The following is a 72,089-nucleotide window of genomic DNA, read 5'->3' on the forward strand; positions in this document are numbered from 1 at the left end:
TTGAGCTGGCGCGTTTCTTTCCGAAGCGTTTTCTGTTTTCTCAGTTTAAACCCTGGAACTTTTCTGTTTCATTACAGATAAGTCCCTGGACAGAAACCTTTATAACTTTTTAATAAAAAGGGATTTTTGAGTGATTCTTTTTCTGACAGTCTTAAAATTTTGTCTAGTTTTTTATAGGATTCATTTGAAATATTTTTGGAGAAGTTTATGTGCACGCATTGGTTTTCACGTTAGTACCCGTCTTCGTTATTGCCGTAGGTTCCGGAAGAGGTGACGGAGCCGCGAACTTCGCCGAGCTAGACTCCGACTTCTCCGAACCAGGCAAGCATGTTTTGAACATTTGATATGACAGGTGTTTTGCATGTTTGCGTGAAAGTTTGTGCGTGGCATATGAGTGTCGGTGAATACCTCGTTGCTTGTGAGGCAACTACCCGCATGTTCCAAAGTTGCGATGATCTCTGATGAGAGATAGCCTAATCATGTGGTGACATGAAGGGCAGCAAGGTGGTACTGTTGTAGCATACCAGCCTTGCGTCATCCGACGAATTCCGACGTTAACGTGGACGGAGTCACGTTATCGTCCTTTCCCCTTCCGTGCTACCACATGTTTCTTTGCCAGGATGCGGTTTAGTAAGTTGGTAACCTCTTTCCGTGTACACACCAAACAGAGGGGCCGGGATGATGGTACCTTGGCCCAGGATTAAAGCCAGTCATCCGGTCAGGGGGCATGGGTGTTTCTGGTTGGGACTGAGAGGGGGGCACCCCCTTAGAGCGCGCATATAGAAATTTGATCCCATGCTACGCGAGGTTGTAGCCTCCCCGTCTCATGGTTTTTCTTGAACGTTGCCGAGGGTGATCCCTGGCTTCGGAAGATTGAAAGGGTGTGTACTGGTTAGACGTGTTTCTTCTAAAACACCGTAAACGGAACTAGTCCCCGTGACTACTGGAATCCGTTGGTTGTGGTTAAGTACAAACTCTGCAGAGTCAAATTCTTCCAAGTCATCGTATCCATGATCAAGTAGTGTAATCAGTATATCCATATCTATCCGCGTGGAAAACTTGTCCCCGGTGAGCAAGCTCAAGTGGTAAATCCAGTTTAATTATTATTCCTGTGGATGGACTAACTTTATATTTGTCTCGTACTTGTGATAATTTATGTTCCCGAACCATTGAATTATTGAGCTACAATATAAGCCCTTTATGTGACGTCAGGCAGACGTCCGACTGTGGCATGCTTTTGTTTTCTTACTTTAAATATAAGCCCTTAATGTGATGTCGCTCAGACGTCCGACTGTGGCACGCACTGCCTTTATTTTCTGTTATAAGCCCTTTATGTGGTGTCGCCCCGACGCCCGACTGTGGCATTACTATTCTGCAGTTTCCTCTCGAGGAGTCATTCAGACCCTCGTTTGGCACCAGTATTATTATTCTTGCAGTTTCCTCTCGAGGAGTCATTCAGACCCTCGTTTGGCACCAGTATTATTATTTTCGCAGTTTCCTCTCGAGGAGTCATTCAGACCCTCGTTTGGCACCAGTACTACTATTCTTGCAGTTTCCGCTCGAGGAGTCATTCAGACCCTCGTTTGGCACCCAGTAATTACTATCTCTATGTCTGATCGCACTGGTTAGCTTGTTCATATGCTTCATGTTTTCATTTGTTATATCTCATGTCCGAACTGTCTTGCGAGTACTTTCATAGTACTCACCTGGCTTGTTGATTTGGCCAGATGTTGACGAAGGCGATCTCTTGGATGAAGAGTTTGATAGCGCGTCCGACGCCTAGAGGAGTCCCAGTCAGTCCTGCGCGATCCCGGATATTGGTCACTTGTATTGTATACGCTTCCGCCACCCGCAATAAGTCTCCTCGAGCCTCACTCCGACGCTCGATGAGCTGTAGTCTTCAGGAGTCATATCACTCGCTTCGCGGTGATATTTCCACCACCGTTATTATCGTGAGTTAGTAGTTATGCCACCCTATCCGCCGTCTTGTTTTATCGGCGTGCATGTAATAAATTGTTGGGCAGTCTCCGCTCAACCTTGTATTATATTCAGTACTCCTGGTATTTTTCTTCTGTGACCAAGATATTGTCTACCAGTGAGAAGGAATTCTTCCTCGCTGGTCCGTAAAAGGGATTGGTCTCTCAATAATTATTTTATTGAAAAACCGGTCGTGACATCTCGGTAATGCATATCACTATAAGCCTTGCAAGCAATGTGACTAATGAGTTACTTGCGGGATGATGCACTAAGGAATGAGTAAATAAACTTGCTGGTAACGAGATTGAACTAGGTATTGAGATACCAACGATCGAATCTCGGGCAAGTAACATACCTATGACAAAGGGAACAATGTATGTTGTTGTGCGGTTTGACCGATAAAGATCTTCGTAGAATATGTGGGAGCTAATATGAGCATCTAGGTTCCGCTATTGGTTATTGACCGGAGATGAGTCTCAGTCATGTCTACATAGTTCCCGAACCCGTAGGGTCCGCACGCTTAACGTTTGATGACGATCGGTATTATGAGTTTATGTGTTTTGATGTACCAAAGGTTGTTCGGAGTCCTGGATGTGATCACGGACATGACGAGGAGTCTCGAATGGTCGAGACATAAAGATTGATATATTGGAAGGCTATGTTTGGACACCGGAAAGGTTTTAGATGAGTTCGGGCATTTTCCGGAGTACCGGGGGGTTACTGGAACCCCCCGGGGAGTTAACGGGCCTTAATGGGCCATGGTGGGAGAGAGGAGGAGGTGGACAAGTGGGAGGCGCGCTCCCCCCCAAGCCCAATCTGAATTGGGGGGGGGGCTTTCCTTCTCGCCTTCTCCCTCTTCCTTCTTCTCCTACTCCAACAAGGGAAGGGGGAAACCCACTCCTACTAGGAGTAGGAATCCCCCTTGGGGCGTGCCATAGAGAGGGCCGGCCCTCCCGTCCTCCACTCCTTTATATACGGGGAGGAGGCACCCCATAAACACACAAGTTAACAGTTGTTTTAGCCGTGTGCGGTGCCCCCTCCACAGATTTCCACCTCGGTCATATCGTTGCACTGCTTAGGCGAACTGCGTCGGTAACATCATCATTACCGTCACCACGCCGTCGTGCTGACAAAACTCTCCCTCGGCCTCAGCTGGAGGTGTTGTGCGTTCGGTACTTGATCGGTTGGATCGCGAAGACGTTGGACTACATCAACCGCGTTACTTAAATCTTCCTCTTTCGGTCTACGAGGGTACGTGGACACACTCTCCCCGCTCGTTGCTATGCTTCTCCTAGATAGATCTTGCGTGATCGTAGGAAATTTTTTGAAATACTACGTTCCCCAACAGTGGCATCTGAGCCAGGTCTATGCGTAGATGTTATATGCACGAGTAGAACACAAAGAGTTGTGGGCGATAATAGTCACACTGCTTACCAGCATGTCATACTTTGATTTGGCGGTATTGTTGGATGAAGCGGCTCAGACCGACATTACGCGTACGCTTACGCGAGACTAGTTCTACTGACGTGCTTCGCACATAGGTGGCTAGTGGGTGTCTGTTTCTCCAACTTTAGTTGAATCGAGTGTGACTACGCCCGGTCCTTGTTGAAGGTTAAAACAAATCGTTGTGGTTTTTGATGCGTAGGTAAGAACGGTTCTTGCTAAACCCGTAGCAGCCACGTAAAATTTGCAACAACAAGTAGAGGACGTCTAACTTGTTTTTGCAGGGTATGTTTGTTGGGGAACGTAGTAATTTCAAAAAAATCCAACGCACACGCAACATCATGGTGATGCATAGCAACGAGAGGGCAGAGTGTTGTCCACGTACCCTCATAGACCGAAAGCGGAAGCGTTAGCACAACGCGGTTGATGTAGTCGTACGTCTTCATGATCCGACCGATCCAAGTACCGAACGTACGACACCTCCGAGTTCAGCACACGATCAGCTCGATGACGTCCCGCGAACTCCGATCCAGCAGAGCGTCACGGGAGAGTTCCGTCAGCACGACGGCGAGATGACGGTGATGATGTTGCTACCGACGCAGGGCTTCGCCTAAGCACCGCTACGATATGACCGAGGTGGAATATGGTGGAGGGGGGAACCGCACACGGCTGGGAGAGATCAACAGATCAACTTGTGTGTCTAGAGGTGCCACCCTGCCCCCGTATATAAAGGAGCAAGGGGGGAGGCCGGCCGGCCCTTGGGGCGTGCCAAGGAGGGGGGAGTCCTCCTCCTAGTAGTAGTAGGACTCCCCTTTCCTAGTCCAAGTAGGAAGAGGGAAGGGGGAAGGAAAGAGAGGGAGAGGGAGAGGGAAAGAGGGGCCGCGCCCCCCTCCCCTAGTCCAATTCAGACTCCTCATGGGAGGGGGAGCATACCAGCCTTGCGTCATCCGACGAATTCCGACGTTAACGTGGACGAAGTCACGTTATCGTCCTTTCCCCTTCCGTGCTACCACATGTTTCTTTGCCAGGATGCGGTTTAGTAAGTTGGTAACCTCTTTCCGTGTACACACCAAACAGAGGGGCCGGGATGATGGTACCTTGGCCCAGGATTAAAGCCAGTCATCCGGTCAGGGGGCATGGGTGTTTCCGGTTGGGACCGAGAGGGGGGCACCCCCTTAGAGCGCGCATATAGAAATTTGATCCCATGCTACGCGAGGTTGTAGCCTCCCCGTCTCAAGGTTTTTCTTGAATGTTGCAGAGGGTGATCCCTGGCTTCGGAAGATTGAAAGGGTGTGTACTGGTTAGACGTGTTTCTTCTAAAACACCGTAAACGGAACTAGTCCCCGTGACTACTGGAATCCGTTGGTTGTGGTTAAGTACAAACTCTGCAGAGTCAAATTCTTCCAAGTCATCGTATCCATGATCAAGTAGTGTAATCAGTATATCCATATCTATCCGCGTGGAAACTTGTCCCCGGTGAGCAAGCTCAAGTGGTAAATCCAGTTTAATTATTATTCCTGTGGATGGACTAACTTTATATTTGTCTCATACTTGTGATAATTTATGTTCCCGAACCATTGAATTATTGAGCTACAATATAAGCCCTTTATGTGACGTCGCTCAGACGTCCGACTGTGGCGTGCTTTTGTTTTCTTACTTTAAATATAAGCCCTTTATGTGATGTCGCTCAGACGTCCGACTGTGGCATGCACTGCCTTTATTTTCTGTTATAAGCCCTTTATGTGGTGTCGCCCCGACGCCCGACTGTGGCATTACTATTCTGCAGTTTCCTCTCGAGGAGTCATTCAGACCCTCGTTTGGCACCAGTATTATTATTTTCGCAGTTTCCTCTCGAGGAGTCATTCAGACCCTCGTTTAGCACCAGTACTACTATTCTTGCAGTTTCCGCTCGAGGAGTCATTCAGACCCTCGTTTGGCACCAAGTAATTACTATCTCTATGTCTGATCGCACTGGTTAGCTTGTTCATATGCTTCATGTTTTCATTTGTTATATCTCATGTCCGAACTGTCTTGCGAGTACTTTCATAGTACTCACCTGGCTTGTTGATTTGGCCAGATGTTGACGAAGGCGATCTCTTGGATGAAGAGTTTGATAGCGCGTCCGACGCCTAGAGGAGTCCCAGTCAGTCCTGCGCGATCCCGGATATTGGTCACTTGTATTGTATACGCTTCCGCCACCCGCAATAAGTCTCCTCGAGCCTCACTCCGACGCTCAATGAGCTGTAGTCTTCAGGAGTCATATCACTCGCTTCGCGGTGATATTTCCACCACCGTTATTATCGTGAGTTAGTAGTTATGCCACCCTATCCGCCGTCTTGTTTTATCGGCGTGCATGTAATAAATTGTTGGGCAGTCTCCGCTCAACCTTGTATTATATTCAGTACTCCTGGTATTTTTCTTCTGTGACCAAGATATTGTCTACCAGTGAGAAGGAATTCTTCCTCGCTGGTCCGTAAAAGGGATTGGTCTCTCAATAATTATTTTATTGAAAAACCGGTCGTGACATCTCGGTAATGCATATCACTATAAGCCTTGCAAGCAATGTGACTAATGAGTTACTTGCGGGATGATGCACTAAGGAATGAGTAAATAAACTTGCTGGTAACGAGATTGAACTAGGTATTGAGATACCAACGATCGAATCTCGGGCAAGTAACATACCTATGACAAAGGGAACAATGTATGTTGTTGTGCGGTTTGACCGATAAAGATCTTCGTAGAATATGTGGGAGCTAATATGAGCATCTAGGTTCCGCTATTGGTTATTGACCGGAGATGAGTCTCAGTCATGTCTACATAGTTCCCGAACCCGTAGGGTCCGCACGCTTAACGTTTGATGACGATCGGTATTATGAGTTTATGTGTTTTGATGTACCAAAGGTTGTTCGGAGTCCTGGATGTGATCACGGACAACGAGGAGTCTCGAATGGTCGAGACATAAAGATTGATATATTGGAAGGCTATGTTTGGACACCGGAAAGGTTTTAGATGAGTTCGGGCATTTTCCGGAGTACCGGGGGGTTACTGGAACCCCCCGGGGAGTTAACGGGCCTTAATGGGCCATGGTGGGAGAGAGGAGGAGGTGGACAAGTGGGAGGCGCGCTCCCCCCCAAGCCCAATCTGAATTGGGGGGGGGCTTTCCTTCTCGCCTTCTCCCTCTTCCTTCTTCTCCTACTCCAACAAGGGAAGGGGGAAACCCACTCCTACTAGGAGTAGGAATCCCCCTTGGGGCGTGCCATAGAGAGGGCCGGCCCTCCCGTCCTCCACTCCTTTATATACGGGGAGGAGGCACCCCATAAACACACAAGTTAACAGTTGTTTTAGCCGTGTGCGGTGCCCCCTCCACAGATTTCCACCTCGGTCATATCGTTGCACTGCTTAGGCGAACTGCGTCGGTAACATCATCATTACCGTCACCACGCCGTCGTGCTGACAAAACTCTCCCTCGGCCTCAGCTGGAGGTGTTGTGCGTTCGGTACTTGATCGGTTGGATCGCGAAGACGTTGGACTACATCAACCGCGTTACTTAAATCTTCCTCTTTCGGTCTACGAGGGTACGTGGACACACTCTCCCCGCTCGTTGCTATGCTTCTCCTAGATAGATCTTGCGTGATCGTAGGAAATTTTTTGAAATACTACGTTCCCCAACAGTGGCATCTGAGCCAGGTCTATGCGTAGATGTTATATGCACGAGTAGAACACAAAGAGTTGTGGGCGATAATAGTCACACTGCTTACCAGCATGTCATACTTTGATTTGGCGGTATTGTTGGATGAAGCGGCTCAGACCGACATTACGCGTACGCTTACGCGAGACTAGTTCTACTGACGTGCTTCGCACATAGGTGGCTAGTGGGTGTCTGTTTCTCCAACTTTAGTTGAATCGAGTGTGACTACGCCCGGTCCTTGTTGAAGGTTAAAACAAATCGTTGTGGTTTTTGATGCGTAGGTAAGAACGGTTCTTGCTAAACCCGTAGCAGCCACGTAAAATTTGCAACAACAAGTAGAGGACGTCTAACTTGTTTTTGCAGGGTATGTTTGTTGGGGAACGTAGTAATTTCAAAAAAATCCAACGCACACGCAACATCATGGTGATGCATAGCAACGAGAGGGCAGAGTGTTGTCCACGTACCCTCATAGACCGAAAGCGGAAGCGTTAGCACAACGCGGTTGATGTAGTCGTACGTCTTCATGATCCGACCGATCCAAGTACCGAACGTACGACACCTCCGAGTTCAGCACACGATCAGCTCGATGACGTCCCGCGAACTCCGATCCAGCAGAGCGTCACGGGAGAGTTCCGTCAGCACGACGGCGAGATGACGGTGATGATGTTGCTACCGACGCAGGGCTTCGCCTAAGCACCGCTACGATATGACCGAGGTGGAATATGGTGGAGGGGGAACCGCACACGGCTGGGAGAGATCAACAGATCAACTTGTGTGTCTAGAGGTGCCACCCTGCCCCCGTATATAAAGGAGCAAGGGGGGAGGCCGGCCGGCCCTTGGGGCGTGCCAAGGAGGGGGGAGTCCTCCTCCTAGTAGTAGTAGGACTCCCCTTTCCTAGTCCAAGTAGGAAGAGGGAAGGGGGAAGGAAAGAGAGGGAGAGGGAGAGGGAAAGAGGGGCCGCGCCCCCCTCCCCTAGTCCAATTCAGACTCCTCATGGGAGGGGGAGCATACCAGCCTTGCGTCATCCGACGAATTCCGACGTTAACGTGGACGAAGTCACGTTATCGTCCTTTCCCCTTCCGTGCTACCACATGTTTCTTTGCCAGGATGCGGTTTAGTAAGTTGGTAACCTCTTTCCGTGTACACACCAAACAGAGGGGCCGGGATGATGGTACCTTGGCCCAGGATTAAAGCCAGTCATCCGGTCAGGGGGCATGGGTGTTTCCGGTTGGGACCGAGAGGGGGGCACCCCCTTAGAGCGCGCATATAGAAATTTGATCCCATGCTACGCGAGGTTGTAGCCTCCCCGTCTCAAGGTTTTTCTTGAATGTTGCAGAGGGTGATCCCTGGCTTCGGAAGATTGAAAGGGTGTGTACTGGTTAGACGTGTTTCTTCTAAAACACCGTAAACGGAACTAGTCCCCGTGACTACTGGAATCCGTTGGTTGTGGTTAAGTACAAACTCTGCAGAGTCAAATTCTTCCAAGTCATCGTATCCATGATCAAGTAGTGTAATCAGTATATCCATATCTATCCGCGTGGAAAACTTGTCCCCGGTGAGCAAGCTCAAGTGGTAAATCCAGTTTAATTATTATTCCTGTGGATGGACTAACTTTATATTTGTCTCATACTTGTGATAATTTATGTTCCCGAACCATTGAATTATTGAGCTACAATATAAGCCCTTTATGTGACGTCGCTCAGACGTCCGACTGTGGCGTGCTTTTGTTTTCTTACTTTAAATATAAGCCCTTTATGTGATGTCGCTCAGACGTCCGACTGTGGCATGCACTGCCTTTATTTTCTGTTATAAGCCCTTTATGTGGTGTCGCCCCGACGCCCGACTGTGGCATTACTATTCTGCAGTTTCCTCTCGAGGAGTCATTCAGACCCTCGTTTGGCACCAGTATTATTATTTTCGCAGTTTCCTCTCGAGGAGTCATTCAGACCCTCGTTTAGCACCAGTACTACTATTCTTGCAGTTTCCGCTCGAGGAGTCATTCAGACCCTCGTTTGGCACCCAGTAATTACTATCTCTATGTCTGAACGCACTGGTTAACTTGTTCATATGCTTCATGTTTTCATTTGTTATATCTTATGTCCGAACTGTCTTGCGAGTACTTTCATAGTACTCACCTGGCTTGTTGATTTGGCCAGATGTTGACGAAGGCGATCTCTTGGATGAAGAGTTTGATAGCGCGTCCGACGCCTAGAGGAGTCCCAGTCAGTCCTGCGCGATCCCGGATATTGGTCACTTGTATTGTATACGCTTCCACCATCCGCAATAAGTCTCCTCGAGCCTCACTCCGACGCTCAATGAGCTGTAGTCTTCAGGAGTCATATCACTCGCTTCGCGGTGATATTTCCACCACCGTTATTATCGTGAGTTAGTAGTTATGCCACCCTATCCGCCGTCTTGTTTTATCGGCGTGCATGTAATAAATTGTTGGGCAGTCTCCGCTCAACCTTGTATTATATTCAGTACTCCTGGTATTTTTCTTCTGTGACCAAGATATTGTCTACCAGTGAGAAGGAATTCTTCCTCGCTGGTCCGTAAAAGGGATTGGTCTCTCAATAATTATTTTATTGAAAAACCGGTCGTGACAAGCTTGGTATCAGAGCCAGGCTGACTGTAGGAAGCCACTAGGTGCGATCGCTAATTGGTTATTAGCGTCTTTTGTGCTTTTTCAGCATTTTGCAATTGTAGCTATTTTCTGTTGGTCATCATAAATTTATGACATGACTACTCAGAATTTTTGCCTACTTTTGTAGATGGCTGGCAGCAGCTGTGAGAATCGAGTGTTCACGAATGTGCCCGAGGGGTTTGTCAAGCTCCTCGTCTCCATCACCAAGCTCGCGATCGGGCCAGCAGCTTGCCCGGAGTTCACGCTCTACCAGCATAAGCTCAGCGATGACGTGTCTATGCACCAAGCTGTGGTGCAATTCAAGGGAGGACGTTCTGCAGCTCGCCACTTCCGTTTTGTGGGAAGGGCCATGCCTACGGAGAGGCATGCCATGCAGATGGCTGCCGGTGAGGCGATAGCTCGTCTTCGGGACATCCTTCCTACGATGAAGACTCGTCGCTACCGCTACCTCCCATGCCATGTGCCATACACCAGTCACTATGCATTCGCCTGCCATCGGGGAGAGCGAGATGAAGCCATCGAGATGGTTGTGGAGTATCTCAAGGCTCTGGAGGAGTCTTTCGACAACCTCGTGGACGATCTTGTGGCTGCCCGCATGGACTTAGTCCGGGGCGGTCCTGCCAGCAGGAAGGAGCTTCTCAACACGGCACCGCCTCTGACATTCGTCTCGTCCTCAGCATCTTATGCACCGGCCGTTTTGGCCACTGCTCGCCGTCTGCCTACCACTGAGGAGTTCGACCGAGTCATCGCTCCTACTCCAGTCAGAGCTGCACCGCCTGCCGCACCCGCTCTACCACCGGTCGCTCCCACGCCATCACCGCAGCGCAGCGTTACGCGCCAGGAGCCAGCTAGAGAGGAGGTGGAGGTTGATTCTCCTGGACCGCTGAGTCTCGCCATCGGCAAGGGGAAGGAAATCTTCACCATCTCCGACTGAGAGCGCCGAGTAGCCGCGCGTTATGTCTGCTTGTATGATGTGTTGTTTTATCTGTACGCTAGTTTGCATTGGTGTGTTTGCTGCTTTCCGGAGGAGTACGCTAGCCTAAATAACATGTCAGGAATGTGTACGCGCATCCTGAGTGCTGTATCGTGTGTTTGCTTTTCGCGTGTAAGATATATGCTAAGCAGTTTCTCCTCTGTGCAAAATCGTTTTGTTTTCTTAAAAACCTTGAAGTCTTTTAAATTGTTGCCCTTGCAAGATTTTCCTTGTGCTACACAGTTTTTCTCATGGGTTTTACAAATGATACCCCCCCAGACTGGAAAAATGTCTCGCCCGTGGACTCGCTCCATGCCCAATCAGCCAAAAGAGGTTTATGGGACACAGACTAGCAACAACTTCACTCAGGGACAGTCCAGTCAACAAGACAGCGAAGCAGCCCTGTCTCAAGTATGCCGTCTCTTCGAGCAAAGCCAGCAACAGCACCAAGAGATGATGAATCATGTCATCAATATGGGAAACCACCGTGAGCCCTATCAACCACATTCCAAGTTATCTGAGTTACAGAAGACTCGCCCCTCAACTTTTGCTCACACCGATAGGCCGCTGGAAGCCGATGATTGGCTTCGTGACATTGAAAGGAAACTGATTATTGCTCAGTGTTCAGATCATGAGAAGGTGCTTTATGCACCACACTACCTTACTGGAGCAGCTGCAGCATGGTGGGAAAACTTCCTACACATGCATCCCAGTGAACACAACATCACCTGGGAAGAGTTCAAGGAAGGCTTCCGTGGGGCACACATCCCCAGGAGCATCATAAAAATCAAGAAGAGAGAGTTTGATGACCTGAAGCAGAGAGGCATGTCAGTGACAGAATACAATGGTCAGTTTACCCAGCTATCTCGTTATGCCTACGACGAGCACATGACAGAAAATAAGAAGATGGAAAAATTCCTGGACGGCCTGGCACCAGCACTAAGATGCCAACTGATTGTACACACCTTTCCGGATTTTAAAACTCTGGTTGACAAGGCCATTACCTTGGAGAATGAGCGCCGTAGTCTGGAAGATATCCGTAAGCGAAAGAGGGACAAGACGACTCTTGCCCGCAGCAACCGAAGCAAGACTGAGGTTCCAAGGACAGAGGCAAGGAGATCCACGACTACTGATCCAAGGCCCGTCGGACAGTTTCATGCCAGGGACAAGGAGTACACATACCGTCCAGGGGTCACCTGCTATGCTTGTGGTCAAGAAGGGCACTATGCTAAACAATGCCCAAAGCCGAGGAACTCGGCACCCAAGCCAAACAATGGTGGAAACAATCTAGCCCCCAAGCGCAACAACTTCAATCCCAACAACAACCACAAGAAGGGTCACCTGAACCATGTGACCAGGGAAGAAGCGCAGAATGCCCCAGACATCGTGCTCGGTATGTTCCCTGTCAACACAGTACCTGCCACGGTTTTGTTTGATTCTAGAGCTTCCCATTCGTTCGTTTCGAAGAGTTTTGTTTTGCAACATGGTTTTCCGATACTTTCCTTGGAAAAATCTATGATCATCAAGTCCCCCGGAATAAGCAAATCGCTCAGGGTTACTGCCAAGGAGTGGTCATTGAGTTCGAAGGACTACAGTTCCAAGCAAATCTCATCGTGTTGGAGAGTAAAGGACTGGATGTCATTTTAGGGATGGACTGGTTGACCACCAACAAGGATTCATCGACTGTTTCAATCGGACAGTGATTCTCACTCACCATCACGGCAAGACAATAAGGGTTTCCGCTCAAGAAAGCCACGATCACAGCAACCAAAACTGAACAAAATGGACATTGCAGAACTGAGAAAAGTTCCAGTGGTATGCGAGTTTCCTGATGTGTTCCCTGAAGAACTACCAGGCATGCCACCAGACCGAGAGATAGAATTCAGCATTGAACTAGCACCTGGCACCGCTCCCATCTATAAGAAGCCTTATAGAATGGCACCCTCAGAATTGGTGGAGTTGAAGAAGCAGATAAAGGAATTATTGGACAAAGGATTTATTCGAGCCAGCTCCTCACCTTGGGGTTCGCCTGTGTTGTTCGCCAAGAAAAAGGATGGGACACTGAGACTGTGTATAGACTATCGAGCCCTCAATATGGTCACCATCAAAAACAAATATCCGATGCCACGGATAAATGATTTGTTTGACCAGCTCGCACAAGCCAAGGTGTTCTCAAAGATTGATTTGAGATCGGGATATCACCAATTGAAAGTACGGACAGAAGATATCCCCAAGACAGCATTCACTTCCAGATACGGATTATATGAGTTCACAGTGATGCCTTTTGGTCTAACAAACGCCCCCGCATATTTCGTCCACCTCATGAACAAAGTGTTCATGAAATTCATGGACAAATTTGTTGTGGTATTCATTGACGATATTCTGGTTTACTCAAGGACACCAGAAGAGCATGCTGAGCACCTCAAAATTGTTTTGGGAGAATTAAGAAAACACCAGTTGTACGCCAAATTTAGCAAGTGCGAATTTTGGCTAAGACAAGTTGGTTTCTTAGGCCATATATTGAACCAAGAAGGCGTGGCCGTAGACCCAGAAAAGGTCAAAGCCATACTTGACTGGAAGCCACCCGCCAATGTTACAGATGTGCGGAGTTTCCTAGGAATGGCCGGATATTACAGAAGATTTATTGAAGGATTCTCCACTGTGGCAAAACCTATAACACAGTTGCTCAAGAAAGACAAGAAATTTGTATGGACGGAAGCATGCGAGAAAAGCTTCCAAGAACTCAAGAAGAAGCTGACAATCACACCAGTCTTAACTGTGCCAGACATACACAAGAGTTTTGAAGTTTATTGTGACGCATCCCGAAAAGGTCTCGGGTGTGTGCTGATGCAGGATGGCAAAGTTGTCGCGTATGCCTCCAGGCAGCTGCGAAAACATGAGGAAAATTACCCAACACATGACTTGGAGCTAGCAGCAGTTATACATGCACTCAAGGAGTGGAGGCACTTTCTGTTGGGAAATCGCTGTGAAATATATACGGACCATAAGAGCCTCAAATATATTTTCACCCAGCCAGAGCTAAATTTACGCCAACGACGCTGGTTGGAATTGGTCAAGGACTATGATGTCGGTATTCACTACCATCCAGGGAAAGCAAATGTAGTGGCCGATGCCCTTAGTCGAAACCCCAGCCCGGACAATGACGGTCCGCAAAACTTGAGGCCTGAGTTTCAGCAAGAGTTCGCTAGGCTCAACATGATGTTAGTCTCTGAGGGCACCGTATCAAATCTGGAGATACAACCCACCCTGGTGGAACAAATTAAGAAGGCTCAACAGGGACATCCCAGCATCGAAGGTATAAAGAAGAAAATGAACCTTGGCAAGGCTTCAGAGTTCATCACAGACAGTGAAGGAACATTATGGTACGGAGACAGACTTTGCGTACCTAACATTGAGGAACTCAAGCGACAAATCTTGACCGAAAGCCACACCGCCCCATACTCAATCCATCCTGGAGGAACCAAAATGTACAAGGACATTCAGGAAAGATTTTGGTGGCACGGTATGAAAAGAGATATAGCCACATTTATTGCTTGTTGCGATTCATGTCAGCGCATCAAGGCCGAGCATCAAAAGCCAGCAGGGCTACTCCAGCCAAACAGGATACCGGAGTGGAAATGGGATGAAATAGGAATGGACTTCATTGTCGGATTACCCCGATCACAACGCGGAAATGACGCCATATGGGTCATCACAGACCGACTAACCAAGGTTGCTCATTTCATTCCCGTGAAGACTACCTACTCCACACAAAGACTGGCCAAACTTTATCTCTCCCGTATAGTTTGCTTGCATGGAGTCCCAAAGACTATAATATCAGACCGAGGCACACAATTCGTCTCCAAATTTTGGGATCACCTACAACAAGCTCTGGGCACGCAACTAGCTTTCAGTACAGCGTACCACCCTCAGACTGATGGACAAACGGAACGTGTAAACCAAATCCTAGAGGATATGCTAAGAGCCTGTGTGCTCACCTATGGATCCAGTTGGGAAGAGAGTTTGTCGTATGCCGAATTTGCTTACAACAACAGTTACCAAGCCAGCTTGCAAATGGCACCTTTTGAAGCATTGTACGGACGGAGGTGTCGTACCCCACTAAATTGGTCAGAAATAGGTGACAGCCGTATCTTCGGCCCAAACATGCTTAAAGAGGCCGAGGAGAAAGTTAAGCAGATCAGGGACAGACTCAAGACAGCACAGAGCCGACAAAAGAGCTACTATGATCAGAAGCATCGTGAGGTCAGCTTTGAACCCGGTGATTCCGTATACCTCCGAGTATCTCCTATGAGGGGTCTGCAGCGGTTCAAAATTAAGGGGAAGCTAGCCCCAAGATTTATTGGACCATTTTGTGTAAAGGCACGAAGAGGCACGGTAGCCTAGCAACTAGACCTACCCAAGGAGCTATCAGACGTCCATGACGTATTCCACGTCTCACAATTGAGAAAATGTGTGGGTAACCCGGAGAAGCATGTACCTCATGAGGGCATTGATGTACAACCAGATCTCACCTACAGAGAGAGGCCGGTAAAGATATTGGAGGAATCTGAAAGGAGGACCCGTCAAAAAACGACAAAATTTTTCAAGGTTCAGTGGAGCAACCACACTGAGGATGAAGCTACATGGGAAAGGGAAGATTTCCTCCAGGCAGAGTATCCATATCTATTTGAGGATCAGCAGAAATCTCGAGGACGAGATTTTTCCTAAGGGGGTAGGTGTTGTGACACCCAAAATTTTATTTGGATTTTTCAAAAGATTTTATTTGACTTGAGGGAGGTGATTTAAATTTTTCTTCAAATATTTTTTTATGGCAAAGGATTTATTTGGATTCACCCAAGATCTGTCTTTAGTCTTGGAGGTTCTTGCTTTTCATTTGGACTCAAGACAAAATACTTTTCACTTGGGAAAATGCCTTTTGAAAATCTCTTTGAAATTTGCACTATGGCTTTTGGAATAATCCTTTGCCACTTTCAACATTTCTCTCTTGCCATGGCCTTAGTGCAAATACTCCCTCCTAAACCTTCCCTCACCTTTGGATCATGAGTTGCATCAAATCCAGCAAGTTGAACCTCCCCATATGATTATTTTCCATTTAAATCTTATTCAAACAAATTTCTGTCTTCTATTCTAGCCATTGGTGATTTACAAAGGAGCTACACTTTTTGCTTTGATTTTTGCCCCCAAACCTTTTTCCTTCCTAGTCTTTTGAACCCTCAACCAAGATCCATTAAGATCCACTGGTCTTCAGTTCAAATTTTTCAAACTACACTTGCTGCAAGTTTGGACCAGATTTGTCAAATTTGGTGAAATTCATTCAAATCCTTCTCCAAAAATTCCAAGTAAAATCAGGCAGCCTCTGGGTGCATTGAGTGGTCACCTCACCAAGTCCCAGCCCCAGGAAAATTTTTCTCATTGCCAAATCATTCTGTCGAACACCTGCAGTGCATTGTCAAACTCAGGTTCAGTAAAGTTCAGAGAACATTTCAGTGCACTGTCGTTTTCTTCAGAACTTGTTGTCGATCTCGATAGTGCCTCGATGTCGCCTTGCTCCCCGTCCCCTCCCCCTTGTCCTCTGCACCGCACGAGCGTCTGGCACCTTGCGGACGTCGGCGACGAGCAGCAGAAGGTGCGCCGCCCCGTGACCGACGCCAGCGGCGGCTTTGCGGCCGCCAGGGAGAGGCGCGGCGCTGACGGCGCCACCAAGCGCCGCCCAAGCCACCGGAGCTCGCCGCGTGGCCATCCACTCCCCAGAACGCGCTGCCACTCTCGTCGTGAACCGCAGGGCGCGGAGCGCGCTCTCTGCCGCCGACGTGCCCGTGCGGCCACCCCACCGTGGACCGGCGCCGTTACGCCAAGACCAGCCGAGATTAGCGGGGGAATGACACCAGTAACATCCACTGATGCTGCCTGGCCACTCAAACCTCCTGCCAATCCACTGCATCACCGTAATTGCTCGCCGGAGATTCTCCGTTCACGGCCACCCCGTCGATCCGCCTATAAATAGAGGCCCCGAGCTTCAACTCGAACCCACACCACCCCTACACTCCACCTAGAGCACGCCTAGCCACTGGAAGAGCCCCGAGGAGGTCTCCTTCCTCGACTCCGGCCGCCGCGACCTGCCACGGGATCCAGCTCGATTCGCTCCCGTGCGTGCGCCTCTGCCTCCCATCTCTTGCCAGTAGCTTCACTATGCATCCCTCCTTCTGACCCGCGCTTCAATTCGAAGTTTGCAGCCCTCCACCGGAGTTCTCCACCCTCACCCGAGTCGCCGTCCGCCGGAGAAAGTGTCGCCGTCGACGTGGTGCTCCCCGTTGGTCGAGTCCACCACCCACCGATGCGGAAGAACACGCTGAAGCTCTTGGTACCCTCCGATCTCCCTGACTCGCCGTGGTTCGACGCCGGCGTCCACCGCAGTCTTCGGGCGCCGGCGAGGTTTTTAAACCTGACATGTGGGACCCCCTGTCAGCCTCTCTTCTGTTTCCATTCGCGAACCGTTTTCTGTTGGCGCCTTCGGGCAAAATACGCTTTCCCTTTGAGCTGGCGCGTTTCTTTCCGAAGCATTTTCTGTTTTCTCAGTTTAAACCCTGGAACTTTTCTGTTTCATTACAGATAAGTCCCTGGACAGAAACCTTTATAACTTTTTAATAAAAAGGGATTTTTGAGTGATTCTTTTTCTGACAGTCTTAAAATTTTGTCTAGTTTTTTATAGGATTTATTTGAAATATTTTTGGAGAAGTTTATGTGCACGCGTTGGTTTTCACGTTAGTACCCGTCTTCGTTATTGCCGTAGGCCGGAAGAGGTGACGGAGCCGCGAACTTCGCCGAGCTAGACTCTGACTTCTCCGAACCAGGCAAGCATGTTTTGAACATTTGATATGACAGGTGTTTTGCATGTTTGCGTGAAAGTTTGTGCGTGGCATATGAGTGTCGGTGAATACCTCGTTGCTTGAGAGGCAACTACCCGCATGTTCCAAAGTTGCGATGATCTCTGATGAGAGATAGCCTAATCATGTGGTGACATGAAGGGCAGCAAGGTGGTACTGTTGTAGCATACCAGCCTTGCGTCATCCGACGAATTCCGACGTTAACGTGGGCGGAGTCACGTTATCGTCCTTTCCCCTTCCGTGCTACCACATGTTTCTTTGCCAGGATGCGGTTTAGTAAGTTGGTAACCTCTTTCCGTGTACACACCAAACAGAGGGGCCGGGATGATGGTACCTTGGCCCAGGATTAAAGCCAGTCATCCGGTCAGGGGGCATGGGTGTTTCCGGTTGGGACCGAGAGGGGGGGCACCCCCTTAGAGCGCGCATATAGAAATTTGATCCCATGCTACGCGAGGTTGTAGCCTCCCCGTCTCATGGTTTTTCTTGAAGGTTGCCGAGGGTGATCCCTGGCTTCGGAAGATTGAAAGGGTGTGTACTGGTTAGACGTGTTTCTTCTAAAACACCGTAAACGAAACTAGTCCCCGTGACTACAGGAATCCGTTGGTTGTGGTTAAGTACAAACTCTGCAGAGTCAAATTCTTCCAAGTCATCGTATCCATGATCAAGTAGTGTAATCAGTATATCCATATCTATCCGCGTGGAAAACTTGTCCCCGGTGAGCAAGCTCAAGTGGTAAATCCAGTTTAATTATTATTCCTGTGGATGGACTAACTTTATATTTGTCTCGTACTTGTGATAATTTATGTTCCCGAACCATTGAATTATTGAGCTACAATATAAGCCCTTTATGTGACGTCAGGCAGACGTCCGACTGTGGCATGCTTTTGTTTTCTTACTTTAAATATAAGCCCTTTATGTGATGTCGCTCAGACGTCCGACTGTGGCACGCACTGCCTTTATTTTCTGTTATAAGCCCTTTATGTGGTGTCGCCCCGACGCCCGACTGTGGCATTACTATTCTGCAGTTTCCTCTCGAGGAGTCATTTAGACCCTCGTTTGGCACCAGTATTATTATTCTTGCAGTTTCCTCTCGAGGAGTCATTCAGACCCTCGTTTGGCACCAGTATTATTATTTTCGCAGTTTCCTCTCGAGGAGTCATTCAGACCCTCGTTTGGCACCAGTACTACTATTCTTGCAGTTTCCGCTCGAGGAGTCATTCAGACCCTCGTTTGGCACCCAGTAATTACTACCTCTATGTCTGATCGCACTGGTTAGCTTGTTCATATGCTTCATGTTTTCATTTGTTATATCTCATGTCCGAACTGTCTTGCGAGTACTTTCATAGTACTCACCTGGCTTGTTGATTTGGCCAGATGTTGACGAAGGCGATCTCTTGGATGAAGAGTTTGATAGCGCGTCCGACGCCTAGAGGAGTCCCAGTCAGTCCTGCGCAATCCCGGATATGTATATGCTTCCGCCACCCGCAATAAGTCTCCTCGAGCCTCACTCCGACGCTCGATGAGCTGTAGTCTTCAGGAGTCATATCACTCGCTTCGCGGTGATATTTCCACCACCGTTATTATCGTGAGTTAGTAGTTATGCCACCCTATCTGCCGTCTTGTTTTATCGGCGTGCATGTAATAAATTGTTGGGCAGTCTCCGCTCAACCTTGTATTATATTCAGTACTCCTGGTATTTTTCTTCTGTGACCAAGATATTGTCTACCAGTGAGAAGGAATTCTTCCTCACTGGTCCGTAAAAGGGATTGGTCTCTCAATAATTATTTTATTGAAAAACCGGTCGTGACATCTCGGTAATGCATATCACTATAAGCCTTGCAAGCAATGTGACTAATGAGTTACTTGCGGGATGATGCACTAAGGAATGAGTAAATAAACTTGCTGGTAACGAGATTGAACTAGGTATTGAGATACCAACGATCGAATCTCGGGCAAGTAACATACCGATGACAAAGGGAACAATGTATGTTGTTGTGCGGTTTGACCGATAAAGATCTTCGTAGAATATGTGGGAGCTAATATGAGCATCTAGGTTCCGCTATTGGTTATTGACCGGAGATGAGTCTCAGTCATGTCTACATAGTTCCCGAACCCGTAGGGTCCGCACGCTTAACGTTTGATGACGATCGGTATTATGAGTTTATGTGTTTTGATGTACCAAAGGTTGTTCGAAGTCCTGGATGTGATCACGGACATGACGAGGAGTCTCGAATGGTCGAGACATAAAGATTGATATATTGGAAGGCTATGTTTGGACACCGGAAAGGTTTTAGATGAGTTCGGGCATTTTCCGGAGTACCGGGGGGTTACTGGAACCCCCCGGGGAGTTAACGGGCCTTAATGGGCCATGGTGGGAGAGAGGAGGAGGTGGACAAGTGGGAGGCGCGCTCCCCCCCCAAGCCCAATCTGAATTGGGGGGGGGGGGGCTTTCCTTCTCGCCTTCTCCCTCTTCCTTCTTCTCCTACTCCAACAAGGGAAGGGGAAACCCACTCCTACTAGGAGTAGGAATCCCCCTTGGGGCGTGCCATAGAGAGGGCCGGCCCTCCCGTCCTCCACTCCTTTATATACGGGGAGGAGGCACCCCATAAACACACAAGTTAACAGTTGTTTTAGCCGTGTGCGGTGCCCCCTCCACAGATTTCCACCTCGGTCATATCGTTGCACTGCTTAGGCGAACTGCGTCGGTAACATCATCATTACCGTCACCACGCCGTCGTGCTGACAAAACTCTCCCTCGGCCTCAGCTGGAGGTGCTATGCGTTCGGTACTTGATCGGTTGGATCGCGAAGACGTTGGACTACATCAACCGCGTTATTTAAATCTTCCTCTTTCGGTCTACGAGGGTACGTGGACACACTCTCCCCGCTCATTGCTATGCTTCTCCTAGATAGATCTTGCGTGATCGTAGGAAATTTTTTGAAATACTACGTTCCCCAACAGTGGCATCTGAGCCAGGTCTATGCGTAGATGTTATATGCACGAGTAGAACACAAAGAGTTGTGGGCGATAATAGTCACACTGCTTACCAGCATGTCATACTTTGATTCGGCGGTATTGTTGGATGAAGCGGCTCAGACTGACATTACGCGTACGCTTACGCGAGACTAGTTCTACTGACGTGCTTCGCACATAGGTGGCTAGTGGGTGTCTGTTTCTCCAACTTTAGTTGAATCGAGTGTGACTACGCCCGGTCCTTGTTGAAGGTTAAAACAAATCGTTGTGGTTTTTGATGCGTAGGTAAGAACGGTTCTTGCTAAACCCGTAGCAGCCACGTAAAATTTGCAACAACAAGTAGAGGACGTCTAACTTGTTTTTGCAGGGTATGTTTGTTGGGGAACGTAGTAATTTCAAAAAAATCCAACGCACACGCAACATCATGGTGATGCATAGCAACGAGAGGGCAGAGTGTTGTCCACGTACCCTCATAGACCGAAAGCGGAAGCGTTAGCACAACGCGGTTGATGTAGTCGTACGTCTTCACGATCCGACCGATCCAAGTACCGAATGTACGGCACCTCCGAGTTCAGCACACGATCAGCTCGATGACGTCCCGCGAACTCCGATCCAGCAGAGCGTCACGGGAGAGTTCCGTCAGCACGACGGCGAGATGACGGTGATGATGTTGCTACCGACGCAGGGCTTCGCCTAAGCACCGCTACGATATGACCGAGGTGGAATATGGTGGAGGGGGGAACCGCACACGGCTGGGAGAGATCAACAGATCAACTTGTGTGTCTAGAGGTGCCACCCTGCCCCCGTATATAAAGGAGCAAGGGGGGAGGCCGGCCGGCCCTTGGGGCGTGCCAAGGAGGGGGGAGTCCTCCTCCTAGTAGTAGTAGGACTCCCCTTTCCTAGTCCAAGTAGGAAGAGGGAAGGGGGAAGGAAAGAGAGGGAGAGGGAGAGGGAAAGAGGGACCGCGCCCCCCTCCCCTAGTCCAATTCAGACTCCTCATGGGAGGGGGAGCGCCATCTCCTGGGCTACTGCCCTCTCTCTCCCCTCAGGCTCACTAAGGCCCAATACTTCCCCGGGGGGTTCCGGTATCCCCTCCGGCACTCCAGTTTTCTCAGAAATCACTCGGAACACTTCCGGCGTCCAAATATAGTCGTCCAATATATCGATCTTTACGTCTCGACCATTTCGAGACTCCTCGTCATGTCTGTGATCATATCGGGGACTCCAAACTACCTTCGGTACATCAAAACACAAGAACTCATAATACCGATCGTCACCAAACTTTAAGCGTGCGGACCCTACAGGTTCGAGAACTATGTAGACATGACCGAGACACGTCTCCGGTCAATAACCAATGGCGGAACCTGGATGCTCATATTGGCTCCTACATATTCTACGAAGATCTTTCGGTCAAACCGCATAACAACATACGTTGTTCCCTTTGTCATCGGTATGTTACTTGCCCGAGATTCGATCGTCGGTATCTCAATACCTAGTTCAATCTCGTTACCGGCAAGTCTCTTTACTCCTTCCGTAATGCATTATCCCACAACTAACTCATTAGTCACATTTCTTGCAAGGCTTATAGTGATGTGCATTACCGAGAGGGCCCAGAGATACCCCTCCGACAATCGGTGTGACAAATCCTAATCTTGAAATACGCCAACTCAACAAGTACCTTCGGAGACACCTGTAGAGCACCTTTATAATCACCCAGTTACGTTGTGATGTTTGGTAGCATACAAAGTGTTCCTCCGGTTAACGGGAGTTGCATAATCTCATAGTCATAGGAACATGTATAAGTCATGAAGAAAGCAATAGCAACATACTAAACGATCGAGTGCTAAGATAACGGAATGGGTCAAGTCAATCACATCATTCTCCTAATGATGTGATCCCGTTAATCAAATGACAACTCATGTCTATGGCTAGTAAACATAACCATCTTTGATCAACGAGCTAGTCAAGTAGAGGCATACTAGTGACACTCTGTTTGTCTATATATTCACACATGTATTATGTTTCTGGTTAATACAATTCTAGCATGAATAATAAACATTTATCATGTAATAAGGAAATAAATAATAACTTTATTATTTCCTCTAGGGCATATTTCCTTCAGTCTCCCACTTGCACTAGAGCCAATAATCTAGTTCACATCGCCATGTGATTCAACACCAATAGTTCACATCACCATGTGATTAACACCCATAGTTCACATCGTCATGTGACCAACACCCAAAGGGTTTACTAGAGTCAATAATCTAGTTCACATTGCTATGTGATTAACACCCAAAGAGTGCCAAGGTGTGATCATGTTTTGCTTGTGAGAGAAGTTTAGTCAACAGGTCTGCCACATTCAAATCCGTATGTATTTTGCAAATTTCTATGTCAATAATGCTCTGTACGGAGCTACTCTAGCTAATTTCTCATACTTTCAATATGCATCCAGATTGAGACTTAGAGTCATCTGGATCAATGTCAAAATTTGCATCGACGTAACCCTTTACGACGAACCTTTTGTCACCTCCATAATCGAGAAACATATCCTTATTCCACTAAGGATAATTTTGACCGCTGTCCAGTGATCTACTCCTAGATCACTATTGTACTCCCTTGCCAAACTCAGTGTAGGGTATACAATAGATCTGGTACATAGCATGGCAAACTTTATAGAACCTATGGCTGAGGCATAGGGAATGACTTGCATTCTCTTTCTATCTTCTGCCGTGGTCGGGCTTTGAGTCTTACTCAATTTCACACCTTGTAACACAGGCAAGAACTCTTTATTTGACTGTTCCATTTTGAACTACTTCAAAATCTTGTCAAGGTATGTACTCATTGAAAAAACTTATCAAGCGTCTTGATCTATCTCTGTAGATCATGATGATCAATATGTAAGCAGCTTCATCGAGGTCTTTCTTTGAAAAACTCCTTTCAAATACTCCTTTATGCTTTCCAGAAAATTCTACATCATTTCTGATCAACGATATGTAACTCACATATACTTATCAGAAAGGCTGTAGTGCTCCCACTCACTTTCTTGTAAATACAGGCTTCACCGCAAGTCTGTATAAAACTATATGCTTTGATCAACTCATCAAAGCGTATATTCCAACTCCGAGATGCTTGCACCAGTCCATAGATGGATCGCTGGAGCTTGCACATTTTGTTAGCACCTTTTAGAATCGACAAAACCTTCTGGTTGCATCATATACAACTCTTCTTTAAGAAATCCATTAAGGAATGTAGTTTTGACATCCATTTGCCAGATTTCATAAAATGTGGCAATTTGCTAACATGATTCGGACAGACTTAAGCATCGCTACGAGTGAGAAAATCTCATCGTAGTCAACACCTTGAACTTTGTCAAAAACCTTTTTCGACAAGTCTAGCTTTGTAGATAGTAATACTACTATCAGCGTATGTCTTCCTCTTGAAGATCCATTTATTTTCTATGGCTTGCCGATCATCGGGCAAGTCATCCAAAGTCCACACTTTGTTCTCATACATGGATCCCATCTCAGATTTCATGGCCTCAAGCCATTTCGCAGAATCTGGGCTCATCATCACTTCCTGATAGTTCGTAGGTTCGCCTTGGTCAAGTAACATGACCTCCAGAATAGGATTACCGTACCACTCTGGTGCGGATCTTACTCTGGTTGACCTACGAGGTTCGGTAGTAACTTGATCTGAAGATTCATGATCAACATCATTAACTTCCTCACTAATTGGTGTAGGTATCACAGAAACTGGTTTATGTGATGAACTACTATCCAATAAGAGAGCAAGTACAGTTACCTCATCAAGTTTTACTTTCCTCCCACTCACTTCTTTCGAGAGAAACTCCTTCTCTAGAAAGGATCCATTCTTAGCAACGAATGTCTTGCCTTCGGATCTGTGATAGAAGGTGTACCCAACATTCTCCTTTGGGTATCCTATGAAGACACATTTCTCCGATTTGGGTTTGAGCTTATCATGATGAAACTTTTTCTCATAAGCATCGCAACCCCAAACTTTAAGAAACGACAGCTTAGGTTTCTTGCCAAACCACAGTTCATACGGTGTCATCTCAATGGATTTAGATGGTGCCCTATTTAACGTGAATGCAGTTGTCTCTAATGCATAACCCCAAAACGATAGTGGTAAATCGGTAAGAGACATCATAGTTTGCACCATATCTAATGAAGTGTGATTATGACGTTCGGACGCACCATTACGCTGTGGTGTTCCAGGTGGCATGAATATTTGAAACTATTCCACATTGTTTAATTGAAGACCAAACTCGTAACTCAAACATTCGTCTCTGTGATCAAATCGTAGAAACTTTATTTTCTTGTTACGATGATTTTCCACTTCACTCCGAAATTCTTTGAACTTTTCAAATGTTTCAGACTTATGTTTCATCAAGTAGATATACCCATATCCGCTTAAATCATTTGTGAAGGTTAGAAAATAACGATACCCGCCGCGAGCCTCAACACTCATCGGACCGCATACATCAGTATGTATTATTTCCAATAAGTCAGTTGCTCGCTCCATTATTACGGAGAACAGAGTCTTAGTCATCTTGCCCATGAGGCATGGTTCGCAAGCATCAACTGATTCATAATCAAGTGATTCCAAAAGTCCATCAGCATGGATTTTCTTCATGCGCTTTACACCAATATGACCTAAACGGCAGTGCCACAAATAAGTTGCACTATCATTATTAACTTTGCATCTTTTGGCTTCAATATTATGAATATGTGTATCACTACGATCGAGATCCAACAAACCATTTTCATTGGGTGTATGACCATAGAAGGTTCTATTCATGTAAACAGAACAACAATTATTCTCTAACTTAAATGAATAACCGTACTGCAATAAACATGATCAAATCATATTCATGCTCAATGCAAACACCAAATAACATTTATTTTAGGTTCAACACTAATCCTGAAAGTATAGGGAGTGTGCGATGATGATCATATCAATCTTGGAACCACTTCCAACACACATCGTCACTTCACCCTTAACTAGTCTTTGTTCATTCTGCAACTCCCGTTTCAAGTTACTACTTTTAGCAACTGAACCAGTATCAAATACCGAGGGGTTGCTACAAACACTAGTAAAGCACACATCAATAACATGTATATAAAATATACCTTTGTTCACTTTGCCATCCTTCTTATCTGCCAAATACTTGGGGTAGTTCCGCTTCCAGTGACCAGTCCTTTGAAGTAGAAGCACTTAGTCTCAGGCTTAGGTCCAGACTTGGGCTTCTTCACTTGAGCAGCAACTTGCTTGTCATTCTTCTTGAAGTTCCCCTTCTTCCCTTTTGCCCTTTTTCTTGAAACTAGTGGTCTTGTCAACCATCAACACTTGATATTTTTCTTGATTTCTACCTTCGCCAATTTCAGCATTGCGAAGAGCTCAGGAATTACTTCCGTCATCCCTTGCATATTATAGTTCATCACGAAGTTCTAGTAACTTGGTGATAGTGACTAGAGAACTTTGTCAATTACTATCTTATCTGGAAGATTAACTCCCACTTGATTCAAGCAATTGTAGTACCCAGGCAATCTGAGTACATGCTCACTGGTTGAGCTATTCTCCTCCATCTTGTAGGCAAAGTACTGTTAGAGGTCTCATACCTCTCGACACGGGCATGAGTATGAAATACCAATTTCAACTCTTGGAACATCTTACATGCTCCGTGGCGTTCAAAACATTTTTGAAGTCCCGGTTCTAAGCCGTAAAGCATGGTGCACTAAACTATCAAGTAGTCATCATACCGAGCTTTGGCAAACATTCATAACGTTTGCTTTTGCTCCTGCAATCGGTCTGTCACCTAGCGGTACATCAAGGACATAATTCTTCTGTGCAGCAATGAGGATAAACCTTAGATTACGGAGCTAGTCTGCATCATTGCTACTAACATTTTTCAACATAGTTTTTCTCTAGGAACATATCAAAAATAAACGGGGAGCAACAACGCGAGCTATTGATCTACAACATAGTTATGCAAATACTATCAGGACTAAGTTCATGATAAATTAAAGTTCAATTAGTCATATTACTTAAGAACGCCCACTTAGATAGACATCCCCTCTAGTCATCTAAATGATCACGTGATCCAAATCAACTAAACCATGTCCGATCATCACGTGAGATGGAGTAGTTTTCCATGGTGAACATCACTATGTTGATCATATCTACTATATGATTCACGCTCGACCTTTTGTTCTTAGTGTTCCGAGGCCATATCTGCATATGCTAGGCTCGTCAAGTTTAACCTGAGTATTCTGCGTGTGCAAAACTGGCTTGCACCCGTTGTAGATGAACGTAGAGCTTATCACACCCGATCATCACGTGGTGTCTCGACACGACGAACTTTGGCAACGGTGCATACTCAGGGAGAACACTTTTATCTTGAAATTTAGTGAGAGATCATCTTATAGTGCTACCGTCAATCAAAGCAAAATAAGATGCATAAAAGATAAACATCACATGCAATCAATATAAGTGATATGATATGGCCATCATCATCTTGTGCTTGTGATCTCCATCTCCAAAGCACCGACATGATCACCATCGTCACCGGCGCGACACCTTGATCTCCATCGTAGCATCGTTGTCGTCTCGCCAACTTTTGCTTCTACGACTATCGCTACCGCTTAGTGATAAAGTAAAGCATTACAGGGCGATTGCATTGCATACAATAAAGCGACAACCATATGGCTCCTGCCAGTTGCCGATAACTCGGTTACAAAACATGATCATCTCATACAATAAAATATAGCATCATGTATTGACCATATCACATCACAACATGCCCTGCAAAAACAAGTTAGACGTCCTCTACTTTGTTGTTGCAAGTTTTACGTGGCTGCTACGGGCTGAGCAAGAACCGTTCTTACCTACACATCAAAACCACAACGATAGTTCGTCAAGTTAGTGCTGTTTTAACCTTCTCAAAGACCGGGTGTAGCCACACTCGGTTCAACTAAAGTTGGAGAAACTGACACCCGCCAGCCACCTATGTGCAAACCATGTCAGTAGAACCAGTCTCGCGTAAGCGCGCGTAATGTCGGTCCGGGTCGCTTCATCCAACAATACCGCCGAACCAAAGTATGACATGCTGGTAAGAAGTATGACTTGTATCGCCCACAACTCACTTGTGTTCTACTCGTGCATATAACATCTACGCATAAAACCAGGCTCGGATGCCACTGTTGGGGAACGTAGTAATTTCAAAAAAAATCCTACGCACACGCAAGATCATGGTGATGCATAGCAACGAGAGGGGAGAGTGTTGTCCATGTACCCTCGTAGACCAAAAGTGGAAGCGTTAGCACAACGCGGTTGATGTAGTCGTACGTCTTCACGATCCGACCGATCCAATTACCGAACGTACGGCACCTCCGAGTTCAGCACACGTTCAGCTCGATGACATCCAGCGAACTCTGATCCAGCAGAGCTTCACGGGAGAGTTCCGTCAGCACGACGGCATGATGACGGTGATGATGTTGCTACCGACGCAGGGCTTCGCCTAAGCACCGCTAAGATATGACCGAGGTGGAATATGGTGGAGGGGGGAACCGCACACGGCTGGGAGAGATCAACAGATCAACTTGTGTGTCTAGAGGTGCCCCCCTGCCCTCTTATATAAAGGAGCAAGGGGGGAGGCCGGCCGGCCCTTGGGGCGCGCCAAGGAGGGGGCAGTCCTCCTCCTAGTGGGAGTAGGACTCCCCTTTCCTAGTCCAACTAGGAAGAGGGAAGGAGGAAGGAAACAGAGGGAGAGGGAGAGGGAAAGATGGGCCACGCCCCCTCCCCTAGTCCAATTCGGACTCCTCATGGGAGGGGGCGCGCCACCTTCTGGGCTGCTGCCCTCTCTCTCCCCTCAGGCCCACTAAGGCCCAATACTTCCCCGGGGGGTTCCGGTAACCCCTCCGGCACTCCGGTTTTCTCTGAAATCACTCGGAACACTTCCGGTGTCCGAATATAGTCATCCAATATATCGATCTTTATGTCTCGACCATTTTGAGACTCCTCGTCATGTTTGTGATCATATCCAGGACTCCGAACTACCTTCAGTACATCAAAACACAAAAAACTCATAATACCGATCGTCACCAAACTTTAAGCGTGCGGACCCTACGGTTTCGAGAACTATGTAGACATGACCGAGACACGTCTCCGGTCAATAACCAACAACAGAACCTGGATGCTTGTACTGGCTCCTACATATTCTACGAAGATCTTTATCGGTCAAACCGCATAACAACATACATTGTTCCCTTTGTCATCGGTATGTTACTTGCCCGAGATTCGATCGTCGGTATCTCAATACCTAGTTCAATCTCGTTACCGGCAAGTCTCTTTACTCGTTCTATAATGCATCATCCCGCAACTAACTCATTAGTCACATTGCTTGCAAGGCTTATAGTGATGTGCATTACCGAGAGGGCCCAGAGATACCTCTCCGACAATCGGAGTGACAAATCCTAATCTCGAAATACGCCAACTCAACAAGTACCTTCGGAGACACCTGTAGAGCACCTTTATAATCACCCAGTTACGTTGTGACGTTTGGTAGCACACAAAGTGTTCCTCCGGTAAACGGGAGTTGCATAATCTCATAGTCATAGGAACATGTATAAGTCATGAAGAAAGCAATAGCAACATACTAAACGATCAAGTGCTAAGCTAACGGAATGGGTCAAGTCAATCACATCATTCTCCTAATGATGTGATCCCATTTAATCAAATGACAACTCATGTCCATGGCTAGGAAACTCAACCATCTTCGATTAACGAGCTAGTCAAGTAGAGGCATACTAGTCACACTCTGTTTGTCTATGTATTCACACATGTATGATGTTTCCGGTTAATACAATTCTAGCATGAATAATAAACATTTATCATGTAATAAGGAAATAAATAATAACTTTATTATTGCCTCTAGGGCATATTTCCTTCAATGTTGTGATGTGATATGGTCAAGACGTGATGATATATAAATTGTTGTATGAGATGATCATGTTTTGTAACAGTTATCGGCAACTGGCAGGAGCCTTATGGTTGTCGCTTTATTGTATGAAATGCAATCGCCATGTAATTGCTTTACTTTATCACTAAGCGGTAGCGATAGTAGTGATAGCAATAGTTGGCGAGACGACAACGATGCTTCGATGGAGATCAAGGTGTCAAGCCGGTGAAGATGGTGATCATGACGGTGCTTTGGAGATGGAGATCAAAGGCACAAGATGATGATGGCCATATCATATCACTTATATTGATTGCATGTGATGTTTATCCTTTATGCATCTTATTTTGCTTAGTTCGGCGGTAGCATTATAAGATGATCTCTCACTAAATTTCAAGGTATAAGTGTTCTCCCTGAGTATGCACCGTTGCGATAGTTCGTCGTGCCGAGACACCACGTGATGATCGGATGTGATAAGCTCTACGTTCACATACAACAGGTGCAAGCTAGTTTTGCACCACAGAATACTCGGGTTGAACTTGACAAGCCTAGCATATGCAGATATGGCCTCGAAACACTGAGACTGAAAGGTCGAGCGTGAATCATATAGTAGATATGATCAACATAGTGATGTTCACCATTGAAAACTACACCATCTCACGTGATGATCGGACATGGTTTAGTTGATTTGGATCACGTGATCACTTAGATGATTAGAGCGATGTCTATCTAAGTGTGAGTTCTTAAGTAATATGATTAATTGAACTTTAATTTATCATGAACTTAGTACCTGATAGTATTTTGCATGTCTATGTTCTTGTAGATCAATGGCCCGTGCTACTGTTCCTTGATACGTCTCCGTCGTATCTATAATTTTTTATTGTTCCATGCCAATATTATTCAACTTTCATATACTTTTTGCAACTTTTTATACTATTTTTGGGACTAACATATTGATCCAGTGCCCAGTGCCAGTTCCTGTTTGTTGCATGTTTTATGTTTCGCAGAATATCCATATCAAACAGAATCCAAACGGGGTAAAAACGGACGGGGCTTATTTTTGGAATATTTGGAAAATTCCGGAAGAAGAATCAACGCGAGACGGTGCCCGAGGTGGCCACGAGGCAGGGGGGCGCGCCCCTGACCCTCGTGGGCCACCCGTAAGGCGGTTGATGCCCTCCTTCGGCCGCAAGAAAGCTAATTTTTGGTAAAAAATCACGGCGAAGGTTTCAGCCCAATCGGAGTTACGGATCTCCATATATATACGAAACGGTGAAAGGGCAGCAGAACAGAACGCAGAAACAGAGAGAGACAGAGAGATAGATACAATCTCGGAGGGGCTCTCGCCCCTCCCACGCCATGGAGGCCAAGGACTAGAGGTGAAACCCTTCTCCCATCTAGGGAGGAGGTCAAGGAAGAAGAATACGAAGGGCCCCCCTCTCCCCTTCTCTTCCGGTGGCGCCGAAACGCTGCCGTGGCCATCATCATCACCGCAATCTTCACCAACAACTTTGCCGCCATCATCACCAACTCTTCTCCCCCTCTATGCAGCGGTGTAACCTCTCTCTTACCCGTTGTAATCTCTACTTAAACATGGTGCTCAACGCTATATATTATTTCCCAATGATGTATGGCTATCCTATGATGTTTGAGTAGATCCGTTTTGTCCTATGGGTTATTTGATGATCAAGATTGGTTTGAGTTGCATGTTTTATTATTGGTGCTGTCCTATGGTGCTCTCCGTGTCGCGCAAGCGTGAGGGATTCCCGCTGTAGGGTTTGCAATATGTTCATGATTTGCTTATGGTGGGTGGCGTGAGTGACGGAAGCACAGACCCGAATAAGTAGGTTGTTTGCGTATGGGATAAAGGGGACTTGATACTTTAATGCTATGGTTGGGTTTTACCTTAATGAATCTTTAGTAGTTGCGGATGCTTGCTAGAGTTCCAATCATAAGTGCATATGATCCAAGTAGAGAAAGTATGTTAGCTTATGCCTCTCCCTCAAATAAAATTGCAATAATGATTACCGGTCTAGTTATCGATTGCCTAGGGACAAATAACTTTCTCGTGACAAAAAGCTCTCTACTAAAACTAATTTAGTTGTGTCTTCATCTAAACAGCCCCTACTTTTTACTTACGCTCTCTTTATTATCTTGCAAATCTATCCGAAAACACCTATAAAGTACTTCTAGTTTCATACTTGTTTCCGGTAAAACGAACGTCAAGTGTGCGTAGAGTTGTATCGGTGGTCGGTAGAACTTGAGGGAATATTTGTTCTACCTTTAGCTCCTCGTTGGGTTCGACACTCTTACTTATCGAAAGAGGCTACAATTGATCCCCTATACTTGTGGGTTATCAAGACCTTTTTCTCCCGCCGTTGCTGGGGAGAAATAGCGTGGGGTGCATATTCTCGTGTGTGCTTGTTTGCTTTATCACTAAGTAATTTTTATTTGTTGTTCTTAGTTATTCTTTATCTTTATTTATGGATATGGAACACGAAATACCCAAAAAATTAGGTGTACTTGCTGCTCATGGAGATGGGGAACCTCCTAAAACCCCTCGATGTTGGTTATGTGACAGACATTATGTACTACTTTGATAATCCTGAGAAAACCCCATTCAACTATGTAATGGGAGTAACGTTGGATCAACGTGAATACTTTAGGGATTATCGCTTGACACAAAAAGGGAAACTATTATGGGATCAAATTCATATATTGAAGTGGTATGCTAGGCAACTATGCTTGAGATATGATTATACTTGTTGCTCTAGGATGAAGTCTCTGCACCTTCCCTTTTCATGCAAATGTAATGATAATAAAACCTTAGCTTCTTATGCTAATGGTATATATGATTACTATGATGTGGAACAAATAGAAGAATTTGTTGCTTTTATGGGTGCTTATGAAATTGAATCTATGTTTTAAGAGTTTGAAGATTTTGATGATGCTGTTTATAGACCTGAAAATTTAGCTATCCTTAAATATTGTTATGAGAATTATGAATACAATGCCGATATTAATGCACTTATTGAGAAAGTCTCCGCTGTCCAAGAAGAGATTAATATTTTGCAGGAATCTATGGAAGAAGAAATTGATGAAACTGTGAGCTCATTGGATGAAAAAGATGAGGAGGAGAGCGAAGAACAAAAGGAGGAAGAGCGGATTAGCTACCCGTGCCCACCTTCTAATGAGAGTAACTCTTCAACTCATACATTGTTTAATTTCCCTTCGTGCTTACCGAAGGATGATTGCTATGATGACTATTATGATCCCGTTGATTCTCTTGAAATATCCCTTTTTGATGATGCTTGCTATGCTTGTGGCCAAGATGCCAATATGAATTATTCTTATGAGATGAACTTGCTATAGTTCCTTATGTTAAACATGAAATTGTTGCTATTGCACCCACACATGATAGTCCTATTATCTTTTCGAATTCTCCAAACTACACTATATCGGAGAAGTTTGCACTTATTAAGGATTACATTGATGGGTTGCCTTTTACCGTTGCACATGATGATTTTGATAGATATAATATGCATGTGCTTGCTGCTCCTACTTGCAATTATTATGAGAGAGGAACTATATCTCCACCTCTCTATGTTTCCAATACGATAGAATTGCAAGAAACTGTTTATACTATGCATTGGCCTTTACTGTGTGTGCATGAATTGTTCTTTCATGACATGCCGATGCATAGGAAGAGAGTTAGACTTCATCATTACATGATATATGTTGCTTTGTGCTAACTACTAAATTACAAATCATTGCTAATTAAAATTGGCTTTGATATACCTTGGGATCCGGGTGGATTCACTACTTGAGCACTATATGCCTAGCTTAATGGCTTTAAAGAAAGCGCTGCCAGGGAGACAACCCGGAAGTTTTAGAGAGTCATTTATTTCTGTTGAGTGCTTTCATATAGTAAAAAAAACAACAAAAATAAAGAGGGGAACCCAAAACTTTTCAAAAAGGAAAGTGAAAGTGAGAGAGACAAGCATTGTTGAAGTGGGAGAGCTCCTTGAACTTTGTTCATGCTCACGGAAACTTTGTGAATCTTAACTACAGAAACTTTTCAATAAAAATAATTATCCCCTTGTACAATTCCATTGTATTATAAAAATAATGTGCAAGGATTGCCTTTAGGATGTTTACAATGCTTGTTGGTTTGTGCGGTGCAGGACAGAAACTTTGGCTGTAGTGCGCGAATTTTAGTTTTTTACTGGAACGTCAAATGGTTCTGATTCTTTTTGCACTGTATTTATATAATTGTTTTTATTTGTACTAATTTTGGCAGAATTTTTCAAGTATCAGAAGTATGGTGAATGTTCAGATTATTACAGACTGTTCTGTTTTAGACAGATTCTGTTTTTGATGCATAGTTTGCTTGTTTTGATGAAACTATCAATTTATATCAGTGGATTAAGCCATGAAAAAGCTATATTACAGTAGACACAATGCAAAAACAAAATATGAATTGGTTTGCAACAGTACTTAGAGTAGTGATTTGCTTTATTATACTAACGGATCTTACCGAGTTTTTCGTTGAAGTTTTGTGTGGATGAAGTGTTCGATGATCGAGGAGGTCTCGATGTGAGAAGAAGGAAGAGAGGCAAGAGCTCAAGCTTGGGGATGCCCAAGGCACCCCAAGTAAATATTCAAGGAGACTCAAGCGTCTAAGCTTGGGGATGCCCCGGAAGGCATCCCCTCTTTCTTCAACAAGTATCGGTATGTTTTCGGATTCGTTTCGTTCATGCGATATGTGCAAATCTTGGAGCGTCTTTTGCATTTAGTTTTCACTTTTTCTTTTATGCACCATGCTGGTATGAGATAGTACTTGGTTTATTTATAGAATGCTCATTGCACTTCACTTATATCTTTTGAGTATGGCTTTATAGAATGCTTCATGTGCTTCACTTATATCATTTGAAGCTTGGATTGCCTGATTCTCTTTACATAGACAACCGTCATTTGTAGAATGCTCTTTTGCTTCACTTATATTTGTTAGAGCGTGGGCATATCTTTTGTAGAAAGAATTAAACTCTCATGCTTCACTTATATCTATTTAGAGAGATGACAGGAACTGGTCATTCACATGGTTAGTCATAAAACCCAACATAAAACTTGTAGATCACTGAATATGATATGTTTGATTCCTTGCAATAGTTTTGTGATATAAAGGTGGTGATATTAGAGTCGTGCTAGTTGGGTAGTTGTGGATTGTAGAAATACTTGTGTTGAGGTTTGTGATTCCCGTAGCATGCACGTATGGTGAACTGTTATGTGATGAAGTCGGAGCATGATTTATTTATTGATTGTCTTCCTTATGAGTGGTGGTCGGGGACGAGCGATGGTCTTTTCCTACCAATCTATCCCCCTAGGAGCATGCGCGTAGTACATGTGAGTTCTTTATGACTAATGTTGAGTCCATGGATTATACGCACTCTCACCCTTCCACCATTGCTAGCCTCTTCGGTACCGTGCATTGCCCTTTCTCACCTCGAGAGTTGGTGCGAACTTCGCCGGTGCATCCAAACCCTGTGATACGATACGCTCTATCACACATAAACCTCCTTATATCTTCCTCAAAACAGCCACCATACCTACCTATTATGGCATTTCCATATCCATTCCGAGATATATTGCCATGCAACTTCCATCATCATCATATACATGACTTGAGCATTTATTGTCATATTGCTTTGCATGATCGTAAGATAGCTAGCATGATGTTTTCATGGCTTGTCCGTTTTTTGATGTCATTGCTACGCTAGATCATTGCACATCCCGGTACACCGCCGGAGGCATTCATATAGAGTCATATCTTTGTTCTAGATATCGAGTTGTAATATTGAGTTGTAAGTAAATAAAAGTGTGATGATCATCATTATTAGAGCATTGCCCCAGTGAGGAAAGGATGATGGAGACTATGATTCCCCCACAAGTCGGGATGAGACTCCAGACTTTACAAAAAAAAGAGGCCAAAGAAGCCCAAATAAAGAAAAAAGAGGCCAAAGAAGCCCACCAAAAAAATAAAAAAAATAAAGAGAAAATAAAAAATGAGAGAAAAAGAGAGAAGGGCAATGTTACTATCCTTTTACCACACTTGTGCTTCTTAGTAGCACCATGTTTTTCATATAGAGAGTCTCTTGAGTTATCACTTTCATATACTAGTGGGAATTTTCATTATAGAACTTGGCTTGTATATTCCGATGATGGGCTTCCTCAAATGCCCGAGGTCTTCATGAGCAAGCAAGTTGGATGCACACCCACTTAGCTTCAGTTTGAGTTTTCATACACTTATAGCTCTAGTGCATCCGTTGCATGGCAATCCCTACTCCTCACATTGACATCAATTGATGGGCATCTCCATAGCCCGTTGATTAGCCGCGTCGATGTGAGACTTTCTTCCTTTTTGTCTTCTCCACACAACTTCCACCATCATATTCTATTCCACCAATAGTGCTATGTCCATGGCTCACGCTCATGTATTGCGTGAAAGTTGAAAAGGTTTGAGAACGTCAAAGGTATGAAACAATTGCTTGGCTTGTCATCGGGGTTGTGCATGATGTGAATATTTTGTGTGGTGAAGATGGAGCATAGCCAGACTATATGATTTTGTAGGGATAACTTTCTTTGGCCTTGTTATTTTGAAAAGACATGATTGCTTTATTAGTAGGCTTGAAGTATTATTGTTTTTATGTCAAATGATAGACTATTGCTTTGAATCACTCGTATCTTAATACTCATGCCATGATTAGACATATGATCAAGATTATGCTAGGTAGCATTCCACATCAAAAATTATCTTTTTTATCATTTACCTACTCGAGGACGAGCAGGAATTAAGCTTGGGGATGCTGATACGTCTCCATCGTATCTATAATTTTTTATTGTTCCATGCCAATATTATTCAACTTTCATATACTTTTGGCAACTTTTTATACTATTTTTGGGACTAACATATTAATCAAGTGCCCAGTGCCAGTTCCTGTTTGTTGCATGTTTTATGTTTCGCAGAATATCCATATCAAACGGAATCCAAACGGGATAAAAATGGACGGAGCTTATTTTTGGAATATTTGGAAAATTCCGGAAGAAGAATCAACGCGAGACGGTGCCCGAGGTGGCCACGAGGCAGGGGGCGCGCCCCTGACCCTCGTGGGCCACCCATAAGGCGGTTGATGCCCTCCTTCGGCCGCAAGAAAGCTATTTTTTGGTAAAAAAATCACGGAAAAAGTTTCACCCCAATCGGAGTTACGGATCTCCATATATATACGAAACGGTGAAAGGGCAGCAGAACAGAACGCAGAAACAGAGAGAGACAGAGAGATAGATCCAATCTCGGAGGGGCTCTCGCCCCTCCCACGCCATGGAGGCCAAGGACCAGAGCGGAAACCCTTCTCCCATCTAGGGAGGAGCTCAAGGAAGAAGAAAACGAAGGGGCCCCCTCTCCCCTTCTCTTCCGGTGGTGCCAGAACGCAGACGTGGCCATCATCATCACCGCAATCTTCACCAACAACTTCACCGCCATCATCACCAACTCTTCCCCCCTCTATGCAGCGTTGTAACCTCTCTCTTACCCGCTGTAATCTCTACTTAAACATGGTGCTCAACGCTATATATTATTTCCCAATGATGTATGGCTATCCTATGATGTTTGAGTAGATCCGTTTTGTCCTATGGGTTATTTGATGATCAAGATTGGTTTGAGTTGCATGTTTTATTATGTTGGAAATATGCCCTAGAGGCAATAATAAAATGGTTATTATTATATTTGCTTGTTCATGATAATTGTCTATTGTTCATGCTATAATTGTGTTATCCAGAAATCGTAATACATGTGTGAACACATAGACCATAACATGTCCCTAGTGAGCCTCTAGTTGACTAGCTCGTTGATCAATAGATGGTTACGGTTTCCTGACCATGGAAATTGGATGTCATTGATAACAGGATCACATCATTAGGAGAATGATGTGATGGACAAGACCCAATCCTAAGCATAGCACTAGATCGTGTAGTTCGTTTGCTAAAGCTTTTCTAATGTCAAATATCATTTCCTTAGACCATGAGATCGTGCAACTCCCGGATACCGTAGGAATGCTTTGGGTGTACCAAACGTCACAACGTAACTGGGTGGCTATAAAGGTGCACTACAGGTATCTCCGAAAGTGTCTGTTGGGTTGGCACGGATCGAGACTGGGATTTCTCACTCTGTATGTCGGAGAGGTATCTCTGGGCCCACTCGGTAGGACATCATCATAATGAGCTCAATGTGATCAAGGAGTTGTTCACAGGATGATGTGTTATGGGAACGAGTAAAGAGACTTGCCGTAACGAGATTGAACAAGGTATCGGTATACCGATGATCGAATCTCGGGCAAGTATCGTACTGATAGACAAAGGGAATTGTATACGGGATTGATTGAATCCTCGACATCGTGGTTCATCTGATGAGATTATCGTGGAGCAAGCACATACCTGTCCTGCGCCTCCTAGGTCCCAACAAGAAGAGGTTCACCAGCGCGGAGGATTTTGACAAGTTCATGAACCATCTCATCTCCCTCCGTGGCCATTTACCTCTTGTCAGCTGCGAGATCCAAGCCTATCCAACCAATGATGATTATGCTGGTGAACCTGATGAACCCTTGCCAAACATATACTTTGATTCGTGGATCCAATATGCTCTATTGTGCAAGGTTCAGGTGCTCAAAATCATCGGTGATGATGTGGGAGCGGAAACTGAGCTCATCGTGCCTCTCATCTCCCAGCACCTGAGGAGCCTGGAAGTTCATCATGTTCTGGTGGAAAAGGATTTTGTTGATTTCTCAAGCTGTCCAATGTTAGAAGAACTGAAGATGCAGCACTGTGGCCTTTGGGTGCGCAAGATGTCGTTTCCATCGCTAAAGCGTTTGTGGCTTACTGAATGCAACTTCCCTGAGGCGTATCGTGTTTGTATTTCTGCACCCAGTCTTGTTTCACTGTGTCTGCATGACAGTGGAGGCAAGACTCCTTTGCTTGAAAGCATGCCATTGCTTGATACAGTATCCCTTGACCTTTCTGGTCGATGCAAGGATAAGTGTCGGGGTTCTGGTGGTGATCCAAGCTGTGAAGGTTGTCATGGTTATCCTGCTGGGAGTTATCGTAGTGTCCTTTTGAATACTTTGTCTAATGCTGTAAATTTGGAGTTGAAAGATCAACCTGAAGTGGTATGCTTTGCTTTCACTTCTTCTGTATCTTCTTTTCCTGTCATTTGCAACCCACAGTTTCTCTTATAAACTAATATCTCTATTGATTGTTCGACATGCATAAACGCATACTTAAATAACTTGGTACTTTAATTAGTTTCTAATGACATACATTTTTATTAGTTTCTGTTGATTAGGATAAATTATTCTTACACTGTTGATTATACCTGCATTTTCTTACAGCATTGCAGTTTTGAAATGTTAGACTGAGTACTTGTCAATTTCTTATATCCATGTTTGGATGCAGAAAAACTTAAACATAATGGGTTATGAACACTTCTCATTGCATGTCAAAACTACTCTTTTAAGGCACTAACTGTTGTCGTATTTTGTCCAGTCAAGTCCTTATAGTGTTGTTTTCTTGATGCGATCCCTCGACTAATTATTTTTATTGAAGTGCACCCTTAGATCATTGGGTTTAATTAAATGGATGCATGATTATACAAATTGGATAGTTTAGAGACTTGAGGTGTAGTTCTGGGATCTTTCTATTTATTTGTGAATTTAAAATATCTGCCCAGAGTTTCTAGTAAACTCAATTATTTTCCTTTAAAATCTTGAAAACTTGAATTTCTGATATTTTGTACTTGTGCAATTTGTCCAGTACATCTACAAAAGGGATTTGGAATGTTGCCCCATATTTGGCAGATTGAAGACTCTTTTACTCGACATGTGGTGCAGGGCTACTGATCTGCATGCACTAGTTCGCATTCTGCAGCACACGCCAGTTCTTGAAAAGCTCACTCTCCAGCTTCGTAGCGACTGGGTAGATTTTCTGGACCACTGTAGTAATGAATAGATCATGTGTATTGTATTGATCTTACTAAAATGGCTTGTGTCCTGTAGAATTTGTTAAGCGCTGCCCGAGGTGAAAGAAAACATGTTCGAATTGAGCAATCATTTTCATGCGTGCATCTTAAGGAAGTCAGCATTGAATGTGAAGAGAAACTAAGGGTCAAGGATAAGGTCAACCAAATTGTGAAGATCATGACTAGAAATGGCGTACTTACTGAGAACATCAGTTTCAAGAAGATCCCAAGGCCAGAAGGTTGTAAGTTAACTCTTGCTTTTGTACACCAGTTGCTCTCATCTTCATATTCAGTTTACTTTGCTTTTATGCTCCTCTTCTTGGCTTCCATTTTAATAAGAATCTCCTATTGTTGACTGTTTTTTAGTTATGTATGGAGCTTGTGACCAATTTGCTTATCAGAGAAATTCTTTATCTCCTATAGTAAAACTGGGCAAACCAACATGTCAGCCACAATTCTAACTGAAAGCTGAGTCTTTTGAATATTGAGGTCTTGTACTGCTGGAAGTCTATGTACTCGGATAACTAAACAAAAGTTTCAGCTTACTTCCCGGTCTATGTACTCTGATAAATACATTCATGTTATGTTAGTTCTCTCTCTGTTTCAAAAAAAAAAATCCTGTCCATTCAGTCAGAAATTCCTATCAAATCAATTAAGGTATCAATCATATAATCTAGCTGATGTTTTGTTTTCAATTTTGTGCAGTCTATCGTCTCGTGTGTGTATCACCTAGGGCCTTTGATCCCTACTGGTCCGGTGAAGACTAAATTGGTGTGTTGGACCAGTGATAGAAGTTGTTTCAAGCCTTTTGTGTTGTTTTGTCCAAACCTTTTTAATGGTGGCCCTGTGCTGGCAGCTGGTACAACTCAGGAAACAGTTTCCAGTTGGGTAGTATGTTTTTTTTTCTAAGTTAAGTTGGGCAGTATGTAAAGATGTTACTACTAGTAGTTATCTCTTGTCAGTAATGAAAACCGTGTCGTCAGGATCTTGTTGCATTTCGAAAAATTGTGTGTGCGTGCTTGTTGCCTGTTTGCACAAGAAATGAGATGTTTGGCGAACCAGTAAGAAGGATTAGGTTATTTGACACTTGTTGAACATTGAACTGTCATCTCCACTTTTGAAAAGTGTGGCGAACATCATCAAACTAGGCATGGTTAACCCTGTTGTCGCAGGCTTGCAGTTAGATGTCATTGTCTTTGTTAAACCTAGAGCAACAGAGCATGGTTAACTCTATCACTGCTCTGCCTAGTTTCACAGAAGAACGCAAACTGAGGAATAAGATGGCCCCAATCCCCTGGCAGTTCCAACTTAGAAGATTCATAGCTCCTCATGGAGCGTCACACGCGGCTCCATCAGGTTACCAGCAGCCCCACGCTTCCATAACAGTTCCTTCTGCCTTCACCTCCTTAGCAAGTGTATTCAGTTCCACAAGTCCAATATCCACTTTGCCTCTCTTCTGATCCACTGACTCTTGGGCATGCTCGGACAACATGGTACAGCACCTTCTGCATGTAGGTAGACTGATGCGACACATGCTTATAAGTCTGATCTTCTCTATAATTTATCTTCCCATTCTTAGGCTTTCCTCCAGCATCCAACTGCTTGGCACTACTGATTACAGGTGCCATAGATTTTGCACTAACCTGCGACTGTGAACACGGCACGTATGAAGTACTGCTCATCTTGACCGATATACTGTGAGCTCTTCATGGAGCTAGTTCATTTACCTGTTCGGAGTCCCTTTGCTCCACGAGGCCGCTCCCTGAGCATGTGGAGTTCCAGTTAAAAACCGCGGAGCGAGCGAACAGGTGCTCCGCAGATTCTTAAATTTCAGGGAGCTGCTGGATTGCCGAACAGCTCCTTATCATCTTCTACTACTTGGCACCATCGACCGGCGATGTCGTCTGCACCATCGAGCCCCATCTGAAAGGGCATTGGCCGAGGATCTTTATTATGAGAGGGAGAAAAACAGGGTAGCAAGAAAACTCAGCAGAGCAAGCTGAAGTACAGAGTAACTCCAACTGAAAAATACCTCAGAAGATTCCAGTTTCAGAGATAGAGCCGGCTGATTTCCAGGATCTCGCATCATCCCTGATCAATACAAACGCCTCCAGGTCACTGCAATGGAGCCCATTAAAGATAATAAGTGTTGCCTTAGATTTCCAAGTTGCACGAACACTTAGCAGGTCCTTTAGATTTAGCATGGTACTCCCAGCGGAACTGTCCTCTGCAAACACCACCGCAGATGCGCACATCTTACTACATTTATGCCATTTTTTCTTAGATCTCAATTTTCATCGTTCTTGGCTTGTATGTTTCCCTTTTCACTCTTAATTTTGTCACTTCTATGTTTGTGCATTTTTTTAATCTATCCATACATTGCTGCATTTGCTTGCCTTGGCACTACATGAATTTGTCCATTTATTTTTGCTCCATCAGAATCCTGTACATGCTCTTGTTACTTTACACATATGTGGAACACCAAAGAGATGAATTTGCAAGAGACAACTATACACAACAAAAACGAATTTCAATTAACCATTAACATTCTCTCCGTTTCAAAGTACAGGAGAGGTTTGATTTAGCATAGTCTCCAAAACTGACCATTCTTAACCAACCTTAGTCGACAGTGATCAATCTTCTTGCAACTCAAAAAAATAGACAGTGATAAATTTCCAAATTCTCAAGCCAGTAACAACCCAGAGAAGTGTTCACCCAAGTAGTACTGGAGAGATCTGTGCTTCATCATGTGATGCCTTTGCCGGCGTGGTCGCCGCCCACAACCTCCACGCCAGTGAGCGTTGCGAAACACTTCTCCTTGGGATCATCGCAGCAGCCCCCGCCTTGGCGGCGGGTCGTCATCCTGAAGAGCTTGACGACGTAGAACCGGTGGTTGCCCAGGTGATGCAGGTTCACTTGAATTTGCCCACACTCATGATTCTGTAGGCAAATGAGTGCTTCAGTCAGAACTCTTGAAATTATACCTAGATCACTTGGCCACAGATAAACACCACCAATCTATCACAAATAAGTTTCAGTGACACTAGTGTTGAGTTCCCATACAAATTATGCTTTGTGGATCCTCCTGGCTACATGTTTTATCTTTGACTTACAGAGCAATGACACTAGTGCTTTGAGCTATTGCTATGTAACAACTACGCGGCCACGATCGTTTTGAACTTGCTGTATGGTCAGGTTTTCTAGCTGTTGGTTCAGTTAACTTTGGATATTTAAGAATAGCTGCTGTAATAATCTGCCGGACCTGGGGCTCCTTAATTCCAAAACACAAAATCTACTAGTAGGTTTCTTTTGTAAGAAGAAGGCAACCATGTTACTTTCCCTTACCATCAATGTAAGATTGATCTTTTTTTACTTCTCACTTGAGCAAAAATAAATAAATAAATAAATAAAGCGCCAAAACAGATGAGTAACCATTGAAGTGCGCATTCAACATGTATGCTGCTACTGAAGTAGTCCACTGAAAAAAGTGCTTCAGCAACAACTATTGGATTGCAATTTCTCTGAAGTACTGGTTTTCAGTACTAGATAAATAAAGCTCAAGCAACGAGTCACAACAGTGTACCAGAAAAGTTGATGTGTAAAACACAAATATCTCTCCCAGATGCAGAGGCCGGGGGTGATTCCTCCTTTTCTAGAAAAAAAAACACAAATATCTGACCTAAAAGATGGAATTTAGACATCAGAGAGCAAACCATAACAATGCATTACCCCACTATTATTTCTACACTGATATGCATAAAAACAAATGAGCATGTCAGCTTGTTCCAACACATCGAGGGCACTTGGTTCTAACCTCTAAACGGAGCCACGTATCTATGAACTTATCCTAAAGGAAGCATTCAAAAATGTCAGAATACTCAGAAAATTTACTAAAAAATTTCTCCATTAAGCAACAGTTCACATAGCTTCAATTTAAGAGGAAGCAAGAGTACAATCGCAATAACTACTGAACTACTGAGTTCAGAGGGCTTACAAACAGCATCTCTTTTTTTCAATTACGACAGGAAGCGAACCATGGCAGGCAAAGACACCCCAATTCTTCAATGATCTGCATGCGCTCATCAGCGTTCCATGGATATCTCGATGGGCACTTCATCTCGGGATCCAAGTCACCACAGTGCAGACACACCTTCCTGTCATGCAGAGATATCTCTGCCATATTAACCGCATGTTCCATGACACACCTGATGAATCGCACAAAGATGCCATCTGCTTGGAAGCCGTAGATGGTGAGCTTAACCAGGTTCTTGTGCTTGAAATCAGGGGCATGTGGCTTCCACTCCACGTCTACCTTTTCACAGTAACCATTTCTCTCCCGAAACTCTTTGTCTCTCATCGCCATATTGCACCAATGATCCCATACCGTGATGCACAGCTCTTTTAGGGACGGCGCAGCTTCAAGAATAAACATTGTCCAAGCTAAATCACATCCTTCAGGAAGATTGTCCAGATTCACGTGCTGTAGTTTGCTGAGCACAGGCTTGAGCAGCTTCGGGCTTTCTGGCAGAACCCAAATCTGGGAAAGAAGAAACAATTTACAAACTGTGAGTGCAAGTTGCAGAAATCACATTCTCAACCGGCGGAGAAGACCAACTTAAGCTACTATCGTTATTTACACACACATATATATATAACCATCATATATAGAGTGAGAATGGACAGGCATGATTCAAATGACTAATTAGTACCTTTTCACTTTGAAAATCCATATGCAGATCGCTTATGGAAGGAACATTACCAAGGAGCTGACTTAACTTTAGAGTCCTAGTCGATCGGCGGCCAGTTTTAGCAAGCCACAGCTTTGAAAGCTGTGGTACAAAACCCAAATACAGGGGATCTTTATGGGAGTTGAACCAATTGTTATAGCTCACCCTTTGGAGTTTTGGTAGACATGCCAGCTCAACTGTCTCAAATTTCCCAACCTTGACCTCGAGCTCGGTAAGCTGAGCATGTTCCAGCCGCAGCACGGAATTCTTCCCCGAGTCGCAGTGGGTCAGATGCAGAGACTCCAAGAGCTTGCAAGCGCTGAGGATGTTGGGTATGTCCGGTTCAGCAAACCTCATGTTGCGCAGCCACAGGCGCCTGAGGCCGGCAAACGCATCAGGGCAAGCACTGAGAAAACCATTGAACTTCTTGGCATGGTCGAGAAGATCGGCAGGAGTGCTCTCCAGATAAGCCTTCTCTGTCAAGATCTGAAACTCAGCCGCGCCGACCTTCTGCGTTGCCATGGCGTGGGCGACGGATTCGCCAATCGTGTAAGAATCACGTTGCGTCAGGATGAATCTGATTTGGAGCTTGCTGATGGTGATCTCCGGGCTCCTTGTGCTCAAGATGTTGTCCGTTACATGAGCCACGGCGCTGTTGATTCTGAAAAATTCAGTGGGGTCGAAAATACGAGCGCTGTCCTGGTGGCCTGGAACGGAGCTGCAGCTTAGGAAGAACCGCGAGAGCATGGTGATGAGCTTCATCATTCGCCTCGAGAGGACGCAGGCCCTTACTGCATCGAGTGTGTCCGCCCTCTCCAGAATGTTGAGCAGAAGGTCGTCAAGCAGCTTGCTAAGCCTGTCTCCGTCTTCTTCGTCGTTGTTGCGAGTTGCTTTCTGTGCTGCATTTACCTGGAGCAACAGATAATCAGCCTTTTTAGGAAGAACCTTTCCTTTCGTGTGAAGTACGTATACAAATACCAATCAGGCACAACAGTAATATATAACAGTACTTACATTGCGTCTGCGACGACGTCTTTTCTTCGTCATGGCTGATCGGACCAACAATTGGTCGCAACGTAACTAGGCGTGTGCCTTTCTGATGATCTAAAAGAACTGGTGTTCTTGATGATGCGCCTGCACAGCGCTATGTGGATCGACCTTACTGGATCTGTGACAATGGCGGGCGCCTGATCGGCCCTTGTTCGAATCCCTCCTCCTCCTCCTCCTCTGCTTAATTAGGCCGGCCGGCGCAAGAAAGCAGACTAATCGCCGGCGAAAAGAAAATCAAACGTATTCGATCTTGTCTGTTTAATAGCATCCGACGGCCGTGATCGCCCCCACGTCGATCAAGTAAAATACTGTAGTCCGTATCTGCCTCTTCTTCCTCCCCATCCTTTTCCATCCCTGTCGACGGGTAGGAAACCCTAGATCAGACCGGGGCCATCCCTGCGCGGGTACTTTGGAGCCGAGGCACGAGCAGGACGCTCCTTGCGTTTCGACGACATGAAGGAGAAGCAGATGGAGGCCAGGCGCAGGCATTCCGAACAAACGGGGCTTTCGTTCGGGCCTGGCCAGCCCATTAGTCCACGAACCGGGACCAATGGAGACATTTGTTTCGGTTTGGGAGCCTAGGGGGCCGGCCGGGGCCTCGTGGGCATTGGTCCTGGTTCGTCTGGGCCCATTTGTCCCGATTCTTGGCACGAACCGGGACCAATGGGCCTCGCTCCTGGCCCACAACCATTGGTCCCGATTCGTGGCAGGAACCGAGACAGAAGAAAGGCCTTTAGTCTCGGTTTCACCCACGAACCGGGACAAATGAGTTGCCTATATATACCCCATCGCCGGCGAGCAGAGCACTTCACAGTGCTCTGTTTTTTGCTGGCCGGCGAGGGGGAGGGCATTGGGTGCTCTAGCTCACCTCCTATGTACATGAGTTGTTCGATAAAATGCCCAAGCCACACTAGTTAAGCTTTCTCCTCTCGAAGCTCGACCTCCGAGCTCCATTTTTCCCGAGATTTGTCTAGGTTTATATTAGTGGTCTGTCACGCCTCGTCCTCGTCTTCACCGCCGTCGATCGCCCGCGCCGATCTCGTCGCCAGGACCACCGTGGTGAGCCTCTTGTTCTTATCTTCTTTCTGAAAAAAAATCTTACTTTACATAGATACTTGTCTAATTTTCTTACTTTTGACACACATAATTATATATAATGCACGCAGATGAACCCGCAATGGATGTACGACACACCTCCGAGTACATTAAGGGCGTGCATAATTTTCTCGAAGTGGCTGAGGCAAACAAGCAGAATGGTTTTATGTGCTGTCCATGCCCTAGCTGTGGGAATACGAGGTCTTACTCTGACTTGAAAACCCTTCACACCCACCTGCTTTATAAGGGTTTCATGCCACACTATAATGTTTGGACCAAGCACGGAGAAATAGGGGTTATGATGGAAGACAGCAAAGAAGAAGAGGACGATGACAACTATGTGCCCCCTGAATACGGTGATGCTGCAACGGTGGAAGCTGCTGAAGATCAAGAGGAACCAGACGGTGTGCTCGATGATGATCCCTGCCGGGTCATTGTTGATGCAAGGGAAAAGTGCGAAAGTGAAAAGGAGAAGCTGAAGTTCGATCGCATGTTAGAGGATCACAAAAAAGGGTTGCACCCCAATTGCGAAGATGGCAACACAAAGCTCGGTACCGTACTGGAATTGCTGCAGTGGAAGGCAGAGAATGTTGTGCCTGACAAAGGATTTGAGAAGCTACTGAAAATATTGAAGAAGAAGCTTCCAAAGGATAACGAATTGACCGACAGTACGTACACAGCAAAGAAGGTCGTATGCCCTCTAGGATTGGAGGTGGAGAAGATACATGCATGCCCTAATGACTGCATCCTCTACCGCGGTGCGTACAAGGATTTGAACGCATGCCTGGTATGCGGTGCATTGCGGTATAAGATCAGACGAGATGACCCTGGTGATGTTGAGGGCGAGCCCCGTAGGAAGAGGGTTCCTGCGAAGGTGATGTGGTATGCTCCTATAATACCACGGTTGAAACGACTGTTCAGAAACAAAGAGCATGCTAAGTTGACGCGATGGTACAGTGAGGTCCGTAAGAAAGACGGGAAGTTGAGAGCACCCGCTGACGGGTCGCAGTGGAGAAAAATCGAGAGAAAGTACTGGGCTCAGTTTGCACGTGACCCAAGGAACGTATGGTTTTCTTTAAGCGCGGATGGCATTAATCCTTTCGGGGAGCAGAGCAGCAATCACAGCACCTGGCCTGTGACTCTATGTATGTATAACCTTCCTCCTTGGATGTACATGAAGCGGAAGTTCATTATGATGCCAATTCTCATCCAAGGCCCTAAGCAACCCGGCAACGACATTGATGTGTACCTAAGGCCATTAGTTGAAGACATTTTATAGCTTTGGAATGGCAACGGTGTACGTGTGTGGGATGAGCACAAACAGGAGGAATTTAACCTGCATGCGTTGCTGTTTGCAACCATCAACGATTAGCCCGCTCTCAGTAACCTTTCAGGACAGACAAACAAGGGATACCACGCATGCACACACTGTTTAGCTGACACCGAAAGTATATACCTGGACAGATGCAGGAAGAATGTGTACCTGGGCCATCTTCGACTTCTCCCGACCAACCATCAATGTCGAAAGAAAGGCAAGCATTTCAAAGGCGAGGCAGATCACCGGAAGAAGCCCGCCATGCGTACCGGTGATCACGTACTTGCTATGGTCTCTGATTTACACGTAATCTTTGGAAAGGGTCCTGGCGGACTAGCTGTTCCGAATGACGCTGAGGGACGCGCACCCATGTGGAAGAAGAAATCTATATTTTGGGACCTACCCTACTGGCAAGAGCTAGAGGTACGCTCTTCAATCGACGTGATGCACGTGACGAAGAACCTTTGCGTGAACCTGTTAGGCTTCTTGGGCGTGTATGGGAAGACAAAAGATACACCTGAGGAACGGGAGGACCTGCAACGTTTGCACGAAAAAGACGGCATGCCTCCAAAGCAGTATGAAGGTCCTGTCAGCTACGCTCTTACCAAAGAAGAGAAGGAAATCTTTTTTGAATGCCTGCTCAGTATGAAGGTCCCGACTGGCTTCTCGTCGAATATAAAGAGAATAATAAATATTCCAAAGAAAAAGTTCCAGAACCTAAAGTCTCATGACTGCCACGTGATTATGACGCAACTGCTTCCGGTTGCATTAAGGGGGCTTCTACCGGAAAACGTCCGATTAGCCATTGTGAAGCTATGTGCATTCCTCAATGCAATCTCTCAGAAGGTGATCGATCCAGGAATCATACCAAGGCTAAGGAGTGATGTGGTGCAATGTCTTGTCAGTTTCAAGCTGGTGTTCCCACCATCCTTCTTCAATATCATGACGCACGTCCTAGTTCATCTAGTCGATGAGCTTGTCATCCTGGGCCCCGTATTTCTACACAACATGTTCCCCTTTGAGAGGTTCATGGGAGTCCTAAAGAAATATGTCCGTAACCGTGCTAGGCCAGAAGGAAGCATCTCCATGGGCCATCAAACAGAGGATGTCATTGGGTTTTGTGTTGACTTCATTCCTGGACTTAAGAAGATAGGTCTCCCTAAATCGCGGTATGACGGGAGACTGACTGGAAAAGGCACGCTAGGAGCAGACTCAATAATATGCAGGGACGGGCATTCTTGGTCTCAAGCACACTACACAGTTCTACAGAACTCTACCTTGGTGACCCCGTATGTCGATGAATACAAGAACAGTCTGCGCTCCAAACACCCAGAGCAGTGTGACGACTGGATTACATGTGAACACATCAGGACTTTCAGCAGTTGGTTGGAAACTGTTGGGGATCGTTGCAGAAATTAAAAAAAATCTACGCATCACCAAGATCAATCTATGGAGAGACTAGCAACGAGAGAGAGGGGAGTGCATCTTCATACCCTTGAAGATCGCGATGCGGAAGCGTTACAAGAACGCGGATGAAGGAGTCGTACTCGCAGCGATTCAGATCGCGGTTGATTCCGATCTAAGCGCCGAACAACGGTGCCTCCGCGGTCAACACACGTACAGCCCAGGGACGTCTCCTCCTTCTTGATCCAGCAAGGGGAGAGGAGAAGTTGAGGGAGAGCTCCGACAGCACGACGGCGTGGTGGTGGAGCTTGCAGTTCCCCGGCAGGGCTTCGCCAAGCACTACTACTACTACGGAGGTGTTGAGGAGGGAGAGGGCTGCGCCAGCGGAAGGGCTGCGGCTCCCATGCGCCTCCCCACTATATATAGGGGTGGAGGGGGCTGGTTTCTTGCCCTCCAAGTCCATTGGGGCGTTGGCAAAGGTGGGGGAAAGAAATCGCATCATTTCCCTTCCCATCGATTGTTATCCCCCTTTTTTAGGGATCTTGATCTTATCCCTTCGGGATATGATCTTATTCCTTCTAAGGGGGGATCTTGGTGCGCCTTGACCAGGGGTGTGGGGCCTTGCCCCCACTACCCACGTTCATGTGGGTCCCCCCATGCAGGTGGGCCCCACTCCGGAACCTTCTAGAACCTTCCCGGTACAATACCAAAAAATCCCGAACATTTTCCGGTGGCCAAAATAGGACTTTCCGTATATAAATCTTTACCTCCGGACCATTCCGGAACTCCTCGTGACATTCGGGATCTCATCCGGGACTCCGAACAACATTCGGTAACTGCACACTAATTCCCATAACAACTCTAGCATCATCGAACCTTAACTGTGTAGACCCTACGGGTTCGGGAATCATGCAGACATTACCGAGACAGCTCTCTGGCCAATAACCAACAGCGGGATCTAGATACCCATGTTGGCTCTCACATGTTCCACGATGATCTCATCGGATGAACCACGATGTTGGGGCTTCAACCAATCCTGTATACAATTCCCTTTGTCAATCGGTACGTTACTTGCCCGAGATTCGATCGTCGGTATCCCAATACCTCGTTCAATCTCGTTACCGACAAGTCACTTTACTCGTTTAGTAATGCATGATCCCGCGACTAACTACTTAGTCACATTGAGCTCATTATGATGATGCATTACCGAGTGGGCCCAGAGATACCTCTCCGTCATACGGAGTGACAAATCCCAGTCTCAATTCGTGCCAACCCAACAGACACTTTCGGAGATACCTGTAGTGCACCTTTATAGCCACCCAGTTACGTTGTGACGTTTGGTACACCCAAAGCATTCCTACGGTATCCGGGAGTTGCACAATCTCATGGTCTAAGGAAATGATACTTGACATTAGAAAAGCTTCTAGCAAACGAACTACATGATTTTGTGCTATGCTTAGGATTGGGTCTTGTCCATCACATCATTCTCCTGATGATGTGATCCCGTTATCAATGACATCTAATGTCCATGGTCAGGAAACCATAACCATCTATTGATCAACGAGCTAGTCAACTAGAGGCTCACTAGGGACATGTTGTGGTCTATGTATTCACACATGTATTACGGTTTCCAGTTAATACAATTATAGCATGAACAATAGACAATTATCATGAACAAGGAAATACAATAATAACCATTTTATTATTGCCTCTAGGGCATATTTCCAACAGTCTCCCACTTGCACTAGAGTCAATAATCTAGTTCACATCACTATGTGATTGTAATGAATCCAACACCGATGGGGTTTGATCATATCTCGCTTGTGAGAGAGGTTATTAGTCAATCGGTCTGAACCTTTCAGATCCGTGTGTGCTTTACAAATCTCTATGTCATCTTGTAGATGCAGCTACCATGCGCTACTTGGAGCTATTCCAAATAACTGCTCTACTATACGAATCCGGTTTACTACTCAGAGTCATCCGGATTAGTGTCAAAGTTTGCATCGACGTAACCCTTTACGACGAACTCTTTTACCACCTCCATAATCGAGAAAATTCCTTAGTCCACTAGTTACTAAGGATAAGTTTGACCGCTGTCATGTGATCCATTCCTGGATCACTCTTGTACCCCTTGATTGACTCACGGCAAGGCACACTTCAGGTGCGGTACACAGCATAGCATACGGTAGAGCCTACGTCTAAAGCATAGGGGACGACCTTCGTCCTTTCTTTCTCTTCTGCCGTGGTCAGATCTTGAGTCTTACTCAATGCTCACACCTTATAACACAGCCAAAAACTCTTTCTTTGCTGATCTATTTGAACTCCTTCAAAATCTTGTCACGGTATGTATTCATTTGAAAGTACTATTAAGCGTTTTTGATCTATCCTTATAGATCTTGATGCTCAATGTTCAAGTAGCTTAATCCAGGTTTTCCATTAAAAAACACTTTTCAAACAACCCTATATGGTTTCCAGAAATTCTACATCATTTCTGATCAAGAATATGTCAACAACATATACTCATCAGAAATTCTATAGTGCTCCCACTCACTTCTTTGGAAATACAAGTTTCTCATAACTTTGTATAAACCCAAAATCTTTGATCATTTCATCAAAGCGTATATTCCAACTCCGAGATGCTTACTCCGGTCCTTAGAAGGATTGTTGGAGCTTTGCATACTTGTTAGCATCTTTTAGGATTGACAAAAACCTTCTGGTTGTATCACATACAATCTTTCCTCAAGAAAATTGTCGAGGAAACAATGTTTTGACATCCTATCTGCAAGATTTCATAAATAATGCAGTAACTGCTAATACAATTCCAACAGACTCTTAGCATCGCTACGAGTGAGAAAGTCTCACTGTAGTCAACTCCTTGAACTTGTCGGAAAACATCTTAACGACAAGTCGAGCTTTCTTAATGGTGATACTTACCATCATTGTCTGTCTTCCTTTTAAAATCCATCTGTACCTAATAGCCTTACGACCATCAAGTAGTTCTTCCAAAGTCTATACTTTGTTTTCACACATGGATCCTCTTGGATTTTATGGCCTCGAGCCATTTGTCGGAATTCGGGCCCACCATCGCTTCTCCATAGCTCGTAGGTTCATTGTTGTCTAGCAACATGACCTCCAAGACAGGATTACGTACCACTCTGAAATAGTACGCATCCTTGTCGACCACCGCCGTGCTCTAAAAGATATAAGTGAAGCACTAGAGCAAAATTGTCTAACTCAAAAGATATAAGTGAAGCACATAGAGTATTCTAATAAATTCCGAATAATGTGTGTCTCTCTCAAAAGATGTGTACAGCAAGGATGATTGTGGAGAACTAACAAACAAAGACTCAAATCATACAAGACGCTCCAAGCAAAACACATATCATGTGGTGAATAAAAATATAGCTCCAAGTAAAGTTACCGATGGACGAAGACAAAAGAGGGGATGCCTTCCGGGGCATCCCCAAGCTTAGGATTTTGGGTTGTCCTTAGATTTTACCTTGGGGTGCCTTGGGCATCCCGAAGCTTAGGCTCTTGCCACTCCTTGTTCCATAATTCATCAAATCTTTACCCAAAACTTGAAAACTTCACAACACAAAACTTAACAGAAAATCTCGTGAGCTCCGTTAGCGAAAGAAAACAAAACACCACTTCAAGGTACTGTAATGAACTCATTCTTTATTTATATTGGTGTTAAACCTATTGTATTCCAACTTCTCTATGGTTCATAAACTCCATTACTAGCCATAGATTCATCAAAATAAGCAAAGAACACACGAAAAACAGAATCTGTCAAAAACAGAACAGTCTGTAGTAATCTGTAACTAACGCAAACTTCTGGAACTCAAAAAATTCTAAAATAAATTGCTGGCCGTGAGGAATTTATCTATTAATCATCTGCAAAAAGAATAAACTAAATATCACTCTCCAGTAAAAAGTTGTAGCTAATATCGTGAGCGCTAAAGTTTCTGTTTTTTTACAGCAAGATCGCAAAGACTTTCCCCAAGTCTTCCCAAAGGTTCTACTTGGCACAAACACTAATTAAAACACAAAAACACATCTAAACAGAAGCTAGATGGATTATTTATTACTAAATAGAACCAAAAAGCAAAAAAATAAAATAAAATTGGGTTGCCTCCCAACAAGCGCTATCGTTTAACGCCCCTTGCTAGGCATGATGATTTCAATGATGCTCACATAAAAGATAAGAATTGAAACATAAAGAGAGCATCATGAAGAATATGACTAGCACATTTAGTCTAATCCTCTTCCTATGCGTAGGGGTTTTGTGAGCAAACAACTTATGGGAACAATAGTCAACTAGCATAGGAAGGCAAAATAAGCATAACTTTAAAACTTTAAGCACATAGAGAGGAAACTTGATATTATTGCAATTCCTACAAGCATATGTTCCTCTCTCATAATAATTTTCAGTAGCATTATGAATGAATTCAAAAATATAACCATCACATAAAGCATTATTTTCATGATCTACAAGCATAGAATTTTTATTACTCTCCACATAAGCAAATTTCTTCTCATGAATAGTAGTGGGAGCAAACTCAACAAAATAACCATCATGTGAGGCATAATCCAATTGAAAAGTAAAATCATGATGACAAGTTTCATGGTTATAATTATTCTTTATAGCATACATGTCATCACAGTAATCATCATAGATAGCAACTTTATTCTCATAATCAATTGGAACCTCTTCCGAAATAGTGGATTCATCACTAAATAAAGTCATGAACTCTCCAAATTCACTTTCATAATTATCACAATAAGATTCAACACCCTCCAAAATAGTGGGATCATTACTTCCTAAAGTTGACACTCTTCCAAACCCACTTTCATCAATATAATCATCATAAATAGGAGGCATGCTATCATCATAATAAATTTGCTCATCAAAACTTGGGGGACAAAAAATATCATCTTCATCAAACATAGCTTCCCCAAGCTTGTGGCTTTGCATATCATCAGCATCATGGATATTCAAGGAATTCATACTAACAACATTGCAATCATGCTCATCATTCAAATATTTAGTGCCAAACATTCTAATGCATTCTTCCTCTAGCAATTGAGCACAATTTTCCTTCCCATCATTTTCACGAAAGACATTAAAAAGATGAAGCATATGAGGCAACCTTAATTCCATTTTTTGTAGTTTTCTTTTATAAACTAAACTATTGATAAAACAAGAAACAAAAAGATTCGATTGCAAGATCTAAAGATATACCTTCAAGCACTAACCTCCCGGGCAACGGCGCCAGAAACTGCTTGATGTCTACTATGCAACCTTCTTCTTGTAGACGTTGTTGGGCCTCCAAGTGCAGAGGTTTGTAGGACAGTAGCAAATTTCCCTCAAGTGGATGACCTAAGTTTTATCAATCCGTGGGAGGTTGAAGATGGTGTCTCTCAAACAACCCTGCAACCAAATAACAAAGAGTCTCTTGTGTCCCCAACACACCCAATACAATGGTAAATTGTATAGGTGCACTAGTTCGGCGAAGAGATGGTGATACAAGTGCAATATGGATGGTAGATATAGGTTTTTGTAATCTGAAAATATAAAAACAGCAAGGTAACTAATGATAAAAGTAAGCACAAACGGTACTGCAATGCGTTGAAACAAGGCCTAGGGTTCATACTTTCACTAGTGCAAGTTCTCTCAACAATAATAACATAATTGGATCATATAACTATCCCTCAACATGCAACAAAGATTCACTCCAAAGTCACTAATAGCGGAGAACAAACAAAGAGATTATGGTAGGGTACGAAACCACCTCAAAGTTATTCTTTCTGATCGATCTATCATAGAGTTTGTACTAGAATAACACCTTAAGACACAAATCAACCAAAACCCTAATGTCACCTAGATACTCCAATGTAACCTCAAGTATCCACGGGTATGATTATACGATATGCATCACACAATCTCATATTCATCTATTCAAACCAACACAAAGTACTTCAAAGAATGCCCCAAAGTTTCTACCAGAGAGTCAAGACGAAAACGTGTGCCAACCCCTATGCATAAGTTCACGAGGTCACAGAACCCGCAAGTTGATCACCAAAACATGCATCAAGTAGATCACGTGATATCCCATTGTCACCACAGATAAGCACATGCAATACATACATCAAGTGTTCTCAAATCCTTCAAGACTCAATCCGATAAGATAACTTCAAAGGGAAAACTCAATCCATTACAAGAGAGTAGAGGGGGAGAAACATCATAAGATCCAACTATAATAGCAAAGCTCACGATACATCAAGATCGTACCACCTCAAGAACACGAGAGAGAGAGATCAAACACATAGCTACTGGTACATACCCTTAGCCCCGAGGGTGAACTACTCCCTCCTCGTCATGGAGAGCGCCGGGATGATGAAGATGGCCACCGGTGAGGGATCCCCCCTCCGGCAGGGTGCCGGAACAGGGTCCCGATTGGTTTTTGGTGGCTACAGAGGCTTGCGGCGGCGGAACTCCCGATCTAGGTTATGTTCTGGGGGTTTCTGTATATATAAGAGGTTTTGGCATCGAGAACAAGTCAGGGGGGTCTCCGGGCTGTCCACAAGGTAGGGAGGCGCGCCCCCACCCTCGTGGGCAGCCCGGGACTCTTCTGGCCAAACTCTTTTACTCCATGGCCTTCTTCTGGTCCAAAAATAAGTTCCGTGAAGTTTCAGGTCAATTGGACTCCGTTTGGCTTTCCTTTTCTCCGATACTCAAAAACAAGGAAAAAACAGAAACTAGCACTGGGCTCTAGGTTAATAGGTTAGTCCCAAAATCATATAAAATAGCATATAAATGCATATAAAACATCCATGATTGATAATATAATAGCATGGAACAATAAAAAATAATATATACGTTGGAGACGTATCAACCATCACCGAGGAAGTTCCATGCTTTCGAGAGGGAAAATCCCCAAGATTGAAGGGGGATCCTAATTTCCGTCCTAGTTGGTCATTCAGTTTTTTCCAGCGATCAACATACCGCCTCAAATGTAACGTGTTCAAATTTGACATTTTCCCGGGCTCATTTACAATATTTAGGGGATTATGTGCATTTTCTAGGCATTAATGGACATAATTCAAATTCGAACAATCGGTGCATGAAAAGGTGCACAAGAACAGTCTGGAAAACCATGCTCATGTTATTTAGCACATTCTCATGCCTTTTACAAGGAATGGGCAGATATTTAAAGGAAATGTGTGGCAATAGTCAACCATAAACGCGTCGTTTACTCGGTTAACAACTATACAAAAAATGAAACACATGGTTGGAAAACATGACGCCTGGCTTGGTGCCATGGTATGGCCTCACCATGCCCTGGTAAAAATTGGAGAATGTTTTCCTTATGTCGTGATGCGCGCTTTTCATAAATCGAACCATCACCGAGGAAGTTTTATGGTTTCAAGGGGGAAATCACCAAGATTGAAGGGGGTCCAAATTTCCTTTGTCCTTTGTTGACGAGTTTTTTTTCTACGATGAACATACAACCTGCAAATCACCATGTTCAAATTTAGCACTTTTCTGGGTTCATTTGCCATGTTTAGGGGATTATGTGCATTTCCTAGGCATTAATGCGCATAATTCAAGTTCAAACAATCGATGCATGAATGGGTCCGCAAGAACGGCCTAGAAAATCATGCCCGTGCCATTTAGTAAATTCTCATGCCTTTTACAAGGAATGGACAGATATTTCGATGAAATGTGTGGCAATAGTCAACCACAAATGTCTGTTTGTTGGGTTTTCAACTACGAAAAATGAAATAAATGCTTAAAAAACATGACGCCTGGCATGGTGCCATGGTATGACCTCACCATGCCTTGGTAAAAATTTGAGAAGGTTTGGCTTATGTTGTCATGCACGCCCTTCATAAATCGAACCATCACCGAGGAAGTTCCATGCTTTCGAAAGGGAAATCCTCAAGATTGAAGGGGAATCCAAAATTTCTTTGTTCTTTGCCCTGGAGTTTTTTTCTACGACGAACATACACCCTGCAAATCGCCGTGGTCAAATTTGGCATTTTTCCGGGCTCATTTACCATATTTAGGGGATTATGTGCATTTTCTAGGCATTTATCGCATATAAATCCAATCCAGCTACAGGTGCACGGGTGTGATGTGAGGGACGTGGATTGCCGTTCGATCGCGGCGCATCCAACGGTGCACACGCGCGATCCCCGTGGCTGGGGTTCCGGCCAATCATAACCCAACACACAATAGGCTCTGCGCACACTGTTTTCGGAAGCGACGGAGATGAACCGTGGGCGATAATGAACGAGCAAAATTGTAAGGGAAGCTAAATTTCTGTTGTCTTTTGTGGTTGAGCTCTTGAATACCACCGCACTGTATGGCTTCCCGGCCCCTCCGTCCCAGAGCTCTCTCCAGGCGTCGTCCATGGCACCGCGGCGCACAGTAACTGGTAAGGAAGCGATGGCATCCCACCACGCCGCGTTCCTCGCCGCCCGCGACCACGCACATGGTAAGGAAGCGATGGCATCTCGCCGCGCCGAGTTCATCGCCGCCGGCGGCCAGACAGTTACATGGGCGGCCTTTGAGGCTGCCATGGCCGAATGGGTGGTGGATCTAGAGGCGGCCAAAGCCGCACAGAAGGAGCGGAAAAGGAAGAAAGCAGTCAAGAAAAGAGAGTCCCGCCGCCGCAAGAAAAAAGAGGCCGCACGCCGTGGTGAGGAGAGCTTGGCGGAGATCGAAGCACGGTGGGCTGCCGCCGCGGGAAGGAGAACGCCGGCGTCTGGCTAGCATGCCCTAATGGCAGCATGTGAGAAGTAGTTTAAGTTTGTAGTATTAGAGAAAATTACCATTAGTACTTTAAGTTTGTAGTATTAACTTACAATGTCGGTAAGAGCATCCTTTGAGGCTTTGAGCGTTGATTAGCATGTGTGCCCGTGTGCGTTTTTTGCGTTAATCAGTAGAAGATCACAAAACACATGGTTTCTATGCCGTACCCGTCTGCGTTTTTTCTGTTAATGACCCATAAGTCAGTTACCTGTGCGATATTTCCTAATAAACCAGGCATACCATTGACCGAAAAAAATCAAGTACACATGTACATTTTTTGGAGACGGGATCTGCCAACTATCTTTTTTCTCGCACACGAGTATTTTACGCGCTTCATCTGTGTTGTGTGTTTCCCCCACCCAAGTTTCAAATTTCGCACCAAAATTTTCATTAGGCGCGCGATTTCAGAATTTATTTCTCCAACCACAGCTCCTTCCCCTCAGTATCCCCCTCCCTCGCGCCTCCCCCTACCGGCATCTCAAACCGCCGCCGCCGCAACCACAGCTTCAACCACATCTACGTTATGCTCGGATCCAGTCAGGTAACCCACCAATCTCTATCATGTCCCTGATAACCCACAAGTATATGGGATCAATTGTAGCCTCTTTCGATAAGTAAGAGTGTCGAACCCAATGAGGAGCTAAAGGTAGAACAAATATTCCCTCAAGTTCTATCGACCACCGATACAACTCTACGCACGCTTGACGTTCGCTTTACCGGAAACAGGTATGAAACTAGAAGTACTTTGTAGATGTTTTTGGATAGGTTTGCAAGATAATAAAGAGCGAGTAAATAAAAAGTAGGGGCTGTTTAGATAAAGACACAACTAAATTAGTTTTAGTAAAGAGCTTTTTGTCACGAGAAAGTTATTTGTCCCTAGGCAATCGATAACTAAACCGGTAATCATTATTGCAATTTTATTTGAGGGAGAGGCATAAGCTAGCATACTTTCTCTACTTGGATCATATGCACTTATGATTGGAACTCTAGCAAGCATCCGCAACTACTAAAGATCATTAAGGTAAAACCCAACCATAGCATTAAAGCATCAAGTCCCCTTTATCCCATACGCAAACAACCTACTTACTCGGGTCTGTGCTTCTGTCACTCACGCCACCCACCATAAGCAAATCATGAACATATTGAAAACCCTACAGCGGGAATCCCTCACGCTTGCGCGACACGGAGAGCACCATAGGACAGCACCAATAATAAAACATGCAACTCAAACCAATCTTGATCATCAAATAGCCCATAGGACAAAACGGATCTACTCAAACATCATAGGATAGCCATACATCATTGGGAAATAATATATAGCGTTGAGCACCATGTTTAAGTAGAGATTACAGCGGGTAAGAGAGAGGTTACACCGCTGCATAGAGGGGGGAAGAGTTGGTGATGATGGCGGTGAAGTTGTTGGTGAAGATTGTGGTGATGATGATGGCCACGGCAGCGTTCCGGTGCCACCGGAAGAAAAGGGGAGAGGGGGCCTCTTCGTCTTCTTCTTCCTTGACGTCCTCCCTAGATGGGAGAAGGGTTTCCCCTCTGGTCCTTGGCCTCCATGGCGTGGGAGGGGCGAGAGCCCCTCCGAGATTGGATCTGTCTCTCTCTGTTTCTGCGTTTTCCTCTGCTACCCTTTCACCGTTTCGTATATATATGGAGATCCGTAACTCCGATTGGACTGAAACCTTCGCCGTGATTTTTTTACCAAAAATTAGCTTTCTTGCGGCCGAAGAAGGGCATCAACTGCCTTACGGGTGGCCCACGAGGGTCAGGGAGCAGGCGCGCCCCTGCCTCGTGGCCACCTCGGGCACCGTCTCGTGTGGATTTTTCTTCCGGAATTTTCCAAATATTCCAAAAATAATCTCCGTCTGTTTTTATCCCGTTTGGATTCCGTTTGATATGGATATTCTACGAAACAAAAACCTGCAACAAACATGAACTGGCACTGGGCACTGGATCAATATGTTAGTCCCAAAAATAGTATAAAAATTTGCCAAAAGTATATGAAAGTTGAATAATATTGGCATGGAACAATCAAAAATTATAGATACGACGGAGACGTATCAGCATCCCCAAGCTTAATTCCTGCTCGTCCTCGAGTAGGTAAATGATAAAAAAGAAATTTTTTGATGTGGAATTCTACCTAGCATAATCTTGATCATATGTCTAATCATGGCATGAATATTAAGACACGAGTGATTCAAAGCAATAGTCTATCATTTGACATAAAAGAAATAATACTTCAAGCCTACTAATAAAGCAATCATGTCTTTTCAAAATAACAAGGCCAAAGAAAGTTATCCCTACAAAATCATATAGTCTGGCTATGCTCCATCTTCACCACACAAAATATTCACATCATGCACAACCCCGATGACAAGCCAAGCAATTGTATCATACTTTTGACGTTCTCAAACCTTTTCAACTTTCACGCAATACATGAGCGTGAGCCATGGACATAGCACTATAGGTGGAATAGAATATGATGGTCGGGGTTATGTGGAGAAGACAAAAAAGGAGAAAGTATCACATCAACTAGGCGTATCAACGGGCTATGGAGATGCCCATCAATAGATATCAATGTGAGTGAGTAGGGATTGCCATGCAACGGATGCACTAAGAGCTATAAGTGTATGAAAGCTCAGACTGAAAACTAAGTGGGTGTGCATCCAACTTGCTTGCTCATGAAGACCTCGGGCGTTTGAGGAAGCCCATCATCGGAATATACAAGCCAAGTTCTATAATGAAAATTCCCACTAGTATATGAAAGTGATAACTCAAGAGACTCTCTATATGAAGAACATGGTGCTACTCTGAAGCACAAGTGTGGTAAAAGGATAGTAACATTGCCCCTTCTCTCTTTTTCTCTCTCTTTTTCTTATTTTCTCTCTTTTTTTATTTTTTTTGGTGGGCTTCTTTGGCCTCTTTTTTTATTTGGGCTTCTTTGGCCTCTTTTATTTTGTGTAAAGTCCGGAGTCTCATCCCAACTTATGGGGGAATCATAGTCTCCATCATCCTTTCCTCACTTGGGCAATGCTCTAATAATGATGATCATCACACTTTTATTTACTTACAACTCGATATCTAGAACAAATATATGACTCTATATGAATGCCTCCGGCGATGTACCGGGATGTGCAATGATCTAGCGTAGAAATGACATCAAAAAACGGACAAGCCATGAAAACATCATGCTAGCTATCTTACGATCATGCAAAGCAATATGACAATAAATGCTCAAGTCATGTATATGATGATGATGGAAGTTGCATGGCAATATATCTCGGAATGGCTGTGGAAATGCCATGATAGGTAGGTATGGTGGCTGTTTTGAGGAAGATATAAGGAGGTTTATGTGTGATAGAGCGTATCGTATCACGGGGTTTGGATGCACCGGCGAAGTTTGCGCCAACTCTCAAGGTGAGAAAGGGCAATGCGCGGTACCGAAGAGGCTAGCAATGATGGAAGGATGAGAGTGCGCATAATCCATGGACTCAACATTAGTCATAAAGAACTCACATACTTATTGCAAAAATCTATTAGTCATCAAAACAAAGTACTACGCGCATGCTCCTAGGGGGATAGATTGGTAGGAAAAGACCATCGCTCGTCCCTGACCGCCACTCATAAGGAAGACAATCAATAAATAAATCATGCTCCGACTTCGTTACATAACGGTTCACCATACGTGCATGCTACGGGAATCACAAACTTCAACACAAGTATTTCTACAATCCACAACTACCCACTAGCATGACTCTAATATCACCATCTTTATATTGCAAAACTATTGCAAGGAATCAAACATATCATATTCAGTGATCTACAAGTTTTATGTAGGATTTTATGACTAACCATGTGAATGACCAGTTCCTGTCATCTCTTTAAATAGATATAAGTGAAGCAAGAGAGTTTAATTCTTTCTACAAAAGATATGCCCACGCTCTAACAAATATAAGTGAAGCAAAAGAGCATTCTACAAATGGCGGTTTTCTATGTGAAGAGAAACATGCAATCCAAACTTCAAATGATATAAGTGAAGCACATGAAGCATTCTATAAAGCCATACTCAAAAGATATAAGTGAAGTGCATAGAGCATTCTATAAATAAACCAAGGACTATCTCATACCAGCATGGTGCGTAAAAGAAAAATGAAAAATAAATGCAAAAGACGCTCCAAGATTTGCACATATCGCATGAATGAAACGAATCCGAAAACATACCGATATTTGTTGAAGAAAGAGGGGATGCCTTCCGAGGCATCCCCAAGCTTAGACACTTGAGTATCCTTGAATATTTACTTGAGGTGCCTTGGGCATCCCCAAGCTTGAGCTCTTTCCTCTCTTCCTTCTTCTCACATCGAGACCTTCTCGATCATCGAACACTTCATCCACACAAAACTTCAACAGAAAACTCGGCAAGATCCGTTAGTATAATAAAGCAAATCACTACTCTAAGTACTGTTGCAAACCAATTCATATTTTGTTTTGGCATTGTGTCTACTGTAGTATAACTTTTCCATGGCTTAATCCACTGATATAAATCGATAGTTTCATCAAAACAAGCAAACTATGCATCAAAAACAGAATCTGTCTAAAACAGAACAGTCTGTAATAATATGAACATTAACCATACTTCTGGTACTTGAAAAATTCTGCCAAAATTAGGAAAAATAAACAATTTGTATATAAAGACAGTGCAAAAAGAATCAGAACCGTTTGACGTTCTAGTAAAAAAATGAAAAATCGCGCACTACAGCCAAAGTTTCTGTCCTGCACCGTACAAACCAACAAGCATTGTAAACATCCTAAAGGCAAACCTTGGCACATTATTTTTATAATACAATGTAATTGTACAAGGGGATAATTATTTTTGTTGAAAATTTCCTGTAATAAAGATTCACAAAGTTTCCGTGAGCAAGAACAAAGTTCAAGGCTAGCTCCCACTTCAACAATGCTTGTCTCTCTCACTTTCACTTTCCTTTTTGAAAAAGTTTTGGGTTCCCCTCTTTTTTTTTAAACTATATGAAAGCACTCAATAGAAATAAATGACTCTCTAAAACTTCCGGGTTGTCTCCCTGGCAGCGCTTTCTTTAAAGCCATTAAGCTAGGCATATAGTGCTCAAGTAGTGAATCCACCCGGATCCCAAGGTATATCAAAGCCAATTTTAATTAACAATGATTTGTGATTTAGTAGTGAGCACAAAGTAACATATATCATGTAATGACGAAGTCTAACTCTCTTCCTATCCATCCGCATGTCATAAAAGAACAATTCATGCACACATAGTAAAGGCCAATGCATAGTATAAACAGTTTCTTGCAATTTTACCATGTTGGAAACATAGAGAGGTGGAGATATAGTTCCTCTCTCATAATAATTGCAAGTAGGAGCAGCAAGCACATGCATATTATATCTATCAAAATCATCATGTGCAACGGTAAAAGGCAACCCATCAATATAATCCTTAATAAGTGCAAACTTCTCCGATATAGTATAATCGGGAGAATTCAAAAAGATAATAGGACTATCATGCGTGGGTGCAATAGCAACAATTTCATGTTTAACATAAGGAACTATAGCAAGTTCATCTCCATAAGCATCATTCATATTGGCATCTTGGACACAAGCATAGCAAGCATCATCAAAAAGGGATATTTCAAGAGAATCAATGGGATCATAATAGTCATCATAGCAATCATCCTTCGGTAAGCACGAAGGGGAATTAAACAATGTATGAGTTGAAGAGTTACTCTCATTAGAAGGTGGGCACGGGTGATCAATCCGCTCTTCCTCCTTTTGTTCTTTGCTCACCTCCTCATCTTTTTCATCCAATGAGCTCACAGTTTCATCAACTTCTTCTTCCATAGATTCCTGCAAAATATTAGTCTCTTCTTGGACAGCGGAGACTTTCTCAATAAGTGCATTAATATAGGAATTATATTCATAATTATCATAGCAATATTTTAGGATAGCTAAATTTTCAGGCCTATAAACATCATCATCAAAAGCTTCATACTTTTCAAACAAAGATTCAATTTCATAAGCACCCTTAAAAGCAACAAATTCTTCTATTTGTTCCACATCATAGTAATCATATATACCTCTAGCATAAGAAGCCAAGGTTTCATTATCATTAAATTTTCATGAAAAGGGAAGGTGTGGAGCCTTCATCCTAGAGCAACAAGTATAATCATAACTCAAGCATACTTGCCGAGCATACCACCTCAATATATAAATTTGATCCCATAATAGTTTCCCTTTTTGTGTCAAGCGATAATCCCTAAAGTATTCAAGTTGATCCAACGTTACTCCCATTACCAAATTGAATGGGGTTTTCTATGGATTATCAAAGTAGTACATAATATCTGTCACATAACGAGCATCGAGGGTTTTAGGAGGTTCCTCATCTGTTTTTTTGGTATTTCGTGTTCCATATCCATAACTAAAGATAAAGAACAACTAAGAACAGCAAATAAAAATTACTTAGTGATAAACCAAACAAGCACACACGAGAATATTCACCCCACGCTATTGCTCCCCGGCAACGGCGCTAGAAAAAGGTCTTGATAACCCACAAGTATATGGGATCAATTGTAGCCTCTTTCGATAAGTAAGAGTGTCGAACCCATCGAGGAGCTAAAGGTAGAACAAATATTCCCTCAAGTTCTATCGACCACCGATACAACTCTACGCACGCTTGACGTTCACTTTACCGGAAACAGGTATGAAACTAGAAGTACTTTGTAGATGTTTTTGGATAGGTTTGCAAGATAATAAAGAGCGAGTAAATAAAAAGTAGGGGCTGTTTAGATAAAGACACAACTAAATTAGTTTTAGTAAAGAGCTTTTTGTCACGAAAAAGTTATTTGTACCTAGGCAATCGATAACTAAACCGGTAATCATTATTGCAATTTTATTTGAGGGAGAGGCGTAAGCTAACATACTTTCTCTACTTGGATCATATGCACTTATGATTGGAACTCTAGCAAGCATCCACAACTACTAAAGATCATTAAGGTAAAACCCAACCATAGAATTAAAGCATCAAGTCCCCTTTATCCCATACGCAAACAACCTACTTACTCGGGTCTGTGCTTCTGTCACTCACGCCACCCACCATAAGCAAATCATGAACATATTGCAAACCCTACAGCGGGAATCCCTCACGCTTGCGCGACACGGAGAGCACCATAGGACAGCACCAATAATAAAACATGTAACTCAAACCAATCTTGATCATCAAATAGCCCATAGGACAAAACGGATCTACTCAAACATCATAGGATAGCCATACATCATTGGGAAATAATATATAGCGTTGAGCACCATGTTTAAGTAGAGATTACAGCAGGTAAGAGAGAGGTTACACCGCTGCATAGAGGGGGGAAGAGTTGGTGATGATGGCGGTGAAGTTGTTGGTGAAGATTGCGGTGATGATGATGGCCACGGCAGCGTTCCGGTGCCACCGGAAGAGCAGGGGACTTCTTCTTCCTTGACCTCCTCCCTAGATGGGAGAAGGGTTTCCCCTCTAGTCCTTGGCCTCCATGGCTTGGGAGGGGCGAGAGCCCCTCCGAGATTGGATCTGTCTCTCTGTCTCTCTCTATTTCTGCGTTTTCCTCTGCTACCCTTTCACTGTTTCGTATATATATGGAGATCCGTAACTCCGATTGGACTGAAACCTTCGCCGTGATTTTTTACCAAAAATTAGTTTTCTTGCGGCCGAAGAAGGGCATCAACCGCCTTACGGGTGGCCCACGAGGGTCAGGGGCGCGCCCCCCGCCTCGTGGCCACCTCGGGCACCGTCTCGCGTGGATTTTTCTTCCGGAATTTTCCAAATATTCCAAAAATAATCTCCGTCTGTTTTTATCCCGTTTGGATTCCGTTTGATTTGGATATTCTGCGAAACAAAAACATGCAACAAACAGGAACTGGCACTGGGCACTGGATCAATATGTTAGTCCCAAAAATAGTATAAAAAGTTGCCAAAAGTATATGAAAGTTGAATAATATTGGCATGGAACAATAAAAAATTATAGATACGACGGAGACGTATCAGTCCCCGGCCTAATTGCTTAAATGGCGCCTACGAAACATCCTCATGCCTCCAAATCCCCCCCCCCCGCCAGGAGCTGATGGCGGTCCATGGCGCGATGGCCGCTGTGCGTGTTGACCCGGAGGAACACCTCGCCTCCGCCGCCACCGACGACATGGTGCAGAGTCTGGCCCAGATGAAGTCCCCCAGCGACTACCCCCCAGGACTTAATAGGTAAGATCTGACTAGCTAAATCTTACCAATACCACTTGCAACGGCTATGATTTGTACGGTTGATGTATTAAGCATGTTCGTGCCTTGTTTATTTCAGTACTACACACTGTGTGATGTTCAAATATTACCGTGTCAAGCTCAATTTCACCAATACCAGCAACAAACTTACAATACATGACTCAGGATATCACTAGAGATGCTGCCCATTTGCTATTTTTAATGGATGCTAACCCTGTTGCACTTAACATGCCTGTCCATGTACTTACGCACGGTCATAACGGCCGACGCTTTTGTTTGCCGTCGAGGTGAGCTGCATCCCATGCCTTACAGTATTTCACATAATTTGTGCAATTGCAGTTTAGCTTCTACCCATTTACTGGTTGCCTGTAGGTACACATGTCAGTGGCACTGATCCACGCTTCGACCCAGAGGAACAGCTCGCCTCCGCCGTCGCTGACTTTGGGCGAGCTCTGGCCAAGATGAAGTGCCCCAGCAACTACCTCTCAAGACTTACCAAGTATGTACTCATCAGTTCAATCTTACCAATACCAGTTGCAATTAATGGCTATGTTCTGTACGGTCGATGTATTAAGCATGTTCTAGTAAAAATGCCTAACACGTTTTTGCTACTATCCCTACCTTTTTATAGACCTCTGGCCATTCTATGCTCTGGCAGCACCTGCCTTGTGATGTTTAACTATGCCAATTGCATTTTTATCAGTACCGGTTTCAATGTCTATTAAGCCTGTTGCAATTAACAGTTGAATCCATTTTTAAACAGTTGCATTTCAATGGCTACAAACTTACAAAACATGACTTAGGATGTTGTTAAGCCTGTTGCAATTAATAGTTGTATCCATTTTTTAATCTGTCCATTTGCTACCATGCTACTCTCCGCAATGAAGATATACTAGAGATGCTGCCCCATTTGCTATTTTTGGTGGATGCTAACCCTGTTGTACCTAAAATGCTTGTCCATGTACTTACGCAGGGTCATACCGGCCGATGCTGTTGTTTGCGTTAAGGTTAGCCGCATCCCATGTCTTACAGTATTTCACATCATTTGTGCAATTGCAGTTTAACTTCTACAATTTACTGGTTGCCTGTAGGTACACATGTCAGTGGCACTGATCCACGCTTCGACCCGAAGGAACAGCTCGCCTCCGCCGCCGCTGACTTTGGGCGGCCTCTGGCCAAGATGAAGTGCCCCAGCAACTACCTCTCAGAACTTACCAAGTATGTACCCACCAGTTCAATCTTACCAATACCAGTTGCAATTAATGGCTATGTTTTGTACTGTCGATGTATTAAGCATGTTGTAGTAAACATGCCTAACATGTTTGAGCTATTTTCCCTACTTCTTTATAGACAACTAGGCCATTATCTGCTCTGGCAGCACCTGCCCAGTGATGTTTAACTCTGTCAATTGCATTTTTATCAGTACTGGTTTCAATGGCCATTAAGCCTGTTGCAATTAACAGTTGTATCCATTTTTAAAGAGTTGTATTTCACTGGCTACAAACTTACAAAACCTGAATTAGGATGTTGTTAAGCCTGTTGCAATTAACAGCTGTATCCATTTTTTAATCCGTCCCTTTGCTACCGTGCTACTCTTTCGAAATGAAGATATCACTACAGATGCTACCGTTTTATTACCATTTGCTATTTTTGGTGGATGTTAACCCTGTTGTAGTTAACATTGGCTTTCCATGTACTTACATAGGGCTACAATGGGCGATGATGTTGTTTGCCGTCGAGGTTAGCTGCATCCCATGTCTTATACACCATCTATTCCTAAATATAAGTATTTTTAGAGATTCCAATATAGACTACATAAGGAGCAAAATGAGCGAATCTAGATTCTAATCTAAACTATATCTATAATTCTATATACATCCGTATGTAGTTCATATTGAAATCTCAAAAAAAAATTAGTTGTACTTAGGAACATAGGTAGTTGTATTTTAAATGATTTGTGCAATCTCAGTTTAGCTTCTAACATTTACTGGTTGCTTGTAGGTACATATGAGGGGTACTGATCCACGCTTCGATCCCTTTTGCGTATGGGGCAATGAGATATTCATGAACAAGCGTCAAGTGAGGAAACTAAGAAAGATTGTTAGGCGAAAGAAACGGGTGATTGGAATTAAGCTCCTTATTTACACTTTGTCGAAGACAATAGTGAACTTTAGGATGGTAGGTAATGTGTTGCCTTTTCCCCCTGCCCACAACAAGTTACTCTATTAGACCTCAGTATCTGATATTTTTCTCTTTTCAGTGGTTTCCGAAGCTATTTACTGATGATTACCTTGCAAACTACATGACCGGAGTGGAGGCAACTAAGGTTAAATTGATAATGCTCTAGCAGTCTTCCTGAAGGCGGTGAAGGATGGGCGGGCGATCGTCACAAGGGGTTGGACAAAAGTGGTTCATGCCTATGGCTTGCAGGAAGGCACATTATGGGCATTCCGCTTCTTCAACACCGTCGGCAGTCAAAATGATTTACACTTGTCTCTTCACCTTTACCGCCTTTAAATACTGTGGTTCATCATAGTTAATTGCTGCCTAATCCTGTAATTACTGAACATATTGTACTGGCAATTTTATTTATGGATTCGTTGTTGAACCATTGTGCTGAGAATTTGAATTGCACGTTTCGTATTTCAAAATTTCCAATTAGAATAATAAATTACAGGAAAAAATAAAAATAGAACAGACGGTCATGGACCTTTACAAACGGTTCTAGCAGTAAAAGCGCTTGCGATGGATAGCCCAATGCCACACAGTTTTCTACATCAAATCATGTGTGATGTAGTTAATGAAAGCAAACAGTTAACCAAGGCAGAGCGTGTGTGATATTACACCTTTCACACACGAGCGTATATATAAAACCGTGTGGGATGTACATCCAAACGGAAATGTTTTCCCTGGATTGACTGTCTGTGATGTACATACCTACGGAAATGATTTCTGGGATTCACCGTGTGGGATGTACATACCTACGGAAATGATTGGGTTTCGATGCCTCGCCCGATCGCACACGGCCCCAGCCTGGGTCCCAGGAGGGCCTATCCCCGATGATTTCTGGGTCGTGTGGGAAGGACACCCTATCGCACATACTCACTTGGCGGCGGTTCCAAATGCCGTCGCGGAAAGGGGTTTTAAACCGTTTGTTTAGGACCGTCGTGCACCAGTGGGTATAGGTTGGTGGCGCGGATGTGGCTGCTGTCTACGGCAGAGAAGCCGAACCAGAGGCCGTACTCCCAGACAGGCGACGCGTGTCCCCGGAACGGCAGTGCCCAGTCGCTGGCCTTGCTCCACATGTCGCTCCCGGTGTCCAGCCCATACGTGTCGCGGCCCGCCGTGGACACCCAAACCAGCGAGCCGTTGACCACGCGGTTGCCTTCCATCCCGTGGCAGATGATCTTGCCGGACCGTTCGTCCGTGCCCAGGATAGGCAATTCGTGCACGTACGGCGGCGGCGGGAGCGAGTGCCATACCCATGTTGGTTTGATCTGACGGCTTAAACATGCCAGTTAGATCTATTAGTCTAACAGAAAAAAGGGAAAGATAACGTTAATGAAAAGGCCCCACGCACCAACGTACGTAGGCTTTTTATCCCAACTAAGGCGCCCTAATCAGGGGCACCCAAACCAACTGATGGTTTAGGTCCCCCGTCGCCAGCGCTAGATAAAAGGGGGTACCAGAGAGGGTTGGCAGCCTGCGTGATCACAATTCTCGTACGGTTTCACTCCCCTCCCGATATTCTCTCACCCCATCCGATCAGGGGGAGCGCTGCAGCGACGGGAAGACCTACTCCAGCTGCCGCTGCCGTCCCTGGCCAGTCCCGGTGGGGTCCTGAAGGAATCAGGACGTTGAGGAGAACCTCTGCTTCGACTACATCACCCCTGCATCACGCCTGCACCGAGCAGGTGATCATGTCCACTCCCGTGACATGTAAAGGATCTCTAAACCCTACTCTATTCATGTTGTTAGGTGATCTAGATGCAATTTTTTGATCCTGCTAATAGCATCCCATAGATGCATAATTACTCCAACAATGGTATCAGTGGCCAATCTTGATTGCAATAGATCCCTTTATTGTTGATCGGTAGATCACTATCATGTTTAGATCAATGTCAGGTTTAGGGTTCATGATCAAGATTGAAAGTTTTAGCCCCTGGTTAGGCCAAATATGCATGCTACTGTCTTGATACCCTCTGTAAATCATCATGTTTTAATTCTAATTTGCTACGGATCAGTACTGCCACCTATGTTCATCAATTTTAATTAATCTAAGTTAAGATCTAATGCTCACTTTCATGTCAAGTTGATCAACACTGATCATGTTTAAGTCATGTTTTCCGTATGCATTAGCAAAATAGAAGGCAGAGGGATCAACAGTAACGCTCGGGCGCCGTCATGTTGGGCATAGGGCGGACCGCGTACGTGTCGTCCTCGTAGAGGATGCCACGGCCCTTGCAGTCCATGCCGAGGATCGTGTCCATGCGGTGGCCGAGGAGCGTGAACTACATGTCCTCAGAAGAGCTGAAGCCCATGGTGGGTTCAGGGAGAGGTGTGTCGACCGCCGGCGCCGCGCAGCGCGGTCCGCTGCTCCATTGGTGTAGAAGAGGTGAGAAGGATCGATGCGGTGCAGCGTGTACTTGGGGCTGGAGGAGAACCTGCGCGTGTCGACGACGAGGTAGAGGAACCGCCGGCTCAGCCGCATCGTCGTCCGCCGTACAGATTCGTTTTGCTCTTGCCTTCTTCTGTACGTGTCTAGGATTTTCCTTCTTACAAATGCATATCTTGCCACCCGTATCAAGGATAGAGTAATGGTAGGGAAAAGTTGAAGGGAATAAAAAATCGCATGAATCTCCGCGCAAAATCAAATAAGGGTAAGGTGAGACTTAGGAAAATTAGCAAATCTAGTAAAAAAAAAAAGTGGGTCTGTCTATGTCACATATGTAAGATAATACTACCTCACATCTAACATGACATCATATTACATTGTGGAGCCCTCTATTTGTTTTCTTCTTTTTTTTACAGTATATATACACAAAAAAGCTACAGCTCGTACAACTACACGCTCAAAAGAATTTGGCCGTTGCCGCTAAAAAAAGCTACACGTGCATATCTGCTAGCTACTATAGATCAAATCGAGCTGCTTGCTTGTGTGTTTGGTCTGAGACCTGCTTTGCACGTACAAGCGAATGGCGGGAAGGTAGCGTGCTGGGACGAGGCTAGCTTGTGTGCGGACGTTTAAATATCTGATTTTCTTTTTAAAAAATATGACCAATTTTACATTTTTTGAAATTATGAATAAATTTTGAATATTTTCTGAAAAGGGAAAAAATTCTGAAATTTTAATATTTTCTGGAAATTGTGAACGATTTTTCAAATTCTGAACACTTTTTGAAAATATGAACAATTTGTTAACATATTTCGAAAGTTTGAACAAAATTTTGATTCCGAACATTTTTGGAAAACGCAAACAATTTTAGAAAGTGATTTTTTTCAAACTTTTGAGTCGTTTTGAAAGTTGTGATTCCTAACATTATTATCTTTTGTTTATCTTGGGTCTGTTTGTTTGTCTCGTTTTTTGTTTGCTTGTGCTTGTGCAGCCGCCGGGCGTTGCATCTGACTGTCACGCGCCGTACCGCATAGGGAGCACCTGACTGGGCTGGCTCATTAGCAGGCGTGGCACGATGATGGATAGTGCATCGTAGAAACTCCAAAAAAATGGAAATGCGGCTGCTCA

General features: G+C 44.5%; 2 protein-coding genes across 2 annotated transcripts; one reads left to right on the forward strand and one right to left on the reverse strand.

Annotated features, from left to right (window-relative positions):
- The first annotated feature begins 38,036 nt into the window (after positions 1-38,036).
- On the forward strand, positions 38,037-40,719 carry LOC123142471 (uncharacterized). The gene is made up of 4 exons (XM_044561371.1): positions 38,037-38,792; positions 39,436-39,597; positions 39,678-39,882; positions 40,346-40,719. Exons 1-4 carry the CDS (start codon positions 38,037-38,039, stop codon positions 40,405-40,407), a joined length of 1,185 nt encoding a protein of 394 aa, XP_044417306.1. The 3' UTR covers positions 40,408-40,719.
- Positions 40,720-42,157: 1,438 nt separating this feature from the next.
- LOC123141189 (uncharacterized) lies at positions 42,158-45,947 on the reverse strand. The gene is made up of 4 exons (XM_044560402.1): positions 45,382-45,947; positions 44,350-45,276; positions 43,635-44,177; positions 42,158-42,580 (listed from the first exon to the last, which is right to left on the reverse strand). The coding sequence occupies exons 1-3, from the start codon at positions 45,412-45,414 to the stop codon at positions 43,653-43,655; spliced, it is 1,485 nt and encodes a 494-aa protein (XP_044416337.1). The 5' UTR covers positions 45,415-45,947; the 3' UTR covers positions 42,158-42,580; positions 43,635-43,652.
- Between the last annotated feature and the right edge of the window lie 26,142 nt (positions 45,948-72,089).

This window comes from Triticum aestivum, chromosome 6D, assembly GCF_018294505.1.
Source record: "Triticum aestivum cultivar Chinese Spring chromosome 6D, IWGSC CS RefSeq v2.1, whole genome shotgun sequence".
Classification (NCBI taxonomy): Eukaryota; Viridiplantae; Streptophyta; class Magnoliopsida; order Poales; family Poaceae; genus Triticum; species Triticum aestivum.

What these genes read in the sequence shown, in the direction of transcription:
- LOC123142471 (XM_044561371.1), top strand. Translation starts at nt 38,037, where the DNA reads ATGAGATTATCGTGGAGCAAGCACATACCTGTCCTGCGCCTCCTAGGT. An exon ending in TGAAAGATCAACCTGAAGTG is followed by an intron (nt 38,793 to 39,435) that starts GTATGCTTTGCT and finishes CAATTTGTCCAG; the next exon opens with TACATCTACAAAAGGGATTT. An exon ending in GATCCCAAGGCCAGAAGGTT is followed by an intron (nt 39,883 to 40,345) that starts GTAAGTTAACTC and finishes AATTTTGTGCAG; the next exon opens with TCTATCGTCTCGTGTGTGTA.
- LOC123141189 (XM_044560402.1), bottom strand. Translation starts at nt 45,414, where the DNA reads ATGACGAAGAAAAGACGTCGTCGCAGACGCAAT. An exon ending in GACGTCGTCGCAGACGCAAT is followed by an intron (nt 45,277 to 45,381) that starts GTAAGTACTGTT and finishes CTGTTGCTCCAG; the next exon opens with GTAAATGCAGCACAGAAAGC. An exon ending in TGGATTTTCAAAGTGAAAAG is followed by an intron (nt 44,178 to 44,349) that starts GTACTAATTAGT and finishes CTTCTTTCCCAG; the next exon opens with ATTTGGGTTCTGCCAGAAAG.